Consider the following 72,089-nt stretch of genomic DNA (forward strand, 5'->3'; position numbering starts at 1 on the left):
CAGGCTCTCTGCTCAGCAGGGAGCCTGCTTCCCTCTCTCTCTCTGCCTGCCTCTCTATCTACTTGTGATCAATCTGTGTGTGTCAAACAAATAAATAAAGACCAAAAAATAATAATAATAATAATAATAAAACTAAGAATTGCAACGAAAAATAAAAATATAAGGAAATTAGCAGCAATACACAGAAAACTGCTGAGGTTTTTCTATGAATTGCATGCCAGGGACATGCAGATTTGACTCCCCCAGATTAAAGTCCAGATGTAGCTGAAAATTTCAAAAGAAGAGAGACTATATTAACATCACAAAACCATCTCTTCTGCTCATTAACTGGTGAATCCTCAGTTAGAATCTGCTCAGTTCCTATGCACGTTAGCCAACTAGCAAGCACGGGAAAGAATTAGCTCTTGTCTGCACCTCAGCCACAACAAGAGCACCAAACTTTCCTTTCATTTGAAATCCTGCACAACCTCCACCCCAGTGGGCAGCCCTAAATGCAGCTGTTTGATATCCTAAGCAGATGTGGAACACAGGAACCTCAGTAGGGCAGGATTCCAAGTGTCTGTCTGCCTTCGGTCCTCGGCCCCAAACTATCTATCTGCAACAGAGCGAGTTCTGGAAACAAGACAATTCTCTCTTCTGGCGGGGGCTGCGGAGAGTGGAGGAAGAGGGCTTGGGAAGGAGAGGCGGAGGCAGGGGGTGGGAAACCAACAAAATGTGGTGTGCACTGTCAGGAAGCTGCGAGGCTGGATCTCTCAGAGCAGCTCACATTTTTCAAGATGCACTTTCTTTGAGGTGCCCCACTCCGGATACCCCAGTGCCCTCCTTTCAGCCCAGACCCTTGCTTCACCACCAGCCAGGGGAAGGGGCCGGGGCATGGCAGCGGTCACAGTTCTCTTGGATAAGCTTTACCGTAATCTTCATAAACCTCAATGCTCAAGGTGCAGAGGGAGATTGGAGGAAACTGTTTTTCCGTTGGTTTCTCTCTGACTTCTGTGGCTATTCATTCCTAGAACAGGAAGCTGGAGAAATTTAGGTGGGAGACACTTTTTCGACCAGTCAGGTTTCCTCACCCTCCTAGGGTACAAGTGATTAGGAAAAGCTTGGGGGTTACATAACCTCCTTCCTCCAGGATGGTTTCTCATCAAAAAGTGAATGGGCTGCCCACCCCTGAGAAGCAGGGCAGGAATCGCGTGGCTGTGTTTAAGTATTGCAGCCGGCTGCACTGCAACTTCCCAATGGACCAGTAGGGCAGGAGAAACGAATCCACTCATTTATTCAACGAGCATTTATTGAGTGCCCACCCTTCTGGGTTCTTGGGGTTTATCCACAAACAAAACAAAGACTTCTATTCTAATGGAGGCAGACAGAATGAGCAACAGTAAATAAATAAGTTGAGTATTGTGCTAGAAGGTGACAAGTGAAACCAATAAAAGCAACAACGACAAGGCCGTGGAGAAGGGGAAGGGGGGGTGCGATTTTAAACAAGGTACGGGGTATAGGCCTTGAAGAGATGACATCTGAGCAAAGCCTTGAATAAGATAAGGGTGTCAGTTATGTGACTATCTGGAGGAAAAGCAAGGGTCTAAGGTAGGTGTGTTCCCAGTGTGTATAAAAGACAACAAAAGTGGTCAGGGTGGGAGGAGCAGAGTGAGCAAGGGAAAGAAGAGTAAGAAGTAATGTCGCAAAGATACGGGGCTGGAGCAGCAAGGACTCTGCAGGCCATGGTAAGGCTCGGGGCTTTCAGAATAGATGCGATGGTAACCATGGCTGCTCTGAGCACAGAAGGGGCAGAATCAGACCATTCACCATCGTGTCACTCTGCAGTAAGAACAAACGTGGGAAGTTCCCTTTGAATATCATTACCAGCTATCTGCATTGGAGGTCCCTACGAGTTTGTGAATGAAGTCAGATTGACCTACAGACCCACGCCATCCTCACTGGCCTGCTGGTTAGAGTAAAGGGGAAGGGGGGGTGCCAATAGCCCACCAGGCAACAACATGGCTTAGGTCATTCAACTGACCCATTAATATCTGAGAAAACAATTTTGCATTTATTTTCCTGTAGAAGGAATGGCTTTACTCTGGGTCATTGCTCTCTCCCCTCCTCAACCTTCTTGGTAACCAAAGAGACAGATTCCAAGGACTACACTGACTGGGTGCAGCCTAATACTCTCAGAACACAGCAATGATAAATGGTTACTCCGGACTCTGGTACCATTAACAAATGCTCAACTCTCCGCACTGGCCACCTATGTTGCTTATGGAGTGCAATCATTTTTAAAGAAATAATGACATAATAAGCACACTATTATTAAACTGGTAGACTGGGGGAATTCTTTTAAGCCTAACAGTTTATTTTGAACAGGGTCACCAGCCTCTTTGACAGCAGGAAATACAGTTTGTTGCTCTGAAGGCATGAAATGAGGGGGAAAAGACACTCAGAAATAATGACACTCTCACCCTAAAGTCCCAATAATCATAAGAAGGTAAGGTTAGAGGTAGTACAAGATATAAGCCTAATATCAGTGACCACTGAATTTTGGATCAAGAAAGTCATTTAGACACTGGCCAGTCCTCATGTTAACCTGTGGCCTACAGGTTCAAATCCAACTGGCAGATCTGTTTTGTCTGAACTACATGGCTTTTTTTTTTTTCCTAATTTTTTAGGTACTTGCAAGTTAAAACACACACAAAGAAATTTGTATTTCTTGCTTCTCTTTAAAATCACAAATATTGTATTGTAAAAACATGGTATTGTAATAGCATTATATGGTGACAGATGGTAACTCTATTTGTGGTGAGCATATTGTAAGGTATAGAAATGTCAAATCATTACACTGTACACTTGAAACTAATGTAATACTATGTCAACTACCATTTTTTTAAATCCCTTGTAAGATCAATAAAAAGAAATGTTCACATTTGTTCAATAAATATATATATACATTATATACACCTGAATGAAGGTATACACACCTATGAATATCTACAATATGAAGTCTGTATCCCATCACAGCTGGTCCGTAATAGTGGCTCTCCGCACGAATCAGGTTAATGGTTCCCAGTTCACCCCAGCCCCTTCTACTTACTATTACTTACTTTTGACCCACTTCACGAAATCACAGCTCCAAACAAGCCCTCATCTTATCTAATTCCTTTTGAATAAACTACAGAAGACTGAGGTCTAGAAAGAGGGAGATGGTGGAGTCTTCAGTCATAAATAAATGCAAGTGCTAAAAATAAAGACCTCGCAGGAATTAAGTTTGCATGGGTCACTCCTTCCTCCTAATGAGACCTGGTGGCCAAGCCTCCTTAGTACTCTGGGGTCAGGTTCTTAGTTCTATTTTGGAGTTATTTTTAATTTGGATCTGATTCTGTTTCAGTCAATACTCTGCAGTGAGCTGCACTTGTGGCAAAGGGCTTGAACAAGCAAACAGGAGTAGGGGCTCTGGGTGGAAACCCCTTGTCATGCCTCATTAGTGGAATCTGACATCGGACTGGAGTCAGAATGATGAGTCTGCCTGCTGCTCTCCCTCCCTGGGATTGTGGCCTGGGCTGACTGGTAGCCAGTGGTGAACTTTCTAAGAAAAACCTATCTTTGGGACCCACTGGCATGGCTCTCTATGCTCTTACCATTTGGTTCATGCCTCCATCCCCCCTTTACCACTTGCAAAGGCCCAGGTTCTTCCATTTCTTGCCCATTTTCACACCATTCAGCAAAGATCTAGAATTTGGTACATGGTAACTCGCTGCTTTTTGTTGGGGAGCACTTCTGGCATTATACTTTGCTACAACAGAGGAGGAGAAGAGCTCCATGAATCACAAGCAGGTAGAGGAGGGACCTGAGTCAAAAGAACGCTTTCTTATTCATTCATTCATTGATTCACTCATTCATGTAACGGGCCAGTGTTAAGTACCTACTGGACTGGGTGTGTAGAAAACCTAAATATGATTAACAACCTGTCCTACCCTCAGGAAGCTCACAAAACCAACTCCTGACCTTACAGTGTACACACGGGATGACTGAAGGACTCCCTCTGAAGCCTCCCTTTCCTCATTTGTGATGGAAAAATCCCACTCACTTCCACCCAGGCCAGCTGTGAAGAACAACGCGAACATTCTTCACCAACGACAAAGCACAACTTCAGTTCAATTACCATCTTGTATCACTTGTGCTCAAGGACGTGAACCACTGACAAGCAGTCTCCTGAGCAAATGAATACAGAAGGGAAATCTCTTCCCTACAGCAGAAAGCTAACAAATGCAGGAAGGATGATGAAAACAGAAAACCAACTTTTAGCTACCATTATAATAATAATGTCAGGGAAGAATCACCAACACTTGATCAAACTAGTGACTTAAGGTGTGAAGAGTAACAGGATAAAACAGATAATAAATTATCTTCTGAAAAAATACTTAATTACAGAGGAAAGAAACAGTAACTTTACAGTAGAGAAAAGTGGCAGATATCATCTTAATCAAAATCAACAACAATAGTGGAAGAAATTGACATCCTATGTCCTGATAGAATGCCTGAAAAAGGACACATCACTTCTCTGACACTCTAGCTGAAAATGCATAACCTGAATCTCATCAGGAGGCAAACTCAGAGAAACCCACAATGAGGAGCATTCTACAAAATATCTGACCTACTATACTCTTCCAGGCTGTCACTGTCAGAAAAGGGAATTGAGGAACTGTTCCACCTTAAAAGAGGCTTGACAGACACAAAATCAAGGCAGATCTAGTGTTTTCTTTTGCTATTTAGCAGATCATTGGGATAATTAATGAATTTGAATATGGTCTATAGATTAGGTAGTAGTTCTGTATTTAATGTTAATTTCCTAGTTGTAATTGCTTTACTACAGTTATGTGCAAGAATGTCTCTGAGGAAGCATACACAGAGGTATTTAGGAGTAGAGGGCATTATGTCTGTAATTTACTCTCAAATAATTCAGAAAAACAATTTTATATATTAAAAGTAATGGTATATAAACATGTATGTATGACGTATGTCTGTGCCTCTGTGTGTGCGTGTGTGTGTGTGTGTGTGTGTGTGTACCCAGGGCAGGGATTAACCAAAGTTGGTAAATTAACAACACTTGGGAGCCCCTTGTACTCTTCTACAGAAAGGTCTGGCTGCGTTCTGGAAACCCCAGATGCCAAATGTGTGTCACCCGTTCTTCATCGCTGTCTTCAGGGCTTCTGATACTCAAGACAAGATGGGAGATGATGCTGAATGGGTCCATTCCCTTGTGATGGTTTCCCATTACTACCCACCCATACAACGCAGCAGCATCGTTAGGACTAGCTATCGTTACTGAGCCAGCTGGGGTCTTAAAAATTTATCTCCTGGAACCCACAGTTCAACTCCATCTCTTCCATTTCCGATGGAAGGCAGAAGGATATCTCTACTGCAGTGCATCATGCCAGCATCCATAGATCATACAGAAATCAGCTGACAGTTTGGTCCCTGGTGCCATTTTCACCATCTGATGGCTTTTTGCTGGGCTGGACTCTTCATACGCCACTTGGCCCTGTGGTCAGCTCCTAACCATTCTGGAAAAACCACTTGTAAAATCAGCCCGGGGCCTGGATCCTTTGTATTTTGGAGAGATCATGAAATTGCCAGCCCCAGAGAATGGGCACACTGTAACCCATCACCCCCAAGATGACTCGACTAGAGTCTAGGGACTAGACTTTGTCCTCTCCCTTTACCTAGTTAAGACAACTTAGAGAAAGTACAAGAGTGCCCCCTTCTGCCAAAAGGTGCAATCTTTCTCCTCGGCCCTGCATACATTTCTCTCTCAAGAGGAATCAAGCCTTCCTGATAAAAATGTGATTCCAGAGCCTCCATTTTTAAACACTATACTACAGTTGCTCCTCACACCATCACTTATCATCTACAATAAGATTTCACCTTTGTCATTTCATTTCATCCCTGCAATGACCACAAGAGCCAGGCAGAGCAGTGGCATCACATCCCCTAACAAACGATTTGAAAAGACCTCGGTTACTACTCCAGTGTTAGGAAGACTCTGCTCCGTGTCTCCATCTTTAAAATTCAGCAACTGCAAAGAATGGCTTCTGAATTCTCTGCACCTCCAACAATACAGGTGAGAGTTTGTGACTGTGGGTTCTCCTTAAATGAAGCCGACTGGGGCAAAGTGGTAAACTGCCATATAGAAACCATCCAAAATAACTTATATCATTTTAAGTCAAAAGTACAAACCAAACTTTCATGTTGGGATGTGGCCCATCGAGACCTGTCTTCCTGGTGTCCCGTGAACCCAGTGCCCTCCCGCCCTTCAGTCACTGACAACTGCCAGAATGGAAATGGCTGCCACATCTGAACAGAAAACTGAGTAGACACGTGCCACACAAGGCACGGGTCCAGGACATACACATGCAGACACCCGAAGCATACAAATAAAGGCCTAGAAGGAGGTGCACCAACATGTTAATAACGGTCTCTTCTGAGAAAAGTTCACGGGGTAGGAAGACAGCCCAGAGGGGACTTCAGTCTTATCTGTAGTATTTCACATTACCATAGAAGAATGTATTTATGTATTAGATATGCAATTTTTTTCCTTTTTTTTTTTCTTAAAATTTCAAAACATTTCTACTGGACACCTCAAATGTCAAGTGAGGCACAGGGACAGCTTTTGTTTTTCCCAGACCAACCACAGTAACTGGTAAAACCTATCCCTAATGGGGCTCTTCACAGTTCAATCAGCTGGCAGGATTTTAGGAAGACAGACCCAAATATCAGTCAGCATTGTACTGGAAAAGGACGCTGCAGTCCCCTTCCGTCCAAAGATACACTTCAGTGTGCTAAGTGGGTATCGGTGCACTGTGTAATGTTAGGGCCTCGCCCAAACTCGGTGGGACTTCTCCACCTTTCACTGCCACCAACTCTCCTCACCCCCACAGTGCACACGTGCACAAATTCCCCACTCCCCGTCAGGCGCAGGGAAATGAGTCCACGCCAAATTGAGGCATATTCTCATGTCCTCTGGTCAAGGATTCCAACCTGGAGGAGAAGAAGGGGAAGACTCCATTGTAGAAGCACATTAGCAAATGCGTGGTTCCTCCCCTAGAGACATCAGAGCTGGCAGGAAAGAGAACAGCTTTCATGACAGACTAGAACAAGTAAACTGGGTCCTCAGTGAGTGGCCTCAGTGAGTGGCCTTCCCCATCCTCTGGGTGGACACAGACATAAGCAGATGCAGTGATCCAGCTGTCTGGGATTACCTCCACAGCTCAATATGGTTAGAATTGTTGTTCTTTTATTAGAAAACCAAGAAGTTATGGTTTCGTGAGGTGAACTGCTGAGATAAACAGAAAAATGTGAAGGACCAAAATAGGACATGCTAGGAGCTGGCACTCTGTGGTGAGGAGAGGGTGGCAGCCTACGGACCCTCCCCATCCAATCTGGACACTGGTATTAAATTGCTATTATCAGTCATGAAGGAGGTTAGTGAAGACTCGATGTGGAACAATGGCTGTGCTCACCTCGAAAAATAAAGTTAATTTTATTGAGATAGCAGAAAATTTAAAATAAACAAACCAAAGAAGGTCTATTCATAGCTGCTAATGGTACCAGAATAAAGAAATGTTTTCCTGAATAGCTCTGAGGGAGTAATTAACTAATTATTTGGGTTAAAAAAAAAATGAGTTGAGAAGAAATGAAAAAAATACTATGCTTGAAATTTGAAGAACAAGGTTCAACCCTCAACTCTACTACTCACTAGTTGTGTGATCTTGAACAACACAGTAAAATCTCTGACCTACCTGTAAAATGGGTACAATGCTAACATATAATCAGTCACAAGGTTGTCATACAAAACCATAACACAGTTCTTATTAGCCCCAGTTTACAGATGAGTACATTGAGCCTGAAAGAGTTAAGTGGATTCCAGGACACACAGCTAGGAGTGGCAGAGCCCAGTTCCAAACAGGGGGTACACCTGGCTGCAATGTCTCAGTTCCTTCCACACCACCTGCCCCTATTATTGCACGGGATTAAATATTAATTATTTAAGTTTCACCCATCACTAGCCCCACCCCCCACCCCCAGAATAAAGTCTATCACTCAACAGGTGCTCATTACACATATCTGTTGAATGAACCAATGCATAAATCAACAAATGAGCTGACTGTTGATTCACTTACAAATAATATTAAGCAGTTACCTGCATAACACACGGAATATGATTGTTTCATGTTCATAATCGAAAATACATTTCTCCCAATGTGATGTGGGTGTTTCAAACATGAACATATGTATGGGTGTCTGCATCCATAACAAATGCAAAAGAGGGAGGATAACATGAGAATAAGATTAAAACAAAAACAATCATGGATATGTTAGCAGCCCACTCGGGGCAAGATGGACGCCAGGCACCTGTCTCTGGAAACCCTGGAAGCTCCCTGGTTACTATTCCTCCTCCGCCTTGTCTGACAGCTCTTACTCTGAACTGCAGAGAGAACGGTCTTGCTCCTTTCCCCATCAGCCTTTGGTGCTCAAAAAAGGTCGGGTCTGAAACTGGATCTATTCTCTGCATTTCTAAGGTTCTGGCTTCAAGTGAAACATAGCAGAGCTTTGTGATCAAATAACCAATGTGATCAGATAACCTTTCATTATACAATAAAGGCCACCAGAGCCTGCCCCTACCTTGCCACACTAGAGGAAGGGGTCTGTGGAATGCTGAACTGCTAAGGCTGGCTCTGAAATGCAGCGCTGGCCTCCAAGACAACATCCAACTGGCTTTCCACTCGTATTTTATGCTTTATGTTTTTGAGACCCTCATCCTCCTATATCCTCTGGACTATAGTTTTCAGACTAGACTGAAAAGTTTAGTGAACTCACAGGTAGGCTCAAAGGTCTGGTTCTTACTCCACTACTTTCCAGTTATGTTTGAGCAAGTTCTTTGACCCTTTGACTTTCTCATTTGTAAAATGGGGATGATACCCAGAGGCTTAAATGAGGAGCACATGTGACGTGTAGAATGCTAATCAACTGGAAGGATTCACTGGGCTGAAATATAGTTAAGAGTATAGTTTGATTATATAAAAGGGAGCATGGATTTCATAGAAAACAGGTGGGCATGAAACTGTTCTCATTCAAGACCCCGTTGAAGCCCCATCTCCGTGGGAAGCTGCCCGAGTCCCTTCAGGCACAGGGGAGCAGGCTTCTCCAGCACACCATGCGCCACGCCATGCGCCATGCCATGCGCCATGCCCATGCGCAACTGTTCATCCACCTGCCTATAATCTCCCAACCGGATTGTGATTAGCTCCAAGGCCAGGGCCGTGACATCTCCTGACGGCTTCTCTTCACCACCACTCAGCACAGATCATTCTTAAAAAAATGCTCATTGAAATCATGGACTTGAAATTGTTATAACCAACATGAGGACCCTTTAATCACTAAACACTGAGCTAAACTGTAGTGCAAAGGAAGATTCCTATGACCTTCCTAAAAACGATGACACTGAGATTCCGACAGAGGAAGTGACTCTCTTAAGGAGAGTGAGCAGGAGTCTTCTGCCCGAAGATTCACGCAGCTTCAATCCCCGAATATCTCCTCCCAGAGAAGGGTACCCCATTAAATTTGAATTTTGAATAAGCAACAAATAACCTTTTAGCGTAAGTACGTTGCATGCAGTATTTTGGATATACATAGACTAAAAAACCTATTTGTTGTTTATCTGAAATTCAAATCTGAGTGTCCTCTATTTTTTTTTCCCCCTGAATTTGGGTGTTCTACGCCCAAACTCCAACATGGACCTTCTGACAGGGATGGTGAGTAGCAGCACCAGAGAGAGGGAAGGAATGAGGCCTTGTAGATGAAGCCAGAATCGCAGAGACACTGCCACTGCCCATCTTGAGACTCCATAAAGTTGCAATAGTAGTATGACGACTTCATATGGTCACTGCTATGATAAAGTGAGATAATGTATGTTTAGTGCTAAGGCCTGGCACTTAGCAAACTCCCCAAAGTAGCCTCAGTTACTATTCTTCCTTCTGAGGGAACGAGAAGCAGCATTCATGGGATATATTGCATACGCCTAGCACTGAAATGAGAACTGATATGTGTTATCTCATACAAACCTCAAAACAATGATCCAAGGCAGTTACTGTTATTAACAGCAATTTACTAGGGTTCGGAGAACTTGACACCTGCCCAAGGCCACACAGATACAAAATGGTGGAGACCAGATTTGAAGCCAGGTCTGCTTATGCTTAAAATCTCTTTCTCCACTGTACAAAGCTGCTTAAAAGTATCTTTGGGGGATCTTTGATCTTAAATACTCTGTTCAGTGCTGGCACCCACTAGAAGACTTAAGGCCATTTCTGAATGGCTCCAAGCACATGGGAGCAAAAGGATTATCCCAGGCTGCTTATCAGAGAGTTGAGTGCAGGAGGGTCCAACCTGACACAGGCTATCCAGACAGGGCCCTTTTTCTCTTCCAGAGCCCCCTAAGTGACCAGCCCTGGAAGCAAGGCTGCACTTCTGGCTGTGACCTCCCATGCATGCCCTCAGGCCCACTCTTTGCTCCATCTCTCTGGGCCCAGAGCCAGGGGTGGGCTGTGGAAAGACATGAGGGTGGACAAGTCTGACTGGAGCCCCCCCTCTGATGGTCACAGCCCCCCCCCCAGCCCCAATTCAGTTGAAGATTGCAGGAAGTGGTTTGTCCGTTTAGAAGTCATCTCAGCTCTGGGGCCCTTCTGAGAAATGAACTTGCAGTTCTCTAAAGATAGATTGCGCAAAACAGGAGGGGCAGCCCCCAAGGACCCTCCAACAGCAACTCTCCTGAGGACTTCCAAGGCACTCTTAAGTGCCTCACACCCGCCCCTCCAGCCCACAGCCGGTCCTCTAGCAGCTGCTGGCCCTGGATGGACCAAATCAACGCCCCACTCTGTGGTGTGTACTCTTGTGCAAGGCTCGGGTTTCGTATCCCCAGTGAACAAAGCGTGTTCTGAAGAGGGGAGGGGAGTTGAAGAGGTGGGGGCGGGGTTTTCAGCTGTTCATGTCATTTATTTTCCATGGGATCTTAACTGTAATTTCAAACTGCATCTGGGTTTTCTGAAACTATGTGACTGGATGAGAGGTTCACAGAGAGTTTAGGCCCCTCTCCAGACTTTAGCTCTTTCATGCTTAGGAGAACAGGTGGCAGGATCTAGGAGAAAAAAGTGATGTGAAGAAGGGGGTACTGCGGCCCCTTACAGGGTGCAAGTAAATAAGCAAAGAAGCAACTGGTTTGGGCCTTGGTACAGGGTAAGGACATAGAGGTGATTGCACTGAAAAACTGAAATTTCCTAGCAATCCGACAGGGCTGGCCTTTGGTGGAACAAATCTACACTGTTTTTTAATTTAGACAATGAGTTTTTAAGCAACTGGTTTTAGACAAAGTAACTCAACCAAGAAGAACTAATGGAGGCTTGAGGTTTAAATATGCCATCAACCAATATGCCCAGTTACTACTCTGATCAGAATTAATCCTTCACTTAAGCAGCCCTCTATGCTTATATCAATTTGTTTCTTAACATTCTCTCCTAAGTATTGGGACAAAAGAGGTGACCGAGACACAATAAACTTAACATCTAGGGAAAGATTTTTTTAAAAAAATGTATATAAAGAAAAGATCTTGTGATTCCATATAATAGGATGAGTATTGCAAAGCATAGGTTGGCAGAGAAGGGAGCAAGCATTTCTCTCCGGAGGGACTAGGGAGCTGGGTCTGGAGAACATCAGGGAAGCCTTCCTGGAAGAAACAACAGCTGACCTAGGTCTGGAAAAGTGAATTCACCAGGCAGACAAAGTAGACAAGGCTAGTTCTGGCATAAACAAACAGCAAGCGCAAGGCATGGAGACATAAAATGTCCTAGAGCCACTAGGGGTTTGCATTGGTCCAGGAGGAAAGGATATTGTACACAATGCGATCAAGAGCCCCTAAGGCATCTGACCATGGGACACAGAGAACAAGCATCTGTTCCAAGCTCTGCCCAGTCCAGAGCGGGCTTTGGGCCAAACTGACATCGTGTAAAAGCAGGCACGGTGGGACTTGGAACACCACAGTCAGAATCCTTCAGCTGGCCAAGACTTGGCCATGATCACTTCACCCCACTGGTGCCCTGTTCACTATGACAGACTTGCCTTCACAAGATCTCTGCCATGCCTATCCCAAAGCCTGACTCCAGATTACCAAGGAGCTGCAAAGCCAAACTGCCGCTCCTCCCAGTGTGCTGGCTCGCATCCCTAGGACAAGCCCTTCAGTCGCTTCTCCTGTGCTCACACCCCCATTAGCTCCCTCAGAGTCTCTGTCCCCCAGTAAGAACTCTGTTCACACATTCTCTCTTCTCACACATTCCCACTGTTTCCCCGGCACCTAACGTCCCATTAACTTCAATCTTTCCACTGAATGCTCATTCTTCCTCCTCACCTCAACTTCAACCTGACCCAGAAACACTTTAAGGATCTGCCTCCCCTCCACCCTGTTGAATCCCTGCCTTCCCACCACCCCATTACGGCAATTTGGCAAAACCCCAAACCTGAGCTAACTCACACTCGCCTTCTTTGCAAGCATAGTCAGATAAAATCACAAAGCTGGGAACCAACGCCCTTATCACCCACCTTCAAAAGTGTCCTGGTCTACACCTGAAACCTCAGAGAATCAAGGTCACCAGTCAATTCCTTTTCTTCTGCTAGTTAAGCAGCCCTGCCACTGACTTCCAATACCTTTCCTTTCAGCCTCCCTATCCAGTCCCAGCATCTTAGCACACAACCTGTCTTCCTAATGGAAGAAAGATGAGGACATTAGGCATGCACGAATGAATTCCCAACCAGCCTTCCCCACAGTTAACTATTCCTGCATCTTCTCCCCTTCCAGGTTCAGACATATTCATTTCCTACTGCTGCTATGACAATCACCACAAACTTTGTAGCTTAAAATGATACAAATGTATTCTCTTTAAAAAAAAATCTTACTCCCTTACAATTCTGGTGGCCAGAAGTCCAAAATGAGTGCTACAGAGCTAAATTCAAGATGTCAACAGAGCTATTTCTTTCCAGAAGATCCAGGGGAGAAAGACTTCCTTGACTTCTGGCTTCTGGTGGTGGCCAGCATTCACTGCTTTATGAACACAACACCCAATCACTGCTCATGTGGTCACAAAGCTTTCTTTTCTATATTCCTCTGCCTCCTTCTTAAAAGGATATCTGTGCTTACGTTTAAGGCCCACCCAGAATATCCAGGATAATCTCTTCATTTGAAGAACCCCTTTATTTAATTACATCTGCAAAGTCCCCTTTGTGGTCACTACACACGGAAGATAACACAGAAGCTAACACTGGCAGGTTCTGGGGGCTATGGCTGGATATCTCTGGGGGCCATTATTCAGCCCAGAAAGACAATGAGTGTGGCTGCTCTTCTTCATGGCCTCCCCTTCTCGAGGTCTCTGTTTTCTTCTTCTTTTGAGGCCTCTACCTCTAGTCTTCTAGGTCTTCCATTCTCTATGGGCTGTCTCCCAGGACCCTATAAACAGAATCACGTGGCTTCCATAAACACAGAAAAACACTCTGGATCTAACATTTCCCTCTCATCTCTACTATATTTCTACTTTACTCTTCTTCCAGAACGTTTTGGAAAAGAGTATTCTTCGTGTGCTATCTTACTTCTCACTCCCCATTCACTAACTGGGCTGTGGCAATCTCCCTTGCCTCCCATAACTCCACTGGAATGCTCTACTCAAGGTGTCCAGTAACCAGGCTTGCCAAAACAATGAGTCCTGCTCCAACTGGACTCACAGCTCATTTGAAACTCTCTTTCCTTTGCTTCTTCCTCCTCACATCTTACTAGTCATTCCTCTTATTATTACTCATGGGCTCCTTCTCCTCTTGCCACTTCTGAGCCCCGGAATTAAGTCCCTGGATATTCCTCTCTCCACTGGCACTGTGCTCAGCCACTATAATCTATTCTCATCATTTTAGCAACTATGTCAGCACGGCTGTCTCCGAAATCGGCATTTCCATAATGAACATCTTGCCTACCTTCTTTTTTTTTTTTTTTAAGATTTTATTTATTTATTTGACAGACAGAGATCACAAGTAGGCAGAGAAGCAGGCAGAGAGAGAGGAGGAAGCAGGCTCCCTGCTGAGCAGAGAGCCCGATGTGGGGCTCAATCCCAGGACCCTGGGATCATGACCTGAGCCGAAGGCAGAGGCTTTAACCCACTGAGCCACCCAGGCGCCCCTCTTGCCTACCTTCTACATTCAACAGCCTATTTGACACTTCCAGCTTGGAGGCTGGAGGTGTTAAATAGGTTTCTCAAGGTTACTAAACTTTCTCATCCTCCTACGTTTTAATCTCAGCCCAACTCACCATCACCCACCCAGATATCATCTACTCTTTCTCTCTCAGTCAACAAATCTTAATGATTTCATCTCTGTGTTTGCCTCCGCTACTGACCTACTAACCTAGTTTAGGGCATCCTACAAAGCTCCATCCCTGGTCTCACACCACCCCTGCCCAGCCTTCAGAGGTGTCTACAGGATCTCTCCACTGAAAACATTTCAAGATGGCAAGGAGGAGGAACCTAGGCTCCCTACTCCCGGGGACACACTGAATCTGCATGCCTAACAGCTTCCCCTGCAAACAAGCTAAAAACAGAGCAAATCCCATACATCCAGCAAAGGACAGAAGGTTCACCATGGAAGTGGGCAGGAGACACAGAGCCACAAACTCGCCATAAATCCCATCCTGGGCGCAACAACCCACACTCAGCAGGGAATCGAAATCCTGGAGCTTCTCCCTAGGGAATGAAGGGTTTGGACCCTACTTCAAGCATCTCAACTTTTAAGGCCTGCACTTGAGAGCCAAGCCCCCAGAACATCTAGCTTTGAAAAACAAAAGGGCTCCACAGGAGGAGCGCCGTAAGACCACAGCGATCCGAGAAACAGCTTGTGAAGGACTGACTCACCCGCCGCCGGGCTCCGTGCAGAGGCGCCATCCGGAGGCTCGGAGACTTGAAGGGAATGAGGTTCACTTGCTAATCCCCAGCCTCGGCCGGAGGGGCAGGCACCCAGTTTAGCCCCCGCCCAGGAACCCCCTGGCTGGTGGCACCATGTTGGCGGCTCTCCGCGGGCCAGGCTCCCCAGCGCCAGTCCCCGAAGAAGCGAGGACTCATTTAAGGCTGTCCCCTTAGGCTAGAAATTGGGTTGTCATCACCGAATTTTAAGAGTTCTTTCTTTACCGTGGATACAAGTTGCTCACCAAATTGTTACTCTTAAAAATAAAACTGCCAGTTATTTTAGCAGTTTCAAAAAAGAGTTTACTCAAGAAGAGCACGGAACTGGGATGCGGGACAAGGAGGCTTCAGCTAAACCACAAGCAAGTCCACAGAATAAAGGAGAGAAATAACTATTTAGCGGGGGAAAGGAGGAAGATGGGAGGAACTGTTATAAGCAAAAAGTCCATTGGAGGAAACTGGGACCCTGAAGTGCAGTGGCTTCTCATTGGCTGAATCGTGACTGTCTCTCATTGGCTGGGCTGTTGCCAGGGAAGGAGGAAAGTCTTCCTTGGAGAGTAAAGCAGGCAGAACAGGTGAGGTCAGCTCTTCCTATAGGTTTGCAACTGATGAAGCTGGTAGGGCCTGAGTGCTCCCCTGCTCACCTCCATTCTAAACAAGATTTCCTTTTATTAATTTTCACAAAAAGTGTGACTTGCAAATATTTTACCCCATTCTGTAGTTTATCTTTGCACTTTTGGGATAGTGTCCTTTAACGCACAGATTGTAATTTTAATGAAGTCTCGTTTATCTATTTTTTTTCTTTTCTTGATCATGCTTTTGGTGTCATATCGAAGAATCCATTGCCAAATCAGAGGTCATACAAATTTATCCACACAACTTTTTCTAAGATATGTAGCTCTTACTAATTCTAGCTCTTATATTTAGGTATTTGATACACTTTGAGTTAACTATTTTATATGGTGTGAGATAAGGGTCCAATTTCATTCTTTTGCCTGTGGCTATCCAGTTTTCCCATACAAGATAATTCTTTCCAGAGTGCCTGGGTGGCTCCGGTGGTAAGAGTCTGTCTTTATCTCAGGTCATGATCTCATCTCATGGTGCTGGAATACAGCCCTGTTGTGGGCTCCCTGCTCAGGCAGGAGTCGGCTTCCCCCCTTCTGTTTGCCCCTCCCCCCCCATTTATGCTCTCTCAAATAAATTAAATTTAAAAAAAAAAAAAAGATGTTTCTTTCCCCCCATTGAATGATATGGGCACCCTTGTTGAAAATCAGTTGATCATAGACACGTGGGTTTATTTCTGAATTCTCAATTCTGTTTCATTATGTCTGTGCCCATGCCAGTGGCATTTCATACAGTAATTTTATGTTTAACTTTTTGAGGAACCACCCGGTTGTTTCCCACAGTGGCTGAACCATTTTATATTACCAGCAGCAGTGTGTGAAGATTCCAGTTTCTTCACATTCTCACCGAATTTTATTATTTTCCTTTTGTTGTTCTTGTTATGCCCATCCTAGTGAGTATAAAGTGGAACTGCATTATGCTTTCATTTTCATTTCCTTAATTACTAACAACGTTGAGCATCTTTTCACATACTTTTTGGCCATTTTTATAGATTCTTCATGGAAGTGTTATTCAAGCCCTTTGCTTATTCTTTGGCGGTATTGTTTATCTTGGTTTTTGAGAGGCAGGATTTTTTTTTTAATCACTAATTCAATCTCATTGTTATAAGTCTATTCAAACTATTTCTTTTTGAGTCAGTTTCAGTAGTTTGTGTCTTCTTATGAATTTATCCATTTCATGCAACTTATCTAATTTTTGGCATAAAGTAGTTTTTATTTCTATAAGTTCAGAAGTAATATTCCAGCTTTCATTTTTTATTCCAGTGATTTAGGTCTTCAATCTTCTTGGTCAATCTAACTAAAGATTTGTCCATTGTGTTAATGTTTTCAAAGAACTCACTTTTGGTTTCAATGAAAATCTCTATTTTTTTATTCTCTATTTGATTTCTACTCTAATCTTTATTTCCTTCCTCTGCCTGACTTAGTTCTAGTTTGCTCTTTTTTTCCCTAGTGTCTTAATGTAGAAATTTAGATTATTGATTTTAAATCTTCTTTTTAATATAAGAATTTTACAGCTATAAATTTCCTTCTAAATAGTGCTTTAGCTGCATCCCATGAGTTTGATATGTTGTGTTCTTGTTTTAGTTCACTCCAAATATTATCTAACTTCCCTTTTGATTTCTTCTTTAACTCATTGGTTTTTAGAAGTCTGTTGTTTATTTCCACATATTTGGGAGTTTCTCAAATTTCGTTCTTTTATTGACTTTTAATTTTGTTCCATTATGGTTGAAGAACATAGTTTGTATTCTGTACCTTTACACTTATTGAGAATGTTCTTATGGCCTAGATTTTAGTCTCTCCCATACTTGAGAAGAATGTCCATTCTGCTATTGTTGAGTATGGTGCTCTACAAATAAATGTTAAGTCTACTTAGTTTATAGTGTTGTTCCTTTTGTATATTTCCTATTGATCTTCTGCCTACTTGTTTCGTCCATTATGAAGCAAGGTATTAAATTCTGCAATTATCATTTTAAATTGTTTATTTCTTCATTTTTGTTGATTATGCTTCACGTGTTTTGACATTCTCTTCTTAGATGTACATATATTTGTAATTGTTGTATCTTCCTGCTAAATTGACCCACTTATCATTATAAAATATCTCTCCCCATCTCCACTAATATTTTTATTTGAAGTTTATCTGATGGACAATTGAGCTTTCTTGCTGTCACTGTATACATAACACATCTCTCCCATCCTTTTACCTTCAATATATTTGTATCTTTGAATCTTAAGTATGTCTCTTATAGACGACATATTAGTTGGATATTTTTTATCTAGTCTGACATCATTGCCTTCTGATTGGATTGTTTAATCTATTCACATTTTATGATATTATTGATATAATTTGGTTTACACCTGACATTTTCTTTGTTTCCTATGTGTCTTATGTCTTTTCAATTTCTCTATTCCTCCTTACTGCTTTCTTTCTCATTAAGTCAATATTTTCTAAGGTAGCATTGTCATTTCTTTAACAATTTTTTTGTTTTTGAAAAATAAAATTTAATGGTTGTACTAGGGCTTGCTATATACATCTTTTTTAAAGCTTCAGTTTACTGAATTTTTTTAAAAAATTTTTAAAGCTTCAGTTTACTTATTTCCAATATGAGCAAAGAAATCTCTGTCAGATGGATCTAATACATTTTTTATTTTTGTGGCAGAATGTGAAATCACTATATAAAGTGAAAGTACTATAAAAAGCATAATAAAAATGTCCCTTAGGAATGCTGAGACATCAGTAAACCTAACTCAACTCCTATCACTCCTCCATGATATAAATATATTTGAATACAGTCTTCTTTATGATATTCCCAAATTCTCTTCCTCTTGGCCCCATCAATCTCCCTACCCTCTTCTACACCTGTCACATCAGTTATATTCTCTGTCAAAAATCCCCTGAAGCCAAACATCTGGTGATTTGAGAAACTACACTGAAGATTTGGGGTATCAGAGCAGAGGAGTATCAGTTCTCACTTCACAGGACACTGCTATCTTATCAAGTTTACATCTCCTCATGCTCTCTTCCAAAGCCTATATTCCCAAAACATGTCCCTCCCTGTCATGCACAGCCCCCTGGCATGTATACCCATCACCCTAGCTCAGCTGCTTTTCTCCTAGATTACTGGGATGCAACATTTTCTCCACCACATCACATACACAATACCACATTTCAACAACTCACAAAGGAAAAGGAAAAGGAAAACCATAGGATTTTCCTAGAGTGAAGATGTAAAATCACAAACCCCACCAGACTTCAAAGTATGTTGGGAAAGAAAAGGAAACACATGTACACACATACAAGATCACACATGTCCTTTATTCTTTTGTAGTAATGTGGCAGTAAAGAAGGTGTATCATGCCCAAAAGTGCCAGGAAATGGTGTAAGGTCATCTGTGGCACAAGTCCTTGACAGGTAATCAGATCTTTTGTCTTTAGGTAGCATTTTACCACAAATCATTACATTCACATGAGTCATTCACTACAATGATTATGGGTCCATGTGTTATACTCTTCTGTTATAATAAATCTTCAACAGACTTCCAACCAATGTCTTACAAATCAACCTCATTTAAGAGTACTGAAAGATTTGTAAAACATGCAGTTCATGTTTTCACAATATTTTGTGCTTAACAGGATCTGCCTAATTGGCTGCAACAAAAACATACAAGCATTCTGAATAGTGCTATTGATGTCACTATCCATTTGACAACACCATTCCTAATTACGACTGCTGATACCTTGTATCATCCATACCTTACACCAAAATAAGAGCCTTTCATTATTTCATTTAATCCTTACAGATGCCAAGCACTCTGTCAGGAAAGCTAGACACGTGATTTCACTTCATCTCTCCTAACAGTCCTACAAAGTCAGTATGATTGTTTCTCCTTTACAAATTGGAGAAATAGAGGCTGATGGCAGGCAAGAAGCTTGTCCAAAGTCTCGCGGGTCAGATTCAAACCAAGTCCACCTGACACAAAGTTGATATTCTTGTCATTACCTCAAAGAGAAAATAAAAATAAAAATTTCCAACTGTGATTAGCAATTGATACAAACAGCATTCTGTGGGAACCCAGGATGCATTCAATTTTCCTTTCACCCTCTCCCTGTTCTGCAAGAGGACAATCAGTCTACTTTAACTTGACCACAGAAATAGAAAAATCAACATTTCCTAATATCTGTTTTGGGGCTGATGATAAGTGATTATGCAACTAATAATTCATAGGTTTCACATGTCATGTCTCAACTTATAGTTTGATTGAAATAAGAGATGATTCAGAAACATTTTTAAAATGTACATTAATGAGCTCTGATGATCCCATTAAGAATCAAAAAAGTCTCTTAAGAACCTAGTTTGGACCAAATAAATGCTTTGTGTTTTCTTGCTATATTCCAAGAATTTCTATTTCAAGAGTTCAGCAGCGGTTCCAAAAAAATGTCATTTAGCTTGCAAAAAGCCAATAAAGGAAAGTCTCCAGAAATCAAAACCCCTGACATGGGTACATGACTCTAAAGTTTAAAATCTTGTCAGGCCAATTATCTCATTTAAGTCACTTCAAGTCAACTCTCTTGGAGAGACAGGAATTAATGATCTCTAATATATCTTCATTCAGTTAGCAACATTAATTGAGAGCTTGTTGTGTGCCAGGTTTTTTGTTAAAGGCTGTAGATACAGTACTGCATCTACTGTATGCAGTACAGTATCTGCATACTGTACTGTATGTACAGTACATGCATACTGTATGTATGTATGTACTGTATGTATGTATGTATTAATCACACACAATCCTGGCCCACAAGGAGCTCATAGTCTAGTCACTACATGGATATTTCTCAAGTCAAAATATAAATTAGAGGGGTGCCTGGGTGGCTCAGTGGGTTAGGTCTCTGCCTTTGGCTCAGGTTGTGGTCTCGTAGTCATGGGATCGAGCCCCGCATTGGGCTCTCTGCTGGGCAGGGAGCCTGCCTCCCGCTCTACCCATCACCCCCCCCCCCCCCCGCCTGGCTCTCTGCCTACTTATGATCCCTCTCTGTCAAAAATAATAATAATAATAATAATAAATATAGATATGTGTGTGTGTGTGTGTGTATATATATATTTTAGATCCAGCATGTCATGAAATGACTAGTAAGCACTGAAGAAAAGGCTCTGCTTTAAGATTCCCCTATCGATCTGTAAAATGGTAGATGATGGTATCTACCATATCTGTTCATGGTGAGGATTAAAAGAGGGAACACATAGGGGCGCCTGGGTGGCTCAGTGGGTTAAAGCCTCTGCCTTCGGCTCAGGTCATGATCCCAGGCTCCTGGGATCGAGCCCCACATAGGGCTCTCTGCTCAGCGGGGAGCCTGCTTCCTTCTCTCTCTCTACCTACTTGTGATTTCCATCTGTCAAATAAATAAAAAATCTAAAAAAAAAAAAAAAAAGAATTAAAAAAAAAAAAGAGGTAACACATAAATACTCAGCACAGAGGGAGTGCCCAAGAAATGTGTGTTCCCTTCTGCTCCCACCCCCTCCTTTCCTTTTAAGACACATCTTCGATGAGAGGGCTTCCCTGCCTACCCTATTCCTCACCTATCAGAGACCCTTCCCTCTGAACTACAATCAGTCTTGTTATCTATGTCACTCCTATAAGAATTTTTAAAGAAGTTTTTTTTATTGTTTTCTTATTTGGGGGCTTGAACTTACAACCCTGAGATCAAGACCTGAGCTTAAATCAAGAGTCGAACATGTAACCGACTGAGCCACCCAGGTGCCCCTTATTTTTCTGATTATAATAGAAATATAGTCTCATTACAGAAAAATCTGTGACAATATTCATAAGGAGAAAAAGGAAGGGAGACAAAAATAAAGCAATTGCCTTAAACTCCAAGATAACCACTCTGGGTACATGTATTTTATGCATTTACTTACAGATGTTTTCTAAGCATATTTTTATTAAAAATTTTATAACGATTTTATAATATACTTTCCAACTAAATACTATATCATAAACAATTTTGTATTAAAATAAATATACTTTTGTGTTATTTACTTCATTCCATGTATTTCCTGGATGCATTTTCTTTTCTTTTCTTTTCTTTTTAATAAACATATAATGTATTATTAGCCCCAGGGGTACAGGTCTGTGAATCGCCAGGTTTACACACTTCACAGCACTCACCATAGCACATACCCTCCCCAATGTCCATAATCCCATCACCCTCTCCCGACCCCCCTCCCCCAAGCAACCCTCAGTTTGTTTTGTGAGATTAAGAGTCTCTTATGGTTTGTCTCCCTCCTGTCCCATCTTGTTTCATTTATTCTTTTCCTACCCCCCAAACCCCTCATGTTGCATCTCCACTTCCTCATATCAGGGAGATCATATGATAGTTGTCTTTATCCAACTGACTTATTTCACTAAGCATAAGAACCTCTAGTTCCATCCACGTCATTGCAAATGGCAAGATTTTGTTTCTTTTGACGGCTGCATAGTATTCCACTGTGTGTGTGTGTGTGTGTGTGTACCATATCTTCTTTATCCATTCATCTGTTGATGGACATCTAGGTTCTTTCCATAGTTTGGCTATTGTGGACATTGCTGCTATAACATTCAGGTGCACATGTCCCTTCGGATCACTACGTTTGTGTCTTTAGGGTAAATACCCATTAGTGCAATTGCTGGGTTATATGGTAGCTCTATTTTCAACTTTTGAGGAACCTCCATGCTGTTTTCCACTGAATGCATTTTCTTCAACACTCTTCTATGTTTGTACATTTATGTTGTTTACAACCAGTGTTGCCATGAATAGCCATTCTCATCACTTTTTTGGTATATCCTGAATATATCCTTAGTACCCACTCACCTCTCTTAACACTAAGCCTTGTCCTGATCACCAGTTCCATTAAACTGGGGTCCATCTGTGTCTTACAGTACTTAAATTACTCCTCAGTGTTTAGGATGGTCCTTGAAAATAGAAACTTTTCATTAAGCTTAGCCTGATGAGACTATCTATCCCACTTTCTTGAGGCTTTCTTTGAGAATCAAGAGCTATGCTGTTCCATATGATAGCCATCAGCTATGTGTGTGACAAGTTAATTTTTTTCATTAAAATTAAATACAATTAAAAATTTAGTAACTAGGTCACACTTGTGACAGTTCAAATGCTGAATAACCACATGGTGTTAGTGCTGCCATATTGGACATTCCATTTCCATTATCATGGAAAGTTTGATTGGGTAGCCATGGTCTAGAGAGATAGTTGCCATGAATTTGATTTTAAAAAATGATTAAAGCAGTCACTCTTTTGTTCCTTTTTTAAAATTTATTTCTATTATGAACATATAATGTATTATTTGTTTCAGGGGTTCCAGTCTGTGATTCATCAGTCTTACACAGTTCATAGCGCTCATGAAAATACATGAGCCATCAGCCAGCCCCTCCATCCCTCCCACCCCACTCTGTTCCAGCAACCCTCGGTTTGTTTCCTGAGATTAGATTAAGACTCTCTTATGGTTTGTCTCCCTCTCTGGTTTGTCTCGTTTCATTTTTTCCTCTCTTCCCCTATGATCCTCTGCCTTGTTTCTCAAATTCTTCATATCAATGAGATCATGTGATAATTGTTTTTCTCTGACTTATTTTGCTTAGCGTAATACCCTCTATTTCCATCCATGTCATTGCAAATGTCAAGATTTCTTTTTTGGGGGGCTGCATAATATTCCATTGTGTGTGTATATATATATATATCTTTTTTTATCCATTCATATGAAGATATGGAGAAAGGGGAGCCCTTCTACACTGCTGGTTGGAATGTAAGCTGGTGCAAACAGTATGGAGGCTTCTCAAAAAGTTGAAAATAGAGCTACCCTATGACCCAGCAATTGTATGAATGGGTATTTACCCTAAAGATACAAATGTAGTGATATGAAGGGGCACATGCACCCAAATGTTTATAGCAACAATGTCCACGATAGCCAAACTGTGGAAAGAGCCCAGATGTCCATCGACATAATAAAGCAGTCACTCTTGCTCCCTCATCCAAGTCTCTTTAAGACAGGAAAGTGTTGGGGTGTCTAGGAAGGAGAATCAAATCAGCCCCAGTGGTTAGGAAAATTGATGCTTAAGGTAAAAAGTGAGTAGGACATAGCTTTGAACACTGTATGGCTCATATTCCTTAAGTTAAGGGAACCACCAAATAAGTTTCACCTTGGTCTTTGCTAAAAGATGAATTATAATGTTTTTTTCAATGCATTGGGCTTTTGGTTTTTTTCTGCATATAATTTTAATTCAAGTAAAAATTATATTGCTTAAATTAAAAAAAAAAAAAAAAAAAGGACAGGACCCAAGTGACTGTAAAACACAGATCCAAACCTCTGGCATCTCTGTTAATAGCTTCTGCTGGGACTTCCCCACCCTCAGGATAAAGCCCACGGTTTTCCTCACACTCTCCTCATCCGAATCCTGCTCCCCCTCTCCTCCTCCTCCTCCACCCACACTGAGTGACGGGCATTTCCCGGCTCCCTCTCACACTTCTGTGCTGAAGCAAATCATGATCACTGCCCTGGAAGACCTTTCTTTTCTTCCCATACTTGACTGAATTCCATCTGTCCTTCAAGACTTGCTTTAAGCTTGGGCTTCCTCTGCCATGCGTTTCTGGACACTTCCAGGCTCTCTTGGGTTCCTTTCCGTTGTGCTACACAGCACCCAAGACGTTATTTATATTAAACTAAAGAAGTTTAAGCCTTAGGCGCTTCCAGGCCTCAGGCAGAAGCTTTGGCACCGTGTTCACATGGTCATACATTTTTGTAAAATTGCCAAAAATAAGATATTTTAACTGGAACCAGTCCTTCCCATTATACTTCTTTTTTTATTGTCAAGAGAATTACTGAGGCGTCCAGCATTTGCAGAATAGCTCTGAGCAAGGTAAATTGGGAATGTGTCATTTAATTTGCAAAACAGATATTTTCTATCAATTAAATAAGTCAGAAATGAAGGTTTTTTACATGAATATATATAAAGGTACTTCTTTTTTTTTTTTTTAGATTTTTATTTATTTATTTGACAGACAGAGATCATAAGCAGGCAGAGAGGCAGGCAGAGAGAGAGAGAGGAGGAGGCAAGCTCCCTGTTGGCAGAGAGCCCGATGTGGGGCTCGATCCCAGGACCCTGAGATCATGACCTGAGCCGAAGGCAGAGGCTTTAACCCACTGAGTCACCCAGGCACCCCTATAAAGGTACTTCTTTGTCATCTCTACATATTAAATAATGGAGAGAAAGCACAGATAAAAAAAATAATTATGGAATAAAAGCAATTTAGAAGAGTAACAAAATCAATAGAAATTATCCTGACCTAAGAAGTAAATTACAAAGAAAAAAAATTCAGACCATACCAAAAGTAGTAATTCACTAAGAAAAAGAAACAGTTTTAAATAGAGTATTGAATAGGCTCTCGGATCATTTGATAGCCCAAATAATGAAAACGGGTCAAATTTTATGAACATATTGGAAAAATATTTAAGTTTCTTGCTAATTTAACTGACAGTGACAAAGATAACAAAAAAGTCATAATACATAACTAAACAAAATATGGAGGACCAAGCTGGTTTTGATGCTATCAAGGAAAGGAGTGTTGTGAGCAGAGTAACAGCTCCCCTCCTCCAAAAGATACCTACAGGTTCTAATCCCTAGAACCTGGAAATACTTTACCTCATCCGGCTAACAGGTCTTTGCAGATGTGATTAAGGGTATAGACCTTGAGATGAAGAGATGATCCTGGATTATCTGGGGGAGATCAGTATTTTTAAATACTCACAAGTATTTTTAAAAATGGAAAAAGAAGGCAAAAGAGTGGGTTAGAGGGAAATCTGAGTAGAGAATAGTTTGGACTTTGAAGATATTGAAAGTGGGCTAGACCTCACATCTAAGGAGTGTGTCCTCTAGAAGCTGGAAAAGGCAAGGAAATGGATTCTGCCCTACAGCCTCCAGAAATGAACACAGCCCTGCTGATACCTTGATTCAGTAAAATCTGTAATGGACTTGTGACCCAAAGAATGGCAAGATAATAAATGTCTGTGGTTTTAAGTCAAGAAATTTGTTGTAGCAGCACTAGAAAAAGTAACAAAGAAGCAGCAGCAGTTTTGAAGATTAGCCAGTGCATAAGAAGTGTCCTGAAATCTGATTGCTCATATACAAAGAAAACTTGATAAGGATTTTCCAAAATGTGATAAGAACCCCAGAAACTCACAAGACATTATTTATTAATAGTGGACAATGAAGTTGTAACTTTTTGAAGCTACCAGTTGCTTTAAAAAGTTTTAATGCAATCATGTTAGAAGACTGAATTATCTTTCCAATCTCATTACAGAACAATGTCACAAAAACATTGTCATGTAGAAATAATTTTAAAAAAATGCAGCCAAAAATGAGGGAAAATATTAAAGGTGGGTTAGGTATTTAATAAAAATGTAGCATTGTCTTCCTTCTCAAATATTTGTGGAATGTCTCTGTGTCATAGTTTGGGCTTTCCAAATGCAAATCGGCGGGGAAAGGTAGTTCATTTGGGAGGGGATCCTACCAAGGACCAGGACCAGCTTTATAGGGTTACCACCTTTGTGATCACATAGGGTTTGTGTTCTAAAGGGTCTTCTACTTGGTTTAACTATCATCATCTTGAAACTATAACAATTTTTCAGCAAGGAGCCCTGCAATTTCAATTTGCACTGGATCTCACAAATTATGTAGCTGGGCCTGACCAGGAAATACCCACAGGAGAATGAGGAAGCAGAAAAGAAGGGAAGAAAGCTGATAAAGGTTGTGTTATTGGACAAGTTACCGCCATGGGTAAGGCTCAATCCCTCCAGACAACTCTAGGAGTTTCTTGGAGTTATCCCACCAAACAAAGTGTTTCTTCTTCAACAAGGCATTCATCCTCTACCTTCTATGGGTAGCTGACTCCTGGAGGCAGTAACTCCCCCACACTTCATCCCTACTACCCCAATCATGGGCCTTGGAAGGAGGGTTGCAGGTGCTTGCAGTAGGAACCTGAGGCATTTGCTGGAATAGCAAATGCCAAGAAAATGTGGATAGGTCACTGACAGTGCGTTCTACAACTGAATTGTAATTTGTTGTAGTATTTCTTTTCATGTTAGATGAATATTTGGTTTCATTAATAATTCTGTTTTTCTTCTTTTTATGAATGACCCAAATATATGTAAGCTTTAGGCCCCTCAAAACTGGGTCTATTCCTATATGGCATCATGTGCTTTCTTTTGCGATAGCCATTGCTGGTCGAGTTATAATTATTTCCTTTACCATCTACTCTAATGGTCAAAATTATTCCTCTAGAGGTCCTTAACTCCAAAGAGATCATGTTCCCAGCCATCATTCTCCCCTTTGATTATTCAATGTAAAACAAGATTAAGCAAAATCAATACCTCCAAAGCTTCTGGTAGAACTTCAGGGTATGGATTTGAAGGGTGCACACTGTACAATTCTAGGGGCCACCATTTACATCACAGCCTCTTTGAAAGGTAGCTCCTGGAGTTGTTCTGTACAGACTTGTGACATCTCATGTAGCCATTAGAGTCTGCTTTTTTGTCTAACATGAAATGTTCAGCCATTTTGTTTCTGTTCCAGATATACCCATCTCTCCCTGCACTGAGCTCCCATAGCTTTTGCACTTCCTTTGTTGGATAAAAGTGGTAAGAGTGGACAAAAAGAGTTGGATAAAAGTGGTAAGAGCACTTACTATACTAAGATTTAATCAGTGACTTTCCTAACTAGACTGAGATTCTGGGAGGTATTACAGTATCTACTCTTCATCTTTAAATCCTTGATGCTATATTGTCTTGTCTAATTGCATATGTTATCCTGGTCGTTACTGCATGATGCCTGGGTCATATTAAGACTTCAGTAAATATTATTTGACAACACATGTGAATGAGTAAATGAATGAATGAACAAATAAATACTCATATGCTCCATGTCTCTATCATGCTACCCTGTCTTTCTTCCGAGCACTTTTGATTATTCATAGTTATTCTCTGTACCCCAGATGTATTTTCAAGAAGGGTAGGGAAACTTCTGTTTATTGATTAACAAAACTTTATTTAGTACCCACCACATTATAAGAAAAGTTTCTTGAAAGAGAAGAGAAATAAACACTGACACCATAGATACAAATGATTTATAACAGCATATTATGAAAAATTATATCCCAACAAACTGGACAACTTAGAAGAAATAAATTCCTAGAAATATATGACCTCCCAAAACTGAATGAGGAAAAAAATGGAAAATTTGAACAGACCAACTACCAGCAATGGAATTGAATCAGTAATCAAAAAACTCCCAGCAAACAAAAGGCCAGGATCAGACTGACTTCACAGAAGGATCCTACCAAACATTAAAAGAAAAGTTAATACCTATTTCTCTCTGAGTATTCAAAAAAATAGAAATGGAAGGAAAACTTCCAAATTCACTTTATGAGGCCAGTATTACCCTGATATCAAAACCAGATAAAAACACTACCAAAAAAAAAAATGAACTACAGGTATGATGAACATAGATGGAAAAATCCTTAACAAATTATTAGCAAACCAAATCCAACAATAAATTTTAAAAATCATTCACCATGATCAAGTGGGAATTATTCCTGGGATGCAAAGGCAGTTCAATATTCACAAATCAATCAACAAGAGAAAGGATAAAAACCATATGATCACCTCAATAGATGTAGAAAAAGCATTTGACACAGTACAACATCCATTCGTGATAAAGGCCCTCAACAAAGTAGGTGTAAAGGGAACAAAATTCAACCTAATAAAGTCCATATATAAAAAACCCTCAGCCAACATCATACTCAATGGCAAAAAACTGTGAGATTTCCCCCTAAGACCAAGAGGAAGACAAGGATGTCCACTCTTACCACTTTTATTCGACAGAATATTCAAAGTCCTAACCACAAAAATCAGACATCAAAAAGAAAGAAAAGGCATCTAAATCTGTAAGGAAAAAGTAAAGCTTTCACTATTTGCAGATGACATGATACTATATATAGAAAACCCTAAAGACACCACCAAAACACTGCTAGAACTGAAATGTGAATTCAGTAAGGTCACAAGATACAAAATCAATATGCAGAAATCTGTTACATTTCTATACACTAATAATGAAGCAGTGGAAAGAGAAATTAATAAAACAATCCCAGGGGTGCCTGGGTGGCTCAGTGGGTTAAAGCCTCTGCCTTCAGCTCAGGTCATGATCCCAGAGTCCTAAGATCAAGCCCGGCATCAGGCTCTCTGCTCGGTGGGGAGCCTGCTTCTCTCTCTCTCTGCCTGCCTCTCTGCCTACTTGTGATCTCTGTCTGTCAAATAAATAAATAAAACCTTTAAAAAAAAAAAGGAAGAAAAAAAAAGTCCCACTTACAATTGCACCAAAAATAATAAACTACATAGGATCGCACTTAACCAAGGAGATGAAAGATCTATACTCTGAAAACTATAAAAAACTGGTGAAAGAAATTGAGAATGATATAAACAAACAGAAAGACACTTCATGAACACAAAGAACAAATATTTTAAAAATATTATCTAAAGCAATCTACAAATTTAATGCAATCCCTATTAAAATATAAACAGCATTTTTCATGGACAAACAATCTTGAAACTTGGATGGAACCACAGAAGTCCCCAAATAGCCAAGGCTATTTGAGAAAGAAGAACAAAACTGGAGACATCACAATCCCCCATATCAGGATACACCATAAAACTGTAGTAATCAAAAGTGTGGTACTGGCACAGAAACAGACATATAGATCAACAGAACAGAGAGCTCAGAAATAAAATCACAACTATATGGTCAATTAATCTTTGACAAATGAGGCGAGAATATGCAATAAGAAAGACAGTCTCTTCAACAAATAGTGTTGGAAAACTGGACAGCTACATGCAAAAGAATGAAACTGAACCACTTTCTCACACTCTACACCAAAATAAACTCAGAATGGATTAAGTACCTAAACATGAGACCTAAAACCACAAAAATCCTAGAAGAAAGCACAGGCAGTAATGTCTATGACATCAGCCATAGCAACATTTCTCAAGGAACAACAGCAAAAATAAACTACTAGGACTACATCAAAATAAAAAGCTTCTGCACAATGAAGGAAACAATCAAAACTAAAAGGCGATCTACCAAATGGGAAAAAATATTTGCAAATGGCATACCTGATAAAGGATTAGTATCGAGAATATATAAAGAACTTATACAACTCAACACCAAAAAATAATAATAAATTAAAAATGGGCAGAAGAAATGAACAGACATTTCTCCAAAGAAGACATCCAGATGACCAGCAGATACATAAAAAGATGCTCAACATCATTCATCCTCAGGAGAATGCAAATCAGAACCACAATGGGATATTGGATAAATCTGTCAGAACAGCTACATTCAAAAACAAAAGAAACCAGCATTGGTGAGAATGTGGAGAAAAAGGAAACCTCATGTTCTGTTGGCTGAGAATGCAAACTGGTACAGTCACAATAGCAAACAGAATTGAAGCTCCTCAAAAATTAAAAATAGAATTACTATATGATCCTGTAATTCCACAATTGGGTACTTACCCCAAGATATAAAAATACTAATTCAAAAAGATGGATGCACCTCTATGTTTCTTATAGCATTATTTATGATAGCCAAGCTATGGAAGCAGCCCAAATGTCCACTGATGAATGAAAGGACAAAGAACACACACACACACACACACACACACACACACACACACAGAATGAACTATTACTCCACCATGAAAAAGAATGAAATCTTGCCATTTGCAACGACATGGATAGAGCTAGAGAGTATAATTCTAGTGAGAGAATCAGTCAGAGAAAGACAAATACCATAGGATTTCACTCGTATGCGGACTTTGAGAAAAAAACTAACAAAACCAAAGGAGGAAAAAAAAAACTATAAACTAAAAACTAAACACTCTTAGCTATAGAAAACAAACTGATGGTCACCAGAGGGGTGCAGGAGAGGGGAGGGATGAGTCAGGTGATGCGAATTAAGAGTACACTTATCGGGGCGCCTGGGTGGCTCAGTGGGTTAAAGCCTCTGCCTTCAGCTCAGGTCATGATCTCAGGGTCCTGGGATCGAGCCCCGCATCCGGCTCTCTGCTCAAGCAGGGAGCCTGCTTCCTCCTCTCTCTCTCTGCCTGCCTCTCTGCCTACTTGTGACCTCTGTCTGTCAAATAAATAAATAAAAATCTTTAAAAAAAAAAAAAAAAGAGTACACTTATCATGATGAGCACTGAGTAATGTATAGAACTGATTAATCACTATATTGTATACCTAAAAGTAATATATGTTAATTTTACTGGAATTAAAATACAAAAGAGAAAGAGAAACTTTAAAAAAGGGGATTTTCTGAGGGAAATTGGGAAAGGCCTCTTAAAAACAAGAAAGAAAAAAGAAAAGCTTGTTGAATAAATCAATAAAAGAAAAAAACCCAATAAATTATAGTTATTCTCCATTTCATGGGTGGAGAATGAGGTTTTAGGGGTTAAGTAGCTAGTGATTGCCAGCAACTACTATCCAAACTCAAATTGGTTTGATCTCAAAATGCATGCTCTTTCCATCACTCCAGTCTCCCCACCATTACAGTAGGAGTCCTCTTAACTGCACTACCTTAGTTCAGATTAAGCAGCTTCCTCTTAGCTGACGCACACAAAGTGGCTGACGCTCACAGACCTGAAAGTCACAGCTAGTAGTCTACCTGCTATTAGAGCACACACTTCTGAATCCATTGAGGTAGAGGCTCATCAGGAGTCATCAGGATATTTTTCTCAAACCAGTGTCATTATCTCCCCTGGGAAATGGGGATAATTATATTATTGACCTTACAGCCTGGTTGTAATGATTAATTAGCAAATTCAAGTCAAGCACTGAACAGTAACTGGAAAACACGAGCCCTCCAAGGCAGCTAACAATATGCATGTCATTTGGTGGAATAATCTATAATCTTGCACAACCCAAGTATTAAATAAAAATACTGTATCTATGAAAACTAAACTGAATTCTTTGGAAAAAAATTGATAAAGGCAGTTGGTATTAAGAATTCCTTGTTGAAATTAATTATGGGCAAAACAACCATAAAATACTGGGGGCGGGGGAACCTGTAGAAGTCTGACATCAAATTGCGTCAAAAATATCTCTAAGCTCCTGATCCACTTTAAAGAAACTAGAACTCAAGAGATGGTTGATGCATTGTGGGCGTGGCTTGAGCTTTTTTTTTTTGCAACAAAGATGAAAACCAACACATAAATGCCTTGTAGCAAAAGACAGATGAATGCATACACAGATCTAAGTTTTAAGTAAAAACAAACAAATTAATGATACATGTATCTAAATCATTCCCTTCTTTGAAATCTTTTTGATTTTCAAGAAAATAAAAGTTCTCTGCATGTTGAAGACAGGACTTCTGATACAGATGCTCAAACTTTTAAATGAATCAATGAATCAATGAATCCATACATAGTGATGCATAAACAAGTGATAAAGTGATTGGCTAATTAACTGGCCAGTTCTCCTAATAAGTGACCTATTTTCAAGGCACATTACTAATCAAGGATAATAATTTCTACCTTTCTGTTACTGGTCCACTGGCTTGTTAGACCATATTAAGCAAACAATGTGGGGACAGCTTCTTTTGGTTTACTCTTCCTTTTCAAGTTCCTAAAGCTCGTCTATTCTCTGCCACCATTTTCCCACTTTCTTCACCTGCTTGGGTGGATGAAAGAATCTTAGTGAAATAAAAAGCTCAATGAGGTGAAAATACCTCCCATAAAAACTCCCACGAAGGAGTTTACTGGCGGGGCTTGTCCTTTCGCTCACTTAGATGGCCATATTTTATCCCTCCCAAGGAAACCGGACACTCTTAATCCAAAAAGAATGCAATGAGAATCAAAGCACAAGACGCAGGGTCAGGTTGCAATCCTTTTATTCGCCAAAGAGGGCTGAGGGGAAAGGGATGGGAAGAAATTTACAACTAGCTATTCTGGAGCCTTCTGAGCACAAAAGTTAAATCATTCTAACTTCTGCCTGACTTACTCGACCTCGACCTGATGAACAAAGCCAGATTCTGTGTGAGGGGGGAGCTCTGAAGTATAAATAATAAATTCAGTACACAGCTTTACCAATAATATGTAAGTGTTGCATTAACAGATTTTGTCTTAAAGAAGGAAAAAGAACATGGGACTTGGAAGTGAACAGAATTGGGTTCAAATCCTGACTGAGCCATTTGGTGTTCCTGTGATCCTAAGGCAGGCTATTTTTTTTTTTTAAGATTTTATTTCTGTATTTGGAGGTGGGTGGCACATGCACGGAGGGAAAGGGAGAAACAGACTCCCCGCTGAGCAGAGAGGTCAATGCGGGGCTCAGGAGCCATCCCAGGACCCCCACATCATGACCTGAGCTGAAGGCAGATGGTTAACCAAATGAGCCACCCAGGTGCCCCTAAGGCAGTTTAGCTTCACTGAGACTCGATTTCCTCATCTGATAAATGAAGATCATAATTTGGAAAATGTATGCTGAGGATTATATAGAATACTAAATATAAAAGTGACTAACACAGTTTCATTTATTAAGTAAGTAAGAGCTTAGGACACCTGGGGGCTCAGTTGGTTAAGCAGCTGCCTTCAGATCAGGTCATGATCCTAGGGTTCTGGGATCGAGTTCCACATCGGGCTCCCTGCTCAGCAGGGAACCTGCTTCTCTCTCTGCCTGCTCTGCCTGCTGCTCCCCCTGCTTGTGCTCTCTGTCTCTGACAAATAAATAAGTTTTTTTTTTTTTAATGAAATAAAGTAAGAGCTTTATTTCAGCCTGGATGGACAACTTTACCATCTGTATCCTGGGAGTATTAGTGACTTAGATAAGTCAGTCTGAGGGCATTGGCTCTCCATAAATTGGGAAACAGGATGGAGCCACCAGGACTCCTGGCTTCCTGGGAAGGGAGACTTCTTACTCCCTCTGAATGCGCAACTGGTTCATTTCTACCAGCCCCTCTTGGCGGCTGAGCTGGCCTCAGTCTGTGAGGGTGGAGGTCCTGTTTATGGGTCTATAAGGCTGGCTTCTACAAGGCTGGATTCAACTCCAGCTCCCTGCAGTGTGTTAGCCGCTGGCTGTGTCTCACCTGGCTGCCGAGGCTGCACACGCCATGCCTTCATTAAATGCTAATTGCAAAGCAACAGGACTGAGCTATTTTAAATAATACCACCTCTGCACAAATTCCATCCCCACCAACACTGACCACCAGCATGGGAGGAACAATGATGGGGACAGGAGGATTAGCCCCAGGAACTTCTTGGGAACAATCTGTTAGTTCCTCCACCTGTGATTCCCATCGGCCTTTCCACAATGCCTTCATATGGACAACTGTGGAGTCATAAGCACGTTCACGTTTCAGATAGAGCCCCCTGGTTTCTTAGCCCCCTTTTCACGAATCTGGACCCCTTCCTTTGATCCTCTCCAAAGAAGAAACTCAGAGAATGCTTCTGACGCACCCCAGGGGTTTAAGACACCAAGTTCCATTTAGCACCTGTTGACTTGAGGTGCCCTTGGACGTGCCAGGGGAAGATAGGAGAAGGTCACTCCCTCCAGGCAGGGGCAAAGGGACACAAGAAACACAGGCGAGGGAGATGCCCAGGCATACAGGCAGCTGGGGGACTACAAGCTCCGAGGACGGGAGCAGAGTCTGCGTGAGAGCAGGGCCTGCCACAGAAGCATTGGGCCTCCATTTTGTAACAGCAAGAGCCGCAGCACGAGGGACCCTGAGCAGCAAAGCCAAGAGGGGAGCCAGCTCGGGAACAGAGGGGGCACCCCGCCCACCGCCTCCACCAGCTGGGACAAAGGGCCAGTTTGAATCTGTGCCTCCCCATTTTAGCAACCAAAGATTTCATTTGGCAGCCACTGTTCATACAACACAAACTCTCTTTCCCCTGAAATAAATTCTTTCTTTACGAGGAGAAATAAGAAAGCCTCCCTCCTCGGAGCCCGTGGTGGCAGACAATGGCAGGAGCATGGCTGCCAGCGCGGCGTGAAGGGGGCCTGTGTGCCGCGGCGGCTGCCCTCCTTGTCTTTTATCTCCTGCCTGCGCCAGAGCTCTTGTTTTTCCTGGGTGTTTTGACGACTTCTCTCCTTCAGCTGCTTTGACAGAATTTGCCGGCTGCCGGCTGATGCGAAACAACCGACTTCTTGTGCCTGGGCCGCTCTGTCTTCGCTCCAGGCCGCAGGGGAGAAAACGTGTCTTTGTGGCTTCCCTTCAATAGCTGCCTGAATCCAAACCCCTCGTGGGCTCTGGCAGGAGGAGCCTGCAAGACTGTGAATAGATGGTGTTGTTTGCTCCTTTTTGCAAAGCCGGCCTCTGGACGTCCAGAAATGCATCCACAGCCCAGGCCTGGTAGTTTGGGGACAGATTCATGGGCGAGCTGGCAGATGCCCGGGCCCACGGACCATTATTATCACTTGTGTGTGTGCGGCTCATTCAAGTCCGTCTACAAAATGCTTTCAGAGCGGCTGGCTCCTTCCTTTGCCATTAACAGCGGACCGACTCTGCGCCTGGCACGGCCCCTCCTCAACTGTGACCTCCTTGAGCCCGAAGATTAGGCTCCCCCGTCGGGATCGTTCTAGTCTCTTCATTTGACAACACAGGAAGCCGAGTCTTGAAAAAGTCAGGTGACTCACACACGGCCACGTGGCCTGAAAGTTAGAGATCGAGCAACGACAGTTTCAGAGATGCCACCTCCTCAAAGACGTCCTCTGCGAAGCAAGAGAGCAGGAACGTAAGGCCCACCAGCCCAGCTGCTGCGTGCCTCGCCCCCTCCTCCCTAAAGGAAGGAAAAGGAGGAAATAATGATTCTCCTCCCCCTCACTCCACACCCCTCCTTCTCACACTCAGTATCCAAAGGCCCTTTCACATAAGAAACGGAGTTTACCGCCCAGCTCACCCTGGCCTTCTTCACTATAATAATCCACACCTAAGCATCTCCAGTGCACTCCTCTTGGCCGTGGCTGGACAGCGTCAGGTGACCTAGGAAAATCCCAGGCACAGGGAGTAAGGAGACCTGGAATGACTGCCCAGGTGACCTTGAGCAAGCCACTTCTCTGTGCCTCATTTCTACTCCCGTAGAATGGAGATGCTGGTAAAACCTCACAGGGCGCTGCAAAGATTGAATGGAAACACAAGAATGGCTTTGGAGAGCACAGCTGTCATTCCAGTGACACTGGAGCGGCAGAGCTGCACAGATCCTGGTAGCAGGGACAGTGACGGTGGGAGTAAGGGCGACCTTACTACCACTCTGGTGGCCTGGGCAGTAGTCCTTGACTCCGTCTGTCATACAACAAGCATTCCGTGTGTGTTAACAGGAACAACACATTATCCTAGAAACCTTCACAGTTTCCCACCTGCAGAACGATCGGTGGCATCGGCAGGGAGCTGGAAGGCCGCCTCCTCGGTATCCACCAGTTAAGGCGGACTCTGCCATCCAACCGGCAGTACACCAGATTGAGTACGCCACCAATATGTTTTATTTGGCACATAGCTTTTAAAAAGCGAGACTGGACTTTACAGCTGGGAGTTCTGACAACACGGAGGCCATAGTCATACAGGGAAGCGGTCAGGTAGAGCTGGGGCGAGATGGCCTCCTACGAGGCAATTAGGTTCTGGGTCACCGTATCTCCACTGCTCCCTGCTGCTTCTGGAACGCTGCAGCTTAGCGTCATTAGATTGTCATTAGATTGCTGTTGTCCTTATCACGAACATTCTGTCCATGCCTCTGAGGGTAACACTAGCTGCTGTAACTAATAAACCCCAAATGGGCGTGACTTCATGCAATAAGCATTTATTTCATGGTCTTGTAACAGTCATCGGGGATGGCTTTCCTCCAGACGGTGAATGAGGGACCCAAGCTCCTTCCATCTTGTGGTTTTTGCCATCCCCAAGGGCTCTTCAGCCAGAGAATGAGCAAAAGGAGAGTAGGAAAACCCTATCTGCTTACTTAAAGTACCGGCCTGGAAGGGACATTTGTCCTTCCTCACACACATCATTGGTGTGTCCTCATGGGTAAGAACCAGTTACACGTCCCCACGAGATGCCAGGTGGTCCGGGAAATAGAAAGCCGCCTCCAACAGTAACTCTGCAGTACAGAAGGGGACACTCAGTTTTGTTGCCATCAGTCTCTGTGCCACTCCATGACTCTAAGCAAAGTGTGGGGAAATAAAACATAGATGTAGAGCTCTGTGATTTTTCTTACACTCACCTATTGTACTCATTTATATTCTATCCCTTATGGGCACTTTATTTCCTCCTGTCTGGGCTGCAAATCTATGGGCAGATTCTGATTCCATAGTCAGAGGGAGAACCTGAGACTCTGCATTTGTAACAAGATCCCAGATGATGCCACGATGCCGATCTGTGGAATATGCTGCCAGTGACAAGAATGCTGGCCTTCCTAGACCACCTGCCTCTCCTCCCAAATGCCAAGCCCCACCCGATCTATGCTCCTGCAGGCGCCCTCTCCTAGCTTGGTCCCACTTCAAAGAGATTAGATTTATTAACCTGAAATGACATGTATCAGTCTGTTTCCCAGTGGAGAGTGAGCTCCTCAGGAGCAAAGGCTGTATTATCCACACTCAATACATGTTTGCTGAAAGGACGCATGAACATCTACTGAGAGCCTCGCCATACTCAAGGCATACAATGCCGTGTGTCCCAGGATACGCGCAAATGCAACAGATAAACTCAAAGCAGTTGTCGTGGGCCCACCGTGGTGACACATAAGCTGGGACTCACAAAGCGGCAGAAACATTCTTGCCTCAAGAGGCTTTCTACCTGGTCGGGATAATGAGACTCTGAATGGGACTCAGAGCAAATAAAAAGTGGGGGAGAAGAATCAGGTGCCATCTTGTATGTACTCAGGCAGAGAATCTGGAGAAGGGAGAATGGGCAAACTAGCTCTTCTTTTTAAATGCAGAATCCGCCATATATTTTCACCAGTGCCAACCAAGCTCCTCTGGTGTTATGAGCCGAATTGTGTCTCCATAAAATTCATATATTGATATCATCATCCCCAGAACCTCGGAATGTGACCGTATGTGGAGATGGGGTCTTTAGAGAGCTAATTAATTTAAATGAAGTCACCAGGGCAAGCCCTAATCCAATATAATTTGGATCCTTATAAGACTAGAACAGGGGCACCTAAGTGGCTCAGTCCGTTAAGCAGCTGCCTTCAGCTCAGGTCATGATCCCAGGATCCTGGGATCGAATCCTGCATCGGAATCCCTGCTCGACGGAAAACCTTCTTCTCCCTGCCACTTGTGCACTCTCTCTCTCTCTCAATCTCTTTGTCAAATAAATAAATAAAATATTTTTTAAAAATAAAATCTTAAAAAAAAAAAAAAAGACTGGAACAGGACAGAGACGCATGTAGAGGGGAAACCACGTGAGGAGTGGTTTAGAGGAGAAGGCGGCCAACTATAAGCCAAGGAGAGAGGCCACAGAAGAAAGCAACCCTACGATACCTTAGTCTTAGACTTGCGCCTCCGGAATTGTGAAGAAACAAATTCCTGTTGTCTCAGCAAACCGGTCTGTGGCGCTTCGTTATGGCAGCCGGAGGACTCACACACCTTGTCTATGAACTTCATTCACACTCAGTGTCCTTACCTCAAAAGCAGGTGAGGGATGTGGCAGGCAGATGTTTGTTACGTGCCTCTGGTGTGACCTGGCAGGCAACTCACCTAATCTTACTGAATCCTCATCATAACCACGTAGAATAAACAGCCACAGTATTTCCGTTTGGCAGAGTGGGGATCAGAGAGATGACCTTCCCCCTCGATCAGAGTCAAAGAGAGAATCCAGGGAAGCCAGTTTGTAACTGCCTCCATCTACCATAAAACCGTCAGCTCCTGAGGCTACACCACATTGACTCTCTCAAAGTCGGCCCACAGACCTGTTGAGAAAACTGAAAGGTAAACGCTGTACAGGTGCCATCGAAACTGGTTTTAAACACTGTACAACTGAACAGCATTGCCGTTGCAAAAACAAATGTGATGCTATCCCCGAACAAAGAGAATGCAGAAAAATATTGTGGCTCCGGCCTCAAATCCCACATTTCTAACTTTTTAATACCAAACAGCCTCCAATGATAGTGAATTTTACTTTAGGATCCGGCTCTTTCCACTCAAGTTGGCTTTGTGAGTTGTTGGTTTTATCAAAATTGAGTGAGAGTGTGTTCAATACAATGTTGGATTCATTGGGGAGAAAAAAGCAAAAGAAAAACCTCAGTTCCTCAATGCCAGGAGCTTACAAAGACATATAAACCATGAGGAATTCCAAGGGCTTACTCAGAAGCCGTTCTGCAAAGGCATTTCTGGAACAAAGGGCCAATGTTCCTTTCAGGGAAGAACGCGGTACTGGTTTCCGGCATTTTTCTTTAAGTCATTTAAGACCATGCCAACAAACAAACATATACTTCTCCTGGGAGAAAGAATCTCATTCAGTGCCGCTTACAAGAGTTCGATTATTGGGGAGGGGGTGCTTCATGGCACGTGCCTTGCCAGCCGGGCCCCGAATGTACAGATCTGTTTACAGGGCTTTATTGATGGCGGCCACAGACAGATAGGAGCCTGTGGCGAGAGCGGACAATGCATGGATCCTCACTGAGCACCACCATCCCGACCAACGCTCGGCTCTGCCAGGAAGAGCTGAAAGGTCCACCTTCTTCTTTGGGAAATTTGTTTGCTAAACATGTCAAAATACACAAAGAATTCGCTCATGTCGAACAGGTTGCAGATTGTCTTCACTGTGACAGTTCACGGGCTTGGGGGGACCCGGGATGATAGGAAACTGAATGACAATAAATGAAGTGATGACTGACCCTTCAGCCGGATACCTATTTTAGCTTTTAATTTACCGGAAATATTCGGGGGCGGGCTCTGAAAACACAGGCATTGGATTAGGACAGGCCATAGCTCAAACGCCAGCTAGACTGCCTGCTAGCCAGACGACCTTCAGTTCGTACGTACCTTCAGCTCTCTAGGGTCCAGCATCTTTGCCTCTAAAGCAAGGATAATAATACCACCTCCCAGGACCTCTGAGAAGAGGAAATCAGATTACAAAGAAGTATTCAGACAATGCCTCGCATAGGATAAATCCTTGAAACAGATTACCAGTTGTTCCATTATTCCGAGGAACTGGTTTCAAATATACAGCATGTTTTAAAGTACAGCCAAGATTTAAGCAGCACCACTAATTGTACCAGTGAGCAAGGGAGAGCTGGTTCTACTGCGGCGGTTAGCAAGGGGCAGGTTTTCTACTCATCTGCATCTTGACCTTGAAATTCATTCATTTCTTCAAGTGTATTTATGGAACACCCACTCGGTACTGCACCAGCATGCCAGAGCAGAGAGGGCCACAGAGACGAATAAGGAAGTGTCCGGGGACTTTGACCCAAAAGGGGGTGAAAAATGTGTGGAAAACAGACCACATAATAGGCAAAAGAAAGCAGAGTTATAATAGAGAAGTAACCAGTACATGAAGAGAAATCTGATTCCATCGGTAGCCCCCTCGGCCCCCCACCCCAAACACACAGAATAATATACCATCATGGACTGGAAGCTTCCTAAGGATTAGGACGTCGTTTTCTACATTTTGCAGGCTAGCCCTGAACACACTGCCTGATACTCAAGTAGGTATTCATGAAAATAAATAAAGAAGGCTGTGGACTAAGTGAACTGACCACTGGCCTGATCCGTACTGCCTAGAGGACGCTAGCCGTGGCTCACCACTGCTATCTGGAGCAGAGTGTAAGGGGAGGGTGCCTCAGCGGCAATTCTCGGATCCAGGGGCCACTGATCGTTCATGAATCGGAGGGGCGGGCCTCAGGACACAGACCTAGGCTGTAAGTGCAGGTCTGGGAGTCAGGTGCTGGACCCAAAGCCGGGGGGGGGCGAGTATCCAGAAAAGAAAAGAAATGCCAAGAGTCCGCACCAGAGCCAGGGGAGAGGAGCCAGGGGAGAGCGCCCTTCCGGGAAGCATTTGCTCCATCACTCGTCACTCGGGAGCTGAGGTGTAGATGAGGAAGGGGAAGGCTGAGCCGCCGGCGGTCAGGAAACCCCACTCTGAAAGACAGCTCTGGAGGAGGCACACGTCCCCTGGGCTCCGGGCCTTGGTGGGAAATGTTATCTTCAGAGGACCACACACTCCCACAGACGCTTCTCTCACCCGAGCCCTTCCTCAGCTATTTGTGTGGATGCTGTGGTTTTCCTTTCTGACCCTTCTTACTAAAATTTTGGAAGAAAAGGGGAAGAAGGCCAGGATGTCACAGAACGACTGGGGTTGGCAGAGGGCGAGGCCCTTGACCCCAGATGGTCTCCGCGGAGGCGACGTGAGGGCATAGGAAGACCAGACACTCTTCACCTCCTACTTCCCAGTGGTATCAGCAGTTCTGCAACTTGTCTGTGTCTCTGTTTCCACAACTATCGAATGCACACACACACATACACACACACACTCATTTCACAGTGTTCTCTAGACAATCCAATAACATTATGAATACGAAAACCTCTCACGTCATGTCTGGTACATAGCAGGTACTCAGAAAATGGGAGCTTCCTTTCCTTTGGGCAAGACTTGTAACTGCCCTGGGTCTTCACACTTTTAGAAGGCAGAGAAAATTAAACACAACCTATCTCACATGGTCATTATTAGGACCTACTGGGTGTTTTATAATGGATCTCTCCCACCAATGTGCTTCTGCCCTGCCTGGAGGACCCAGATACAGGTTTAAAGAGTTGAGATGCTACTCCTAACATGTATGTGAGAGGGTTTTTTTTTTTTAATTAAGTGCACGTATGATATAAGGATGTGCACATAAGTGGGTGGATGGAGGGGTCTGACTTAATTCCTACAGATATCTTCCACATTCAAGCTGCTTCAACTTCTGAGTGGTCTCCTGAGAAACAGGGGTCACAGAAATCATCTCGGGGGCCTGTGGACAATGAAAAGACTTTCTCCTTATTTTGTATACCCAGAAACTAGCCATTCTTCATCAAGTCTTGTTTAGAAATGGTTGTGCTGCCTGAGAAAATTGGGTTCAACTTGCCATGTAGAATTTTGTTAATGGAGTTGTATAAACATAGCTCTTTATTAATCTAAATTACTGGCCTTCAGGGTGAGTTTATTTTATTTGCACACATGATCTTCAGTCCCTGGGAACCCCGAAGGACAAGTGCGTTCCAGTGAGAACAAGCCTTTTGTGAACCACTTAGAAATGGACCCTCAGGAGGTGCTACATAAACAAAATGTAATGAATTGTTCCCCTTGTCAAAAATGAACAATTCATAATGTGCCCCTGAATGGAACCAACTGGTCCTCTTGTCAAACACTCTGTACTTTGATGTCCATTTCATTGGTTAGAAAAAAGAAGAAGAAAATAACAGTCCTTTTAAATGATATTATTTTCAGAGTAAAAGGAGACAGAATAAACTCTCAGCTACCAAGCCGCCAGCACCCTTCCTGGTCATCTCTGGACGGGGCACTCTGGATAGATGAATTAGACTTTCCTAACTGAGAACGACTTGCATACTGCAGTTAAAACACTCTTCACCAGTGCTGCAAAACAAACTATTTAAAACAATAATATTCCTGAAGTGGCCAGCGGGTGCAGTGAAAGTTACTACAATAGTAATTACATTTCTATCTCTTTCACTATGTACACATGGACACAGGTACTGTCCATGCATACTTTATAGCAAGTATCTAGTACTAAGCGATATAATCCATACAGCAACCCAACAGGGTAGGTGCTATTATTATTCTCCCCATTTTACAAGTAAGAAAACCTAGGCAGAAAGAGATTAGGTCACACAGATAAACATGTCATGGAACCAAGTATTCAAACACGAGGAATTCTGGACATAAGAATCACTCTTGCTCCGCTGTGCCCTCTAAAGAACACTTGAACAGGAAAATATCCTTTCAGTCCACATTCTGCCATTAACTCCCCATGTGACCTGAGGCGAGTTACAGAGAGACCTGAATTTCCCTGCCTCTAACACAACAGGTTTTCCTTGGGACAATTTCAGCATCACTTGGGTTTTTCTGGTTGCAGGCAACTGAAACCCACCTTGGCTAAGTGAAGTTTTAAAAGGAAGAGGAAGAAAAACAAGAAAGAATTCATTAGCAAGATATTTAATCAGGGCATAGAGCGGACAGAGGGCTAAAGGCTGGAGACCCAGACTTGGAAACAGAAGGTTCATCAGGACAGGAACCAGCCCGGCATTCAGGGTCTGATTGAAAAGACTAGCTCCTAGAGGTGTCACTATGAAAGTAAATGAGCCCCCAGAATTTGTTCCATTCTATGTCATCTTTAAGATATAAAATCCCCGTGGAAAGTACATTGCCCTTGCCAGGGGACGGGAGGGCACCTGATTAAAAATTCCACCAGTATTGCACACTCAGAGAATCTGAGTCTTGCTAAGGAGGTATAGAGTACTTGGGTACCTGGGTGGCTCCATTGGTTAAACCTCTGCCTTTGACTCAGGTCATGACCCGAGGGTCCTGGGATCCAGTCACACATCCCCGGTTAGGGGAAGCCTGCTTTTCCCTCTGCCTGCTGCTCCCCTTGCTTGTGCTCATTTTCTTTCTGTGTCAGATAAATAAATAACATCCTTTAAAAAAAAAAAAAAAAGTATAGAGTTCTTTATACATCCACTGTTGTATCAAAGGTCACCCTCAGATGAATTAATAGATTAAATAAGATGTACGTGAAGTTTGAACTGGGCCCAATTTATGGTCAAAGTGCCATAAATGTTAGAGGTAGTTGTAGGAAGGTGGGGCTGGCAGCTAGTGCCCTGCTGCTTTTTCCACTGCTGTTGTCAGTCTTAACCTATAAATTGCTTGGGTTCTGTGAACTAGCTAAGAGTAGGGCAGGGGATTTGTATCACCACATCACTGATGGTCTGTCAATGCTACTTCTAGTTTAGTGGGGCTGTTCCCGCTTCTCAGAGATACTGAGGATACTAAATGAAGCCCTTTGATGTGATTCCTCCTGCAAGGAATAGTATGGAGAATGAACAAGAAGGTAAATCATTAGAGTGCCTTTTGCAAGATTTCAGCTAAGAGAGAATGTATGTCTAAACCAGGTCAAAGAGAACAGAAATGAGGAAGACAAAGCATGCTTGATAGACAGTTCAAAGACTGAGCTGGGAGCACTCAAGGACCCGGCAAATGGAAGGGAAATATGAAGGGGACCCTGCAGTTTCGGGTACAGATGACCGGGTGAATGGAAAAGCCACTTACTGTGGACATACAAGAGCAGTTGGCAGCTTTCGAGAGAAGATAGTGAACACAGTTTTGGACCTGTTGAATTTGAAGTCCCTGTGCACATGTCCAGAAGAACCATCTAGAATCCAGCTTAAATATAAGAATCTAAACCCTGACATGGAGTTTGAGAATGGTATTTGGCAACAATCTACAGCAGCTTTAGTTTAAGCTTAACCAAAGAAAAGTTTACATGTTGAGAATGGCTGTGGTGGGGGAAGGGGGTCCGCTGCAGGGGGATCAGGAAGTGAAGGTAGACCCCTGAGGATCAAGGAAGTAGGTAAGAAACCCAAAAGAAAATAAGAAGGAAGAATCAGGGAGGCAGGAAGAAAACTAGGGGTACAGTCACTGAAGTCTATTAGCAGTAATATCTAAATCTCAGAATTCAAGAACACAAGGAGAGAAATCCAGGTAGAAGTCTGCTTTCGCCAGGACCGTTCCGGGAGGGTGAAGCACTACATAGTCACTACATAATCACACGGCTGATGGACCTAAAAAAGCAAGATTGACCATAGCAAGATGAGGCTGGGGAGAGGGTGAGGCCAGACCACACACAGAACCCTGTGGGTCATGATGAATCTGGACTATGTAGCTAAGGCGGAGGAAGGGCATGAGGAGTTTCAAGGAAGAGGATGATATGATCAGAATGAGCTCAGAACAAGCTGCAGGGTAGAGATTCCTAGAAGGTCAAGAGTGGACGCAGGGAAACCAATGAGGAAACTCTTGCATAACTGCTGCGGTGATAAAACCTGGTGGTGGTCCAAACCATGAGCTCTAGAGTCCAACAGCCTGGATTTGAGTCTTAGCTATGTAACTTTCACACACAGGCAAAACATTGAACTTCTTGCTGCTCAGTTTCCACATCTGAAGATAGGTTCACAAATACTTCCTACCTCCAAAGTTGTTCTCAGGAGAAATCAAGCACATTCATAGTACAAGACACCTCAAACAGTGTCTGGTTCACAGCAAGGACTCACAGCCATCTCTCACTATTGTAGCAATGCAGTGTGACAAATCTCAGTGAGCAAAGCTACAGCGCAGAACACGGGGACATGTTGGTGAATTCAGACTTTTTTGGTGGCAAGAACCACAGAACTTTCACATCAGCTAAATTCACAGAATTTGTCTTATTTGTCAGAAAGTAGTCGAAAAGATGTCAAAATTGTAATTGATGGAGAGTATAGTATTTTGTAAACAGAGCGGTTTTTTGGAAGTTGTTACGAATTCAGATTTTGTATAATGAATATGGAAGTGAAAGTCCAATAAATAAACAACCAATGTAAAAGTTTGCATTTCGTGGGACGGATGGGAGAAGCAAACTGTAACCTTATCTGCCAATAGGCCCATTGTGTGGGAAGCATTACTAATTGTTATGCCTGGCTATTTGGAGAGATTTCCCACAACTGCTAAAGAGAGCAGTGATCAAACAGAAAGCTCGCAATGGCAACAGCAATAGCTCATTCTTCCCTTGACACTGAAGCCCAAGAATCTGGGGTATTTGATTAGGGAGGATCAAAAAATATATGTGAAGGCAAAAAGCACAGAGCACAGTCCCTAGCTCATGGAGGCTGCATAAATATTGTTCTCTTTCATTACATTTGATGACAGTGGTTACTTCTTTGTGGGTCTACTGACATTACATGCCACTCAAATACACACTAGGACACGGAGAGCTTCATTAGCTACGTATGTTCGGAATACATCACTTTGCTTGAGATGACAATAGTCCACCATTTGCTATATTCATTTTCATGGTGACATGCTGGATTAATGATAAAATTTATATTGGCATCATAGATTTTAGAACTTTAAAAAAAAAAAAAGGCCATATAGTCATTGACATAAGACAAATGACCCATTAAAAACATGTTAAAAATCCCTGTCCAAAGCTTTCTCACCCAACACCCGCCCCCATGACCCTGTGACCCATTCTTACATAGACTGTAAACCATTCCAGTCAAAAGGAAGAAAGAAACAGGACAGGAGAAACAGAAGAAATAACAACCACATGCAAGCTGGCTAGACCCCAAACACTGCGCTCCATGCCCACACACATAACTAATGTGAAACCTTCCATCATCCATGCTGTAGGAACTGTGCTCCTGTCCGGTAGGAAACCAGTCTGTGGCTCACAGAGATTAAGAATCAAGGTAGCAGAGCCAGGGAATGGCAAATCAGGGGCCCAAATTTAGGCTGGTCTGATGCCAAATCTCTCTCCCTTCCCACCGCACGGCTGTTTCTATGGGACTCTTAAGGCCGTTAAAGCATGTGGGAAACATTTTTTACTCAGAGAAAGGAAGCAAAAAACTTAGTTTTAAACATCTAAATTCAATTCCTTTCCTAGCAACTGTAGAATCAAAAACTCCTTGTGTAAGAAGTCTATGCCCCAGTGAAACTGAGAAACTATCTAGAAAGCACCGATGTTCTGGTCATTGACCAAGTATTTGTTCAGGTAACCTCAGGTGTATATGACACCGTCTGGTTCTGCTGCTAGGTTTGTGGAATCCTAGGAACAGAGGACAAGATGTCCTCAACAAGAAAAAGAAGCAGTCACACATCGGTGAGCAATAACAACAGGTAGAGGTCATTTGGACCAGGAAAGCAGGTAGGAAATAGAAATTGACTAGCAATACACGCACACACAGACCCACACACACACACACAAGCACACAACACAATGGTTTGGAGTTGAAGGAAATAGCTGTTTTTAAATACTTTTTTATAATTTTACCAAAAAAAAATACTTTATGACTGTTAATTGTTTATGTGTCCATCTCTCTTACTTTGTTTTGAACTCCTTAGGTTCAGTATGCTGTTTATCCTTGGATCTTGGGATCTTTTTTTTTTTTTTTTTAAGATTTTATATATTTATTTGACAGAGAGAGATCACAAGTAGGCAGAAAGGCAGGTAGTGAGAGGGAAGAAGCAGGCTCCTTGCCAAGCAGAGAGCCCGATGAGGGGCTCGATCCTAGGACCCGGAGATCATGACCTGAGCCGAAGGCAGAGGCTTAACCCACTGAGCCACCCAGGCGCCCCGGATCTTGGGATCTTATACAGTGACTGACACGCAGCACATATTTAATATAAGTTTTCCAATGGGATGGATGGATAGACAAAACAGTGAAGAGTCAAAAGATATTAGAATAAAGGAATGAATAGGAACTGTTGCACTTACAAATGTATTTGCATTAGTAATATTTCTCCAAATAGTAGGTGCTTTAAAGTTAAGATTGTTATCAAAATCCTATCAGCCTACCTGTCCTGTTGGAAAGAATTAGGTCTAGATTTTGGGGCAGTAGCCATGCAGACAGTGATAGTGAATGGGTTTCACAGGGTCAGGAACTTGGTGGAGGGGACTCCTCAAAAACAAAGGAAGGCAATTGGTCAAAGTATTATTCTAATACACTGATGAAATTCAAGTGTCAAGGAGACCAAGCATAAATCTTATAAAGGACCTTGGTTGGCTATCTCTTTGCCATCCACCACCCTCTTTGCTAATGGTCTGACTTCCACCTGCTCTCCTGGTGCAGAGCTCATAAGTTAGGCCATGCCACTCTGCCCAGTCCACCCCATAGCCACAAAGTTGATTCAGGGCACTTCTATAACCTTAGCCAATTCAGCATGGATCTCAAGACTTGCACTGAGAAATCTCAGGGAAAGAAGTTTTCATATCTGCTGGATGAGGCGAGAAGACATGTTACTCCGGGAGCTACTGGTATGCATCTTGGGAACAAAGAAAGAAACAGATTTAGTGTGAAGTCAGAAAGAAAGGCGGGGGGAAAGTCAAGTCTTTAGTGAGAGCATTCTCTGAAGTTGAAGCTTTTTCTCTGAACTTTTCAGTCCGTTGCTTTCCTGTTATTTATAATGTAATGCCTCCTCACTGATAACATCATAGCTTATCAAACAAAATCACATCTGGAGCAAAAGGTGGGAGAGGGGTCCTGAGGGATCACCTCAACTTCAGTCAGAGATCACGTTGCCTTTGGGGGTCAGTAGACGTGTGACACACAACAGTAGTCAACAATATAAACAATTATGAATGTCAAAGGGAAGTAAAGATGTAGGTATGAGCAACTCTATGGGTTCTCTCTGGTTACTTGTTTGTTCTTGTGCATCTTTGAAGAATCCTGGCGGGACCAAATCCAGGCACTCCTACAACCGGACTTTAGGGTTCACTGGAGAAACTAATTGGCCTCTGACTGAGAGGCATCTCCAGAGGACTCCCTTACTCCCCAGCTCGTTCCTAATCATGACCCTGTTGCCAAAACAGGCAATGCAACTGGGTATCCCTCTCCCTAATTGCAGCTGCACCAAAAGCAACTATAACAGAATGGACTGAAAATGTCGAATTTAAGAACTGGGGAAAGAACAAAGTTCCAGAGTGGCTATCATATAAAAAGAATGAGAAGAAAGAAAGAAAGAAGAAAGAGGGAGGGAGGAAAGAAGAAGGAAGAAGGAAATCCCGGAGTGTATCAGGTCTGGGGGTACGAGAAGATTGAGGAACAGCTGTCAGCTGGAAACTGGATATAGGGAAATGTAATCATGGATGGATTTGTAAAAATCTAGTTCACAACAAGGGATGGAACTTTCCAAGACCACATCACCCAAGCTCAGGAATATGTCGCCTTCTGGATAGGAACTGAGGCTGCCAGCCACAACACTTCATTCAGTGAACCTGGACGTGCATCTGATTATTCAGGGAGTTTTGCTGGGAGCCCATCCCCCAAAGTAGATGCTAAGCCCCTTGCTAGGAAAGTATAGGGTGATGTAATGAATTCCAACAGGATGGGGCAGGAACAAGAAAGAAAAACACACAAAAACCCCAAATCTTTTCTAAGTCAGCACAGCAACTGCAGGATTTAAAATGAAATTCCGATCCATGGGATGATGGCCAAGCCAGGAGACACCATAATTATAGGAGATAAGACTTGGAATAGGATAAATTAGAAACATTGCCCCAAAGTTATAGATTTAAGAGGAAATAAAGATGACACACACAGCGAAACTTCTGTGATCAGGAGAATACATCAGGATTAAAGAATGTATGTATTTGTTAGGAGCTATATTCACATAAATATAAATTTATATCACTTTATATAAGTATGTATATGTAAATTTATATATGTATGAATACATATTCTCAGAGCTGTCTTTAGTTCAACAAACATTTAACTAACCATGTGCTAGGCACTGAGTTAGGCCCTAGAAATGCAACAGGGCTTCTCGACCTTGGCACCACTGACATTTGGGACTCGGTAATTCTTTCTTGCAGGGAGAGGTGTTGGTGTGGAGACCATCCCACACATTGTAGGATTTTTAGCAGCATATCTGACCTCTACCCACTAAATGCAGTAGCAATCCCCCCACTCCAGTTGAGACAGCCAAAATTGTCTACAGAAATTGCTAAATGTCTCCCCTGAGTGAGGTACACAAAATCCTCCCTGGCTGAAAACCACAGAATAGAACAGGAATGAAGACACAATCGTCATACAATTCAGTGCATGTACTCCAGGGTTAAACTACCTATCTTTGTGTCCTGACCTTGCGACTTACTGGCTGTGTAACACTGGGAAAGTGATTTAATATAATTCTAACTTCAGGATCCTCATCCAGATAATGAAAATAACTGTGGCTTTTTTTTTTTTTTTTAGATTATTTATTTATTTATTTATTTATTTAACAGATTGAGAGGGAGATCATAAGTAGGCAGAGCAGCAGGCAAAGAGAAAGGAGGAAGCAGGCTCCCTGCTGAGCAGGGAGCCCGATGTAGGGCTCCATCCCAGGACCCTGGGATCATGACCTGAGCTGAAGGCAGAGGCTTAATCCACTGAGCCCCCCAGGCACCCCTAACTGTGGCACTGTTATAGGATTAATCAGAAGACCTATGTAAGATATTTGACACAGTACCCGGCCCAGATTAGGAAAGCAAATCTTTTTCCAAAGGGCTCACAATATAATGCAAAGCAATTTAAGAGCAAGTATACGATTAATTTACATAGGTTTCCCTTGAGTCATATTCAATATTTCTCCCATATTGCCAAAATCTCATTCCATTTCCAATTCACTTACATGACTTCCGCCGCGGCGATGAATCAGGGCTAGAGATTTTGCACCAAGCCTCCTCTTCCATCCTTCTCCAAGCATCTTCCATCTTGCTGCCAAAGTTGACTTCCTGACGACCCACCCTGAAAACCATTGTCCTTACGTCATTGACTCCACGGGCTCTGTCTGGCATTCAAAGTCTTCCACGATTTGAATTCACCATGGGTTCCCCAGTCCACCTGTTCCTCAAGAGTTAGTGCAAAACCAACCTCCTTCAGAACGTTTTTCCAGATCCTCCCACATAGAAGTTCTGTCTTCCTCTGCCACATACTCCCTTGTGCTTTCAGGCGCCTATAAATGAACTCCTAACAATCTGCCTCATTCAAGAGTTCTTCATGTCAGTCTGTCTCCTGTGTTAGTGTGAGAGCTACTGAGAATGGAGACCGAGATTTCTGTTATGTCTGTATCCTCAGTGCCCTCAATTCCGTATCTGCCACTGTGGGGTTGTTATACACTGCATGCAAAAGTAAACAAACAACACAAGGGAAAATGGAATCCAGACAGGCACTGGCCAGAATCAACACTATTTGGCCAGTGGTTCTTGGCCCAGTTGATCAGAATCTCTAGAAGAAGACCTCAAATACCAATATTTTTTAAATTCCTCAGGTGATTTCAATTGCAGAAAAGTAGGATTAGACAACTATATGGAATATATGAGAATAGTTCCCTGCCCCCTGGGATGGGCAAGTTTCATTTTGGGGGCCAAGCCCAATTAATCAATAGTGGCTGCCTGCAGCAATGCTATGAGAGGGGTCCTGAGGCTCCCCACTCAGAAGAAGAGAGTAGGGTCGGCAAGAGCCAGTAATCAGGGAGCTGCAACAAGGCCACGTGACCTTTCTGTGATTGATGCATCAGGAGGAAGGGAGATGGACCTAATGACATTTAAGCATAGTTTAAATATGTGTGTGTTTATATATGTGTGTGTTTACCTGCACACATATGTATATATGTAAACATACACATGGATATAGATATGTCTGTTCTATAGAATAATAACTACAATTTTTACCTACAGGCTAAAAATGGAATTAAACCCAGCAGGTGTTATGGTAGCACACTGCTGTGGGCTCTGACCTCATAGTGTGGACAATCTAGGGGAAGGCAGGAACTTACCAAATAATCACATGAGTAGATAATTTAAAAGTGAGACAGAAAACTAAGGGACGTTCAGCAGATCTCCCAAAGGGGATATTTAATTTGTTTGGAGGGCCAGAGAAGCCATCCCCAGAAAGTGGCATTTAATCTGAGATCTGAGAGATGAGAATAATTGAGTGAGAAGGACAGGGAAAGAGTTTTTCAGGCCAGAGGCCAACCATGAGCCTGGAACGTGGGCTCCAGTACATGGAGCTGTGTGGTGGTGGCAAGTTACTTTAGCTCTAGTCAGGTCACCTGTAGGTGGGGGACTAGCGAATCACGGCACCCAGGACTGCGGCAGCCAGCTCCTACATGTTCCGCATGCAGCGCCACATGTAGAACCACAGAGCAGGGAAGAACTGTTCTCCTCTGAAAAGTGTGAATGCTTTGCAGCCAGAGAGAAACTTGGGATCCAGTTTTGGCTCTGGCATTTACTAGCTGTGTGGCTTGGTCAAATAATTTCACCTCTGAGCCTCAGTTTCCACATCCGTCAACTTGAGGTGGTAATTAATTGGATGAAGAAGACCACAGTGGTAAAGCAGAGCCTGGGCTCTGGAGTCAGGCTGCCCACAGGCAAATGCTGGCTCTGGGACTTTGTAGCTGTGTGGACTGAGCAAAGTAACCTCCCTGTGCCTCAGTTTCTTCCTTTTCTTCATCTGTAAAATGAGAAAAATAATTGGGTCATTTGTGAAGATTAAATGAGACAAGGTAAATAAAAGTTTGAACACAGAGCCTCTCACACAGAATGTACTTGGCAGAATGGACTCTCTTGGTAAATTCTGACATAGTGGAATTTTCTCTGCATTGCGATTCAACTGGAACATTTTCTGCTCATACGGAGTTAATTCTGATTATTGCCAAATGAAAGCTTTTAAAAAGGCCTTGGGTTTTCAAAACTCGCAAGCCAGGAGACCCACAGCAGAGCGGGTCTGGTGCTGACATGCACGATGTTGTGGGTTCACGTGGCAAGTTGCTCCTTGGTCCCAGATGTGCCCTTGCAAGCCTTGAGTTTCACGTTCCTCGGGGCCAGGTACCCACCCAGCACCTAAACACGCTAGGTGTGAAGCTAGCCTGGCTTCCCAGTGGCCAGCATGAAGTCAAAGAGGTCCTGGAATCTTGTCATCATTTATAGAAACACAACAGGGGGGAAAAGCTGTAGGAGGCGTGGCTCGAGCCCATCTGTAAGGCCTCAGCACAGCTCAGAGCAGAAAGAAAAGGAAGACACTCCCAGGATTTCCATCCAGCAAGAGCTGTACACTTTTGTACTCAATAAAGAGCCAATTATTGAATTTCTGAATAAATGGAGGATGAAGGAACAGAAATGGAATGATACTATGTGGCCATTCACATAGGCTCTCTCACTGGATCCTCAGAGCACTAACCTAGATAGGGACCACCAGCCTCACTTAGCAGATGGGAAAACTAAGTTCCACAAATTCCGTGAACCATCTGACTTCAAGGCTTTGCTCTGAAAAACAAGCTTGGCATTTCTCCCAACAAGCTTCATGGCTATCAGCAGATGTTAGTCAATAAGGGAGAGATACAGAGTCAAATCCCAATGCTGTAAACGGCCCCTTCAGGAACATTACACAAGGTCCTCTCCCGCAGTCCTGCTCGGAATCTTTAAAGCCAACACATGAATCTGCAAATCAAGGGGTGACATAACGTAAGACCTCGGAGGCCCCTCTTCACAGAGGGTCTTGCAGGACTCAGACTCCGTGGCACACATACTGGGCAATTCCGTAGTGTGTTGTGCTACCTTTCTGACTGATGAAGTCTGAATGAAGGAGCAGACTGAATGGTGTCTGACAAACCCCAGGAACCAGATCTGGAAAATGTGAGGTATGACCAACACATGAGTTCGCTGGGGCCGCCAGAACAAAACGCCACGCTCGGTGCCTTAAACAACAGAAACTCATTTTCCCACCATTCTAGAAACTGGAAGGCCAGTATCAAGGTGAGAGCAGGGTTGATTTCTTCCAGGCTTCTCTCTCTTTGGCTTGCTAATGACCGTCTTCTTGCTGTGTCCTCATGTAGCCCTTTCTCTCTGTGCATGCCTCTTTGATGTCATCTTCTTAGGAGGACATCAGTCAGACCAGATTAGGGCTCCCATGCTTATGACCACGTTTAACCTTAGTGACCCCTGTAAAGGCCCTATCCGCTACACACAGCCATGCTAAAGGTTAGGGCTTCAACATAGGAGCAGGAGTTGGACTGAGTCCAGGATCCCACAAGTCCATGAATCAAGCCCTGTTCTGTCAGTCAGAAGGATAGACGGGAAGACACCTGGCCTCTGTCCCTAAACACTGGGCAGCCAGAGCAGCCTGAGCACAGAGGTAACAGCAAAGCTCCAGCGGGCAGGAGACAGCATGCGTCAGAGGGACGGCCACTCCTCCACCCGTGTACACAGCCAGCAGGAGTGGGAAGGCAGTAGGACTGTTGGAGAGCAGGAGAAGGGACTGTATTCTAACAGGACTTGTTCAAATTCTAGGGAAATGTTTCCTTGAAAACGGTGGGTAGAAATAACAGAGGCAGTGATATTTTCTACTCGAGGTCCATTCTCCAAAAGTAGCACTTTCTTTTTCTCAGAGAGAGAGAGAGAGCAGGAGGAAGGATGGGGGAGAAAGTCTTTCAAGCAGCTATGTGAGTGCAGAGTGTGACGCGGGGCTCGATCCCACCACTCATGAGATCATAACTTGAACTGAAACCAAGAGTCAGAGGCTTAACCAGTGGAACCACCCAGGCACTCCCAAAAGTAGCGCTTTTTTAAAATTAAAAGACATTCAAGCAACTGGTGTGGGTAAATAGACGATGAGACACAAGAGAAAGTAGTATCAGGGCAACATTTTTTTGTGACCTTCAATGTTCCGCAGTCTAACTCCCAGCTCCTCTCCCTGGGATGTTGAGTGGAGTTAAGCTACTGAGAAGAGGGTGTCTCAGGAAATGGGAAGTTTAGAGGGGTCAAAAGCAAAGTCCTAGGCAGAGATTGGGGAAGTAGATTATTGAGATGTTATATTTTATCAGTGACAATGATTTTAGCAGCCAGTAATAGGGAAAAAAGTGGCTTGAACCCTAAGGGAATGCTTGAAAGAGGGATGTTAACAGGGTTGGTTAATTCCAAGGCGCCTTCGTGAAGGATTCAGCTGACTCCAACCTTCCATGCTGCCATGCTCACAGTGTTCTCAGGCTCAGACCCTCTGTGGTCCCCAAAACAGTGGCTGCAGTTCCAGTCATCGTAGGTAGACATAGCGACATCCAGAAGCAGGAGCACAGTACCAGGACTTCCCTTCTGAATATGAGGAAAACCTTTTCCAAGAGGCCCTGGGCCATCATTTGCTCCTGTCTCATTATAAGCCCACGCCTACACCAGTCAATGTGAAGTATCCTGGTCCCACGATAGCTGGCTTAGACCAGTGAGAAGTCAGTCAAGTCTGGGGCCAACTTTCCTTGACGGCTACAGACGGTGGACACCTGAGGAAACCAGAGTTCTGTCAGCAAGGAAGAGAGGGTACAGCCATTGGGTAATGGCTGCCAGCAATGACTGGAGCAAAGCTAAACCTCAACAATCAGAACAGGGGACAGAGCAGAAATCCAAACCCCAGGAATCAGGAACAAAGAAAAATTTCCATTGTGGCTAAATTAAGGGGGTATCAATTCACAAAGGGTATGGAGGGGAATGTGTAGACCACAATGTACAGACAGGCCTTTCCCGTGCTGAGAGAGAGAGAGGAGTGGCAGAAGGAAGGGCCAGCTGCTTGCACAAGAGAAATAGCAGTTATTTGCCACCTGAGTTATGATCTAGAACCACAGCGTGAACTCTACTCTCCTAACCCCCAAGGCAGCAAGCAACAGGTTGTCTAACTCCCTGCCTGAGCGTTCCCAAGGTGAGTTTAGAGAATGCTTCACATCTCTGACTTACGTCCAGCGTCCGCCATACTAACGACGGCTGTACTAATGACGCCTGGCAAGTTACCTTTGAGCTTTTATTTCTTCATCTAAAAAATACAAGTGATAAAAATACCTCTCTCTTCAAAGCTTCACAAGATTTACAGAAGAGCATGTGAAGGCTAGGCATTGTCAATTTTGTTAATGGCTATATTAATATATATTACTTAATGGTCATATCAATAGTCATTTAAACTCTAGAAAAGCCTCTCATGACCTCCAACTGAGCAAACTATCTAACTCATCATACAAAACGGAAGACATCCAAACCCCCCGCCAAGTCCAACCAGTCAAAAATTCAATTAAAGAACCATATTGGATTCATTTCTCTTTTTTTTTTTTTTATTTTTTAAAATTTATTTATTTGACAGAGAGAGAGAGAGATCACAAGCAGGCAGAGAGGCAGGCACAGAGAGAGGGGGAAGCAGGCTCCCTGCCGAGCAGAGAACCCAGATGTGGCGCTCGATCCCAGGACCCTGAGATCATGACCTGAGCTAAAGGCAGAGGCTTAACCCACTGAGCCACCCAGGCACCCCTTGGATTCATTTCTTAATCAAAATGGAGATCCCTGACATTGGTGGCCTCGGACTCCAAGAACAGATAGGTCCTTTCTAGCTCTCACTCAAGCGTTCTCCCCAACCTAACTAATTCTTTCCAGAAACAGAGCTCGTCTCTGCGCCACTCCATGCTGAAGCAGTAATAACCATCCAGCATGTCAGCTCTTGGGTTAGAAATGACGGTTTTTCATTTCTGCTCCACAGAAAACACCATCCAGAAATATGATCACAATATTCCAAAGGGAAAGTGCAGTCATTCTTTTCATCTCTCGGGCACTGTCTGATAGACACCATCCCCCAGCTTGCGCACACCACCTATCTGCCTTTTTAAAACGAAGTCGGGCTTTGCTCACAGAGCTCCTCTGATGGCGCTCTGATCCAGCGGCCAGAGCAAAGGGTTTTAATTTGAGCCCTGCTCTTAACTTGCTGTGCAACCTTCCCCAAGTTACTTCCCTTCTCTGGGACTTGCTTTCTTCACCCAAGAAAAGATGGCAAGGTGATTACACACGCTCCTTCAGTATCCACCATTTGGTAAGAACCTACACTTTGCCCACAGTTTTTAGCTCCCATTCTCACTACAAACTGAGAGACCCGGGTCTCTGCTGAAGGAAGTCTGGGTTTGAACCACGGGCTGTGTGCCGGGATACTGGCCCCTAACACAAGACTCTACTACCTGAAAACATCTGCTCTTCTCCACCTTATCTGTTTTTGAATTTTTTTTTTTTTTTAAATAAGTCACTTATTTCTGACCCCTGCTAGACCTGGATAATAACATCCGGTACAGGTTACAGGTTTGGGAATCGAGGTGTCATTTCCCATGGCTCCTACAAAGGACCAGGGCAGAGCCCAGGGGTGTTCTAAACGGGAGCAGAGTAGGGGCAAAACCTGAAACATTCACTGGGAATCCTGCAGCCTCTCCAGGCACCCCACTGTTGGGTCAGACAGCAGCTTTCCAGCTGGGTGTGTCCCCTCCGCACCCACTGATTAGAAGCAACCCAAGCCCCTCTGAGAACTGGGAGTAAGAGGGGCAGGGCCCCTCCCAGACCCACCTCCCTTCAAGGGCTTCACAAAGACTTTCCAACACTGGCCATTACAGAGGATTAGGCCTCAGAGTTCAGGGGACCCCGAGGCTGGGTCACCTCCTGCAAAGCCTTCCTTTTTGGCCTTTCCCAAGCTTGGTGGGCCAGTGCCTTCTCCCCTCCTGGCCTGATCACCTACAACAAAGAGTTTGATGAGGGGGAGAGAGATGGGGGCGATGATATTTAAAGAGAGAAAAATGCCCATTCTCAATGCAGACAAAAGGTGAGATTAAATGGTCCTGAGGGGGGCCCCTCCACGTTGCTGGGGGTTGGGGGATGGGGGCTCTGTGAAATTAATAGACTTCCCCAGACCTGCTGAGAAAGCTGATCCCCTCCTAAATCCATTTACATGAGAATGTCAGCCCAGGAACCTGGTTTAAGATATGCTTAATGTCAGAAAGAGTAAGGGCTGCTGGCAAGAACTGATCTAACGCCTTGGTCTTCCTCAAGCCAGAGGCTTCTCTCGGGGCCTAGGTACTCAGCAAAGTCACCAGCTTCACCATTCTTAACCTGGGGAATGACAGCAAAGCCCCGAGAATCTGGATTCCAACTTTGTGAGTTGCCACTAGAACAGAGACTCCGCTCCTTGGTGGCTGTGGGGCCAAGAAGGAGCGTGAGGTTAGGTATGGAAAGTAATTCGCGGGTAATGATAGGAAGGAGCGTGAGGTGAGGTATGGAAAGTAATTCGCGGGTAATGAGGGTGTTTGTTTCCCCCCTTCCTGCCTCCTTCCCTTTGCTTCCTCCCTATCTGACTCCCTTCCTTCCTCCTTCCTTTCTTCTTGTTCTCCATAGAACACACACATTAGTACCTGCTGTGAGCAGGGGATTTTGCCAAGAGCTTAGCTTGCCAAAGAGAGTATGACTCCCCTCTGCTCTCTTGTCCAAAGGAGAGGGGGTTTTGGTTGTGTGATAAAACGTAGGCACAGGATGAGATTATACAGAGGACCGCATCCATGCAGTGGCTTTCTCCTGTTGTAGATGATGCCTCTGGGCTCTCCCAAGCAATAGAAGTCTGTAATTCACCGTTCTTACTGAGATGACCCCGCCAGGCCACCAGGGCAGTGGTGGGACCAGGACTCATGGCTGGCCACTCCTGGTCCAGGCTCTTTCAACATGAGCCTTGATGACAGAAAAGTATGAGGTCATGAGCCATGATTTCAGAAGATGTTATTTAATTCATGTTCCAACAGGAGTTCCTGTCCTCCTTTTGGTTTTTATTTTTCTGTCTCAAAAGAAGAGATAACGATTATTTTTAAAGTAAGATCATTTTGGTGATAACACAAGTCTATAGAGCTACAAAATTCAGCTTTCAAAAATAGCTGCCTGGAAATGTAGACCCAGAGAAAAAAGGTCACTGGGGGAGAGGGGCCTCACCTTTACCCATCCTTTCTGAAACCACACCACACAGCACCCTGACCGGGCTGCTCAAATTGCAGCTGAGACTGTAGACGGAGACAAATGCTTAAAACACACACACACACAAAACTCCAGCCCAGCTGACCTTTGTAGTGCTGTTGATGATGTCTAGAAGGACCGTATGGAAAGAGTGGAGGGCATGACATCAAGTAGGGGGTCTTTGCCACTGCCAGCTGGGACAGCTTCATCTTGCCGAGAGGTACGTTTCCTCACACATACAATGCTGTGAAGATCCCAAATGCCAGCGTGAGAGGAAGGGGTTTCAAAAACATACAACTGTGTTGTCCAATATGGTAGCCACTAGCCACAGGAGACTACCAAACATTAAATCAATTACAATTAAATAAAATTTAAAATTCAGTTCTTTAGTCACACTGGCCACATTTCAAGAGCTCGATATTAAAATGTACCTAGTTCCTACTGTGTTCGATAGTGCTGAAACAGAACGTGTCATCATTGCAGAAAGTTCCACTGAAAAGCACCAACCAGGAGAGCACATACCCCGTGGTTAACAGCAGATACCCTTGGGGAGAAGACCCCTGTTAGGGGACACTTTCAATGTTTACTTTGTAAATTTCCATATTGTTCGCTAATTTTGCCATAAGCATGTATCTTAATAACTTTAAAAATAAAGAACAGCAAGGAAGTAATTACCACTAAATGTGGGATAATGGTTACTTGGGGTGGGGCCAAAGAAAGGATCTGGAAGGGACTCAGGGAAGACTAGACACTATGTCTGGGCACAAATACTCAGCAGAAGAAACTGATTTTCCCATTGCCATTACTCAAATGTGTTTTACCTCTCAATATATATTTTAATAAAATGTTTTTAAATGGAAAAATAAATTGTGTCACTGTCCTCATTAAGGAGGTGCCATCCTTAGCACTGATAAATGATCTCGAGCGAGGAGCAGAGTCCAGCGCTCACCTTCACCGCTTCTCTTTCAAGCTGCCCTGAATAATGGCAGCCCTGTCCGCATTTGCTCCTCACACCCTCCCTGCCCGGCTCCCACCTGGGATGCCTGCGAGAAGCCAGCAGAAACCGGGTAGAGGTCATTGTCAGGAGGCAAGCTACACCTGCAAACTTTGAAGCATGCATATGCTTTTGATATATCTGTTTTGTTCAAATTTTACCTTGAAATAAATAACTGTACAAAGATTTAGCTAGGAGGATGTTAATCATCATGATTTTCATAATATCCAGGAAAAGTAATTAAAAACATTCTAAATGTCTAGACTAACAAATGGGTTAAATTCCGATATATCCAGACAGCTAAAAACTGAATAGCTATTAAAAATCACATTATAAAAGAATATTTGAGGTGGATATCCATTGATGCTATATTATTAGGAAGAAAACTACAGATTACAGAAAAGCACATGCACTGTAATTCTTTTTTGGTCAAAAAAAATTTATATTAAAAACTACTTTTGTTAATATACATAGGTCAACCCCCGCTTGAGGAGGAGGAGCTTAATTGCCCTCTCCTTGAGTGTGAGCTGGGCTTTGTGATTCACCTCCAAAGAACAGCATCTGCAAAGAGAGATCTATTTTTTTTATTTTTTTTTAAGACTGAATTTATTTATTTGAGAGAGAGAGAGTGCGCATGAGCAGGGTGAAGGACAGAGGGGGAAGCAGGCTCCCCCCACAGCAGAGAGCCCGATGCGGGGCTCGATCCCAGGACCCTGAGATCATGACCTGAGCTGAAGGCAGACGCTTAACTGACGGAGCCACCCAGGCACCCTTGGAAAGAGAGATTTAATTAACTCGCAGGGCAGAACCTTTCAATCAAGAAATCATGTGGGTTGCATGTACCCCTAAATGATGTCATGCAAAGGATATTCCAGCTTTGTGGTATTCTTTCCCAAAAGCTATAACCCCAATCTACTCATGAGAAAAACATCAGACAAATCCAAATTGAGGGACGTTCGTCAAAATACTTGATTCTCACTCCTCACATCGGTTGTGGTCATGAAAAACAAGGAAAGACAGAGAAGTTGTCACAGATCAAGAGAGACGAAGGAGACATAGTGACTGTATGAAAAGTGTCCCGGTTAAACCCTGAGATAGAGAAAGGACATCAGTGGGAAAACTGCTGAAATCGAAATAAAGTCCTGAGTTAGTTCAGAGTAGGATGCTCTTTTAATACTTGGACAAAGGCACCATGATTACGCAAGATGCTAACCTTCGAGGAAGCTGGGTGAAATGCACATGGAAACATTCCATATTATCTCTGCAACTCTTCTGTAAATCTAAAATTATTCCAAAGTTAAAAGTTGTTGTTGTTGTTGTTGTTGTTTTTAACTACCTTTGTGGCTATTTCTGGACGGTGGGCTTCTTTGTGCTTTTAAAACTTCATTCCCTAAATTTTCTAGAATCAATATTCATTGTTTTAAGTCAGATAAGCAGTTCATTACATAATCAGAAATTAAGTGGGAACCTCTTCTCCCCCATATTTCAGCGTCCTATGTAAGTGCCAGCAGGAGTCTACAGGATTACTCTAGAAGCAAGTCAACTCAGGCATCTGATGAACTCGATGGTTGGCTATGCTGTTGACCTAAGCTGCGCCAATGAGAGCCCTTCCCTCGTATCTGACCAGCAGAGAGACCTAAGACAAAAAGCCTCAAGTGCTCTCCAGGGCTGGGAAGCGGGATTCCAGCTCCGCGTTCCTGTACCAGGTGGAAGAGCCCGACTACGGCGGAGAGGATGAGGCCGGAGTGCAGAGACGAGAGAAAACAGGAGAGCAAATCCTGATGACATTCCGCTTATCCTTGCCCTGAATACATGCTGCCCTCCCCTCAGCTACAGAAGTCATCCCTAGAACTCCCTTTTTGGCCTAAAATTGTTGGGAGTTGGTTTTCCGCCTCTTGTAATCCGAGGAGATTCCCCTACCTGATTCAAGTCCCTGGGAAGCTCCCAGAGGCACATTTGCCTGGCCCCTGACGGGACCACTCTCCAAGTGGATCAGGTTAGGTTAGCAATCAATAATAAGTTGAACCCAACTGAAATCAAGTAAACTAGATTGAACTGAATTTAAAAATTACCTACGAGTCCCACACAGGAGGTATTAAATGAACATGTTTGTTTTTCTTACCCACCAACAACACAGACTAGACTTCTCTGTTTCCTTCAGGGCAGGAGACATAACGTCTCAGTCACTACCTGATTATCAGTGCCTTCCACAGGCTTCGTGCGCACAGGTGCCACCTGGTAAATGAATGCATTTCTCTCTTTGTCCATAGCTTCTTAGAAATATATTCTACTCAGTTGTATAGGATATAAAAAACATCTTGTCTGGGGCACTGGGTGGCTCAGTGAGTTAAAGCCTCTGCCTTTGGCTCAGGTCATGATCCCAGGGTCCTGGGATCAAGCCCCGCATCAGGCTCTCTGCTCAGCAGGAAGCCTGCTTCCCTTCCTCTCTCTGCCTGCCTCTCTGCCTACTTGTGATCTCGGTCTGTCAAATATATAAATAAAATCTTTAAAAACAAAACAAAACAAAAAACATCGTGTCTTCCTGCAGCTTAATAAACTCTGACCAAAGCTAACATACTTTAAAGCTACTCTCTACCTGTTGCATACACAGCAAACAAGGGTGCTTCCGGCAATGCCTCCCCATCTAAGATTAAATAATTTGCCAATGGTCAGATTGTCAGAGATGATCTGAACCCAGAAACTACAATGCACTGACTCTCAGTCATAAAACTTAAATCAGAGAACTTGAAAAATGCTGCAGTAATGGACTATTCCCCAGTCGATACCCCCACAAAACGCTAAGTTCCTAGAGGGCAGGGACCCTATTTGATTGTTTCTCCAGCACCTAGTGTCTCATGAGGAGTTTGTGCTCAGTGAATGGGTAAGAGATCAGAGCTGCTCAGCTTTCTTGATTTTCTTAATTTTTTGTTTATAAGAAAGGTAGACAGCACAGAATAAGCTTAGAACTCAGAGTTTTAAAATACTGACTGTTCATCTCTGTACCTTCAGGTCCTGGCACTATGTCTACTGGCTATTTGATATGTTCTCAAAAGAAAGGTACTGAATAAAGAGTCCGTGTCCAAGATCATACCAGTACTTCAGTTTATAATAAAACCCGGAGGAAAAGACACAGAGATGTGCCTGCCTAATTGAGCCACGTGTGACTAACCCAACTAACACCCAAAGCTAATCCCTCAGATTTCTTTCTAAAAAGAAAAAAAAGTTGGTGTGCCACCCATAATCACATTTGCCTATCCTCCCCTCAAGCTACAATAAGATTAGGCTTTGTATTATTACTTCTCAATTTAGTATATATTGCACACCTACTTAGGAATAAAACAAGATTTGAGATATCAGGATAACTGGTAGATAAATAAAACCCATTTAAAAATAAAGCCAGAAGGGACTGGAGATTCTATTTAAAACAAACAAACAAAAAAGGCTTACAATACTGTGGGTCTTTCTGTCCAACCTAAAAATAAACTTGATGTTGTCCTATCTCCTTCTTTAGATCTTCTTTGGTGCCTGCGTGTCTCTTGTGGTTCTTAACAACCTTCCATTGCTAAGGTGCAGCAGGTGAGCTGCTCTGATCTCTTCTGTAACATCAGAAGGTCTGCATGGGTGGGACTGTGTCTTGTTTGTCTCTGCATGCCCCAGCCTGTCGCACTCTACTTGGTACACAGGAGGGACCCTGGAATTAGAGAGCTGCAAGCCCTCTGCCTGGATGGTTTCCACATTCCTGGAAAGGCACATAGCGCCTGGAGAGCAGTAGGCACTCCCTAACCTTCTCACCGGGGCAACTGACGGAACTGACCTGAATCGCCAAAATGGCAGTGTCCGTACTTTCAACTCCATGCCAATGCATTTCTTTAAAGCAAAGCACTCCACGGCCTTCCCAGAACCATGTAAAGCAGGTATCACTTCTCCTGAAGACTGAAGCATCAGAGCTCGAGGGGGTTTTCCAAGGTCATACAGACACTAAGTAACAGGACTAGGTCTGGACCGCTGCTCTGAGGGGACCCAAAAGCTGCATGATGTCCTTTTTGCCTCACTGCCTTCACCCTCCCAGACAGAGAAATATGTCTGTATGCACATAAACACAGATGTGGCCCTTATTAGTTCTCTTGTGCCTGCAAGGGCTCAAAAGATATATACACTCAGGGTCAAAAACAAAACGTCCTACATTCCCACATTCATTAAATTCATGGAGCACATTCACATGCAGAGAACCACCAGGAAATCAGCAGTGAGTGAGACAGCAGGTAGTGGAGAAAGAGAGAGCAGGGGGTCTGCAAACATTTTCTGTGAAGGGCCAGAAAGTAAATATTTTAGGCTTTGCCGGCCAAACTGTCTCCGTCACAACTAGTCAGCTCTGCGCTTACAGAGCCAAAGCGGCTGCTGGGAAAATGTAAACAATGGGCATGGCTGTGTTCCAAGAAAAGTGTATTTATAAGAATAGGCAGGTCTGATTCAGCCCATGGTAGTTCGCCGACCCCCGAGACAAACAATAAGCAGGGACATAAGTGGAGGAGACAACAGGCAGTAAGGTGAGAGCTCTGAAAAACACAGAGCGGTGCGGTGAGACAGGGAACGACAGGCACCTGTAGATGGGGGGAGGGAGGGATGACATTTGCTGATGCAGCAGCCATGTCCGGATCCCAAGAAAGAGGCTTCCAAGTAGTAGGAGGAGCTAGCAGACAGAGCCTCGGGCCGAAGGTGCCCGGGGAACAGGAAGAAGGCCAGCGTGGTAGGCGAGACGGACTCCTGGGGGGCTCAGTCTGTTCAATGTCTGCCTTTGTCTTGGGTCATGATCTCAGGGTCCTGGGATCCATATCAGGCTCCTTGCACACCGGGGAGCCTCCTTCTCCCTCTGCCTGCTGCTCCCCCTGCTGTGCTTACACGCTCTCTCTCTGACAAATAAATAAATTGAAGACGAAGACGCCGCCGACGACGACGATGGAGGAGGAGGAGGAGGGGAAGAAGGGGGCCAGTAAGACAGAAAGTCAAAGCCCGGACCAAACCAGATCGCGTGGCATCTTCTAACTGCACCAGAAAAGCACGTGGAGGGTTTGGGGCCACGCCGTGGCTTGCTCTAATTTACAAGTTTGGAAATATTCATTCCAGCCATGGCACTAGAAATGGCAAAGCAAAAGGAGGAAAAGCAGGGACGTGGCTTCCAGGTGGGGAGAGGAGAAGAGAGAGCCTCTCGTGGAGGTCGGGCCAGCAGAAGTCGCTGGAGGACGGCACACAGGGCTAGGGACAAGGGAGGGCTGCAGCCTGTGCTCACTTGGCTTCACGTACGGACACGGAACAGTAGCCGGGCCCTGAGCCGCATCTGTGTAGATCACAAGGGAGAGGCTCAGACAGAAGGCACCAGTGGTTTGGGTGCTCTGAAGCTGGACCCTAACTGCCCAGAGAGGCGGCTCCACTCAGGACAGCCCGAGGAGAGGGCGCCGCAGAGCCTGCCGGAGTCATGCCTGTTGCCGGACTCCGAGCTCTGAAACATGCAAAACAGACACGTAGGAACTAGTCACAGACTGTTCTAAGTTCTTATCGTCACAACACTAAACGGTGAGGAACTGGGGCCCATTTGACCTGGTGACAAAAACTCCAATAATCCAGAGCATTCTCCACCACAAATCCCTTGTTGGGTGCAAAAGGACCACGGAGTTAGAAGCTATAGAAAGTATTTGTGAGGAATGCCAATAGAAGACACTTCCTGGGGGGGGAGGGTCTGCGGAGACCCAGGCCAGGACGGGAGAGCCAGCCCGAGGCCGCTGAGGAAACTGGTCACCACTCTAACGCTCTAAACGGCTGAAGACCAGGCCAGTTCCACTGCCAGAAGCTTGAAGACTTTCCCTGGGAGAGTGGCGCACTTTCTGTTCTCCCATTATCAGAAACACTGCCAGGCACACAGGGAGAGTTATGTAATAGGAAGCAATACTTTCCGGCCATTTCTCCATCCCCCTGTTATATAACAATCATGCCAAGATGAAGGGGCCAACGTCTGAGCCGCAGAGATGCAACCCTGTCAAGTAAATTTATAGTTTACACTTCCTTTTCTTTTTTTTAGCAAGTGCTCCCTACCCCCGCCTTTCCCCCTCCCTCATGCCATCGTGCCAGTTTCCAAGCGGTTTTTTTGTTTTTTTTCTCATTAGGTGGACCTGTTCCATTCATGAAAAAAGGGGGAAAGATTACTTTCACTCATTCACTCATTTACTCATTCAGTCAATCAGTTGACTAATAATTACTTAATAGCCTGCTACTTAGGAGATTCTGCAACAGGTAGAAAGAGAAGACACTCCAAATCGTGGATTTGTGCCTACCAGCTAGGTGGCCTGGGACAGAGGATTTCAACTCTCTGAGCCGTATATGTATAATGGGCTAAGAAGGCCAACATAGTGGGGTTCTGGGGGAAAGAGAAAAGTTATAGGGGCAAAGAACCTGTTCCTAGCTATTCTTCTTCTCAACTTCTCATGTATGTAGCACCAGGATTACTGAAATAGTAGGACGAAGCCTCAGCTCTTGGAAAGTTCAAATCTAGTTGGGGCAGACACCAAGGTAAAAAAGGAAAGTAACAATCATCATTTGGCATAAAATATACATTGCTAAAAGGAAGAACAGGGTGCCACGGGGACAATGAGGAGTACCTAACTCAAGCTGGTTTCTTTCATACAAGCCTTCTAGCATACAAGCATACTAGCATTTCATGTCACGTGTGCAAATGTGCGTTCCAAAACACAAGCAACATTATAGATGAATTAAAGAGGGGTTGGGACCTCAGCTTGGTAGGAATTTAATATGCGATCTACAAATTGCAATCCTGGGAATTCAAAAACCCTTTAAAATTGGGGCACCTGGGTGGCTCAGTGGTTAAGCCTCTGCCTTCGGCTCAAGTCATGGTCTCAGGATCCTGGGATCGAGCCCCGCATCAGGCTCTCTGCTCAGCGGGGAGCCTGCTTCCCTTCCTCTCTCTCTCTGCCTGTCTCTCTGCCTACTTGTGATCTCTGTCTGTCAAATAAATAAAATCTTTAAAAAAAAAAAAAAAAACCTTTAAAATTCAAAATTAATCAGTTCAACTCATCACGTCAACAGAATAAAGGACAACAAGACATGTGACCAAATCAATCGGTGTAGAAAAGACATTTGACAAAAGTTGAAACCTATGCATGATAAATAAATTAATTAATTAATTAATTAAAAACAAAAAAAAACTCTCGACAACCCAGGATAGAGGTAAATTCCTCAATGAGACAGAGAGCATCTGTGAAAACCTATTCCAACATCATACATAAAAATGAAAGAATAAATGTTTACCTCTATACTGGGGAACAAGGCAAAGATGTCTCTGCTCTCACCATTTTTAATCAACATTTTACAAAAGGTCACAGGCATTGTGACAAGTTAAGGAAAGAAACAAAAGATAAGCATATTAAGAAGGGAGAAGTAAATTTGTCTTTCTTTGCAGATAGCCTGATCATACATGAAGAGAATCTTAAGGAATCTACAAAAATAACAAGCTATTGAAACCCGTGAGAGAGTTCAGAAAGGCTGCAAGATGGGAGGTCAGCATTAAAAAATATTAGTAATAGGGGCACCTGGGTGGCTCAGTGCGTTAAGCCTCTGCCTTCGGCTCAGGTCATGATCTCACAGTCCTGGGATCGAGCCCCACTTCAGGCTCTCTGCTCAGCGGGGATCCTTCTTCCCCCTTCTTTCTGCCTACTTGTGATCTGTCAAATGAATAAATAAAATCTTTAAAAAAAAAAAATATATATATATATATATATGTAATAAATGGTATTCTACACACCAACAGCAAAATCAGCTGCAGGAGGAGACGTTAAAATACCGTTTGCGATAGTATCATAGACATGAGACATATAGGGATACACTCAAACTGCAGGCAAGACCAGTACATGGAAAACTCTAATATGAAGACCTTAATAAAAAGAAAGACGTGCTAATGTTCACAGATTGAAAGGTTCAATGTTATTAAGACAGTCATTCCCCCCAAAACTGATCAACAGATTCACACAGTTCGTATCATAATTCTAGCAGGCTTTTTTGTTTGTAAAAACCGGCAAACAAGGGGCGCCTGGGTGGCTCAGTGGGTTAAGCCACTGCCTTCGGCTCAGGTCATGATCTCAGGGTCCTGGGATAGAGTCCCGCATCGGGCTCTCTGCTCAGCAGGGAGCCTGCTTCCCTCTCTCTCTCTCCCTCTGCCTGCCTATCCATCTACTTGTGATTTCTCTCTGTCAAATAAATAAATAAAATCTTTAAAAAAAAAAAAAAACTGGCAAACTGATTTTAAAATTTATGTGAAAATTCAAAGCACCTGGAATGGTCGGCACACTCTTGAGAGAAAGAACACAGCTGGAGACTGACAATACCTGAGTTCAAGAAATTTACAGTTACAAGCAATCAAGACAACAGTACGGTTGTCTGTTGGCACATGGATAGACACAAGAATCAAAAAAAGAATCTGTGGGGCGCCCGGGTGGCTCAGTTGTTTAAGCGTCTGCCTTCGACTCAGGTCATGATCCCAGGGTCCTGGGATGGAGGCCTGTGTCAGGCTCCCTGCTCAGTGGGGAGTCTGCTTCTCCCTCTCTGTCTGCTGCTCCCCTGTCACTCCTGCTCTCTCGCTCGCTCTCGCTCTCTCTGTCTCTCTCTCTCTCTCAAATAAATAAATAAAATCTTTATTTTAAAAAAAGAGTCCTTAAACCGGCATATAATGTTTGGCTGGCCAAGAAGTCATGGCATTTCAACGGTAAAAGAATATTCTTTTCAACAAATGGTGATAGAACAATTGAACATTCACATAGGAAAAATTACCCTCAACATTTTCCACACACCATTCACAAAAATTAATTTGAAATGATTATAGACCTAAATTTATCCAGTTAAATTACAAAACTTCTGGAACAACACATAAATGAAAATCTTTGCAGCACTGGGTTAGGCAAAGATTTTTTAGAAAAAAAGAATCATGAAGCATAAGGGGGAGAAAATGATCAATTAGACTCCATCAAAATTTAAAATTTCTGCTTTTCGAAGATTCCACTGAAAAAATGAAAAGTCAAACCTGGAAAAAATATTTACAACACATACATCTGATGATGGATTTGCATTCAGAAATATATAAAGAACTTTGCAACCCAATAATAAGCAAAATGGTGAGATTGAGAAAATTAAGGAGGAAGGGGGCAAAACTTCAGAGCAGACACACCTCACAAAAGAAAATATACAAACGGCCAATAAGTACATGAAAAAAACAAGCTCAAAAATGCTAGTTCTCATGGAAATATAAATTAAGATAATGAGACACTACTAAACATCCATTAGAATGTCTAAAATTAACAAGACAGACAATGCTATGTGCTGGCAGGGAAGTAACAGATACTCTCACACTGGCAACAGTATAAAATGATAACAGTTTGAAGAACCACTTGGCACATTCCCATAAAGTTACACATACACTTACCATTATGCTCAACAGTTCCATTCCTAGATATTTACTCAAGAGAAATGAAAACATGTTCATGTGACAGCCTCTGCCTGAGTGTTCATAATAGCTTTATTTACAAGAGACAAAAACCAGAAAGAACCCAAATGGTCACCAGTGAAATGAAACAACACACAGTAATAACAAAGAACCATGACTGATACATGCCACAGAATGGAGTAATCTCCAAAATGTTATCCTCAGTAAGGGAAGCCACCACACACAAAAAATAAATACTGTATGATTTTTATTAATATGAATCACCAGCAAAGAATATCTTATCCATAGTGAGAGATGGCAGATCAGCAGTTGCCTAGGCCAGGACTGAGTAGAAAGGGGCACAAGGAAATCTCACGCAGTGAGGGAAATGCTCCTATCTTGACTGTCATGATGGTTATATGAACAGACACATTTTTCAAAACTCATCAGACTGTCCATTTAAAATAGATGCATTTTGGAACACTGAAAAAATTCAATTAATTAACTGACTGAGGGTTTTGGAGGGGAGAGGGGTAGGACGTTGGGTGAGCCTGATGGTGGGTATTGTTGAGGGCACATATTGCATGGAGCACTGGGTGTGGTGCATAGACAATAAATTCTGGAACACTGAAAAGAAATTTTAAAAATATATTAAAATTTTAAAAAATTAAATTAAAATAGATACATTTTCTTGCATGGACATTATATCTCAATAAAGTTTTCTTTTTTAAAAATAATGTTCAAGAAGAGAAGGGTACTTGGTTTGATGGGGTTTTTAGAATACAATGTACACATTTCCAATAAAATGGACTTAGGGAGAATTGGAAGATCAGTACAGAAGCCCCAACCTGGTTGAAACTAGTTGAAAGTTCAACCACAAAAGAAGGCTTCTTAAAAGTTCCCATGAATTCGAACTGAGATATTAGACAAGGTTCTATATCATCTGCAAGGACTAGAGCCCTATCACAAGGCAGGTGACATAGTCATAAGAGAATTGGAAGACAGCTTTCACGAAGGGACTGTTTTCAAAGATGCAGGCAGAGTGAGAACCAGAAAAGAGGGTGGGAGACCCAGAGTCCAACAATAGTGGGAGCTACTGGCACACAAAGGCCTGAGAAGGACGAGTCACCAAAATCCAGTGAGACTTAAACCATGGGAAAGGGACCACCCAACAAGAGGTGCGAGATTTCTGTGGTGGAACAGAGCTCCTGCCAAATTATCGCAAGACACCCCGGCTTCTCTCCTTCTCTTGCCCTCTGGCCTCTTGCTAGTTCTTTCCCTTGGCAAAACCCAACCAGAAGCTAGAAAGCAAGGGAGCCCAGGAGATACAGTTCCTTGAATTCAGTCTTCTGGAATAGAGCAGAGGAAGGATGGAAAGTGGTTGGAGATGGCAAACCAAGATTACCCAACATAATAAGATCCAAGGAGCATTTCAGAATTCAGTGAGTCAAGTCTGTCTATCATACTGTTTTATGCCCAGCTCAGGACTTGGCATTGCAAAAGATATTTTTTACAGGGAGGAAAAAAGAGTACTTTGTCTTATAAAGCAACTTTCCATCCCTTGTTTATTTGATCTTCTCAAAAGTCCCAGGAGAAAGGAAAGGCAAGGATTATGGTGCCCATAATAGAGATCAGAAAAGGAAGGTTCAGGAAATGTCTTCTGCAATCCCACGGGACCAGCAACGGAGCTCCACGTCATGATGCCTACATGGGTATCCAAACTCACCAAGTACTGATCGGACCACAAGTAAAGAAATGGGTAGCTCTCTGGTCACTCTAGCCAAGGACAAAGGAGTCATTCTGGAGAATGGACAGAATGGTCAAATGTCTAAAACACTCAGGCCACACTCCCTCCTGTGATGGTCAACATGATTATTCTTAAATACATATCGGCCTAGTCAACTCCCCTTGCGAACACCCTGCACTGTGTCCTCTTGCCATATGAAGCCCACCATGATTTGACCTCTGTTGTCCCCCTACTCCCTGGAAACCTCTATGAAGCCATAACTCACTCCTTTCTCATGCCCCGTAGATTCCCTACACAGGATAACTTCTCCTTTGCCTCTTAACAGTAGCTGCCTTTTGAGACAATAGTATTTCATTAACCTAGTTTTACTAAGAAAGAGGAATTTCAAATAAATGGTTTTTCCAAATTAAAAAAAAAAAAGCTTTCAAGTATAAATTAAGTATCTTAGCTATTTGAAAAGAAAGGTGTCTCACCTCTCCGGGCTTTGTAAATTGAGGACACTGAACATAATTTTAGTCCTGTTCAGTGACCAAGGGTCATCATGCACACACCTTACAGCCACAGGAATCAGTGACCTATAACATGCTATAGTCCTTGCATAAAATGCCAGAAAATGGCCCCTTGCTGAGTTTTCTCTGATTTTTCCTGATAGTTCTCTGCCAGGACCTCTGGATTTGATGCAGCTTGCCTGAGCTGAACCCTACACCCCCTTCCTCTTCCCACTTTTGATTTTCTGTATCTAATCTGCTATGTCTTGGGAAACCAGATTGCCAAGTTAGAACTGTTTCTTAAGTAAGAAAAAATAAGTTCTGCATCAAAGCCAGGAAGCATTTTTGCTTTAGTCCATGGGCTTTTCGACATTAGCTTTGATATCTCTGAGTCTTTTTGTGCCCATTTCCTGGTTCTCAGGTGTTTGTCACATACCCAGTGTGGCCAGAGAAGTGACCTCCGAATGAGGAAGGTCCTCGTAAATTACTGGGTGTGATTCCCTAGCGCGGACTCATTAAACAGTTCAGACTCATGTTCACATCTGCTCCCACACCTCAGGGGCTCTCGAGAAAGTTATCCTCTCCCTTTCTGTCTTCTTAGCAAAACTGAATTATTACAAGACAAAAAATATGTTGGGGAAGGAGCAATTCTATCATCCTGCCATTTGTATCCGCGTCACCCCCGCCTCTGAGGGCTGCCTGGTTAACTCTTATTGACCGAAGGAAAACAAAAGGCAGCCATTGGTCTGCACTTCCCCTCAGGCCAGAGTGTTAAAATAAGGACAATATATGAACCTGTCCTCCCTGAAAACAGCATAATTGGGCCTTCAGGAAAAATGCTGAGGGGAGTTGCTACTCAGTAGTGCAGCCAGAGGCAAGAAAATCACCTTTCCTCAGCAGTCTCAGTGTTCACCGCTCCGTCTGCTCCGGCTTCCCTCCACCTTTCCCGAAACTCCTCTTCTCTCACCTGCAATGAACTGTGCCTCCCGCCTGCCCTTCCCATCCTCCCCCAACCCAACAAACCAGTCATGATACTAGATTAAGTAACGCGCTTACCACCCAACGCCATCCCCCCCGTCTCTGAGCTTCTTAAAGCTAAGACTTGGGTCTTGTTCATCATTCTATTCCCCAAACCGGCCCTCTGCCAGCATACAGAAGCT

The sequence above is a fragment of the Mustela erminea genome, chromosome 16, assembly GCF_009829155.1.
Source record: "Mustela erminea isolate mMusErm1 chromosome 16, mMusErm1.Pri, whole genome shotgun sequence".
NCBI classification, from domain to species: domain Eukaryota; kingdom Metazoa; phylum Chordata; class Mammalia; order Carnivora; family Mustelidae; genus Mustela; species Mustela erminea.